A 72,089-nucleotide genomic window follows, 5' to 3' on the forward strand; every position below is an offset into this window, starting at 1 on the left:
TTGGTTTTGATTTTTCGTCAGAATATTCTGTCCTTCAAGTCGAATTCTGAATTTCGCCAACCTGTACTTGAAATTTGATTTTTAAGCATCTGAACTGTTTTTTTATTTTGTATTTTTTAAATTTATGAAAAAATAAATATAAAAAATAAATAAGTATATATATATATATATATATATATATATATATATATATATATATATATATATATATATATAAGATGAAATAATCGTTATTATATTTGTGGTTGAATTTTCTAAAATTTTAATTTGTATATGTATATTTGCTTACAAAACTAGTTAACTTGATGAATTAGAAAAAGAAATTAATTTATAAGATGAGTGTATATTTTAAAAATTATAATACTATTATTTGAAAAAATTGAGTTAATATAATAATGAGAATATTTTCAATATTTTACTTATTATTCAAAATTAAGAAGTGTTCAATTTTTAGGGTTTATTATAAAATGAATGTATATTTTAAAAGCTTGATATTTGTTTATTGTAGAGCTGTCAAAATAGGTCATCCGGCCCGACCCGGTCCGGCTTGTCACAGGTTGGTCACTTAGTGAGCCAACTCAAACCGGCTCATTTATTAGCGAGCCATAAAAATTCAAACCCAGTATGACCCACCACGAGTTGGTGGATAAACGGGTTAGCTCACTACCTCACTTAATTACAATTTTTTTATATAAAAATAAATTACAAACTTTCTATTATTCAAATATAAACAAATTTCACTCCCAACATGGGTGTTTAATTAATTTTGTAAATAAGAAACTTAAATAATTTTTTCAAGCAAAAATAAAATAATAAATATTTTTTTATAAAATTAAAATTAAATATTAATAAAATAAAATTAGGTAGGTGGGTTGGTGGGCCAACCCGGCCCACCACGGATTCAACCCGCATGAGCCGGGTTTAAATGAGCCGGGTTGAAACCTGACCCGCATAAAAAAATACAATTTTTTCAAACCCAACCCGCCTCAAACCCGTGGCCTTGGCCCGCGGGTTGTAACCCATTTTGACGGCTTTAGTTTATTGTAAAAAACTGAGAAAATCATAATGATATAAGTAAAACTTGTTTTAGTTATACCAGAATTTTTCTAACATTTTTTACGATTTTAAATTCTAGAAAATACTGTATTCCTACCGTTATAAAAAATTGTTAAGAAAAATAGTGTCGTTAATTTAGAGCTGTCAAAACGGGTAACCCGGCTTGGCTCGACCCACCATGGGTTGGTCACTTAGTGAGCCAACCCAACCCGGCTCAATTATTAGCGAGCTGAAAAAATTCGAACCCAGTTTGACTTACCACGGGTTGGTGGGTTAAACGGGTTGACTTATTGACTCATTTAATTATAAGTTTTTCTTAAAATAAAAAAATGACAATTTTTTTAAATTCAAATTTAAATAAATTTCATACTAAAATGATGTTAAACTCCAAATACAATTCAAAATAAAAAAAAAAATATCATACAATCCAAGAGTAATCTAAGAAACAATATAAAAGGTGAACAAAATAAGTTTTTAATATTGATAATTTTTGTATCACTTGTCCATTTATAATGTTAGAGTCTTGAGTAGATAAATCTATAATACTTTTCTATGTTGAAACATCTTTTTCTTTATCACCATCTACAATATAAAAAAAAATGTTGTCTAATAATGCTGAAACACAAAAACAATAAATAATTTAATTAAATTAGGTGGGTTGGTGAGCTAACCCGACTCACCACGGGTTCAACTCGGATGAGCCTCGGGTTCTAAGTGAGCCATATTGAAAACTAACCCACGTAAAAAATTAGATTTTTTTCAAACCCAACCCAGTTCAAACCCGTGGTGAGTTAGATTGACTCACTGGTTACAACCCATTTTAACATTACTACGTTAATTATTATTGTTGTTTTTTTTTCTAATCACAACGGTTTGGAGTATTTTATAAAATTGCCGCTATTTCTAGAGATTTTGATAAAATTATCCGTATTTCCAAAGGTCTGCATAAATCATTAGAAAATTAATTGGAGTTTTGCATAAAGCATCAGAACCTACAGGAATTTATGAAACCGCCCAAACCTATAGGAGTTTAGAAAACTGCGGATATCGAGGTTTTAAACCCGCCAGAAATGCAAAGAATTTGTTTTTTTTGGTATTATTTATAATCTATTTGATTATAATGAAAATGCTTTAATATATGAAACATACAATCAAAAAATTTAAAATTAAAATTAAATATCATAAAATAAACAATAAACATTTTGACACAACAAATTGTTCAACATAAAATAATAATATTATTCAATGGTAAACATTAAAAAAAAATATCATTGTACATTGGTAAAAAAACTATTTCCAGCCCATTTGGTCGCTGCACCATGTTGAAGATTTCAAGTCCCCCTTTTATCCACCTTCTAGCATTCCAAAACCAGTCTTTCAAACTAGTTTTTGAAACACCACACTGCCATCAATATGCACCAGAAAAATAGCAACCAAAAAAATATTTTGGACTAGCTTCCAGCAGCATTTTTAGTGAACCAAACACACCAGAATTCATGTTCCTGCACCACGCTTCATTGTCCAGCATCCAATGAACCTTGTACCAACTTTCCAGCATGATTCCAAGCACTCACACAAAAAAACAACCTAAGAACCACTTGACCGTGAAAAATGATTGCACCAAACCCAACTTTGTAACAAATTTTTATTCACACACAACCAGCATATTAACCAAACCAAAAAGGCACTTAGACAATTCCTAATCCAACCAAAACAGTCCATTCATACTATTCATAAATCAAGCACAAACAGATTTAAAACACACATGATCAACCAAAAAGTCTCAAAATACATCATGCAATTAACTATAAAATTACCATTATGGTTTAGCATTTGGACATTTACAGCATTGACATGCAGAGAGAAAAATGGTCATAGAAATAACATAGAAAGATGATAGTTAGCTACATGTTAAGACTAGAAACTAGAAAGGTATTATTATAAAATTATTATCTTTGTACTTCAAACCAAATCGGAAAAGAAAACTGGATAGCAAAGATGACTTCCAGCAGCTTGCTTAAACACTTGCACCACCAAAAAAAAACAAGATTCACTCCCAAGAAAAAAAATCCTACACGTTTAGGACCTACAAAATACCTTCTAACCAAAAACCTTTCTTCTTGTTCTAATAAAAAAATTACTAGTAACTTTATTTATGTCTTCCTTCTGCAGACAATTAGTTATAACAAGTTAATAACATGATACATCAATTAGCGAAATAAATTATCTATGTGGAATATAAATAAAAGTTAACTTACTGTGGATAAAATCCTAGACTAAAAAATGGAAAATCTATAAGCATCCAAATTCATGTACTTCATGATTCCAATATCCTCCTAAAACAATAGGAATTAATCTATAAGAATTTGTGTTGCAATCCAAAAAGAGAAAAAGTGGTTGATTTGCGTGGCCATGATAAAGATAATGAACGGTAGGAAGGGAACAAAGGCTATAATGAGAAGGGCTGCCAGCTCTGATCAGACCAGTATGTCAGAGAGAGAGAGAAGAGACTCTGCAAGCCAAACAAAATAATATTTGTCTCATTATTTTGTGTTATTATTCTTTCTTTTCATCAAAAGTAATGTATTTCGAATAACATTACTTTAGGATTTGATGATTCACTTTAGCTTTTATGTTTTCCTGATTCAGATTTGATGCTTAGTTTAAGAAGCTCTCTTGATTGTTAATGTATATTTTCAGACTTAGGTTTTTGCTTCTGTTATGTATTTATGTTTCAAAGATTTTCTTTTTACTATTTTTTTGATTAATTCATTTAGAACTTGAGTTCTGTTTAGATTGTATCATGTATGTTTCTATTTTAGTTTTAGGTAGTTATAGTAATTAGGTTGTATCAAACAACTACATGTGACAGAAATGCTTGAGGAGTTGTTGCCCTGGTCCACTTGGAGCTCAAAGATGCCAGCTTTGCTATGACAAAGAAAATGGCTAGATATCCGAATCTTTTATAGGTACACATTGATATCTGAATCTTACACTTTAATTTCCTTATTAATTTTTTGTAAAGTTGGATTCATCAGCACTTCCCTAAAATGGAAAGGAGACATCTATTGTAAAATTATGATGAAGATAGACCTCGAGCCGCACGTTGGGTGACAGGGAAGCAAGTTTCCAACCTATTGGAGGCCAAGTACATTTTGATAGACTAACATATTATGGGGTCCACTTCTGACCATCATTATGTTTTCTAGCTGGATTAGAGTTGGTCGTGTGTTGGTGAATGTAACACCTGCCTCATCTTCATCTACTCGGGTTCATGCATACTTGTAGTGTTTTAGAACAATATTTTATCCCTATGTAATTCCTACTGTCAGCGAGACTGATCGAGTCTTTCACCTCAACTTCGATAACATCTTTCATATGACATTGTAGTTCATCGTGGATCACCGTTAGAATCTGGTTTGTTGTTATGTAACTGTTGATAGGGGGAGCACAATAGGAATAAATCTATAAGAATTTGTGTTGCAATCTAAAAGAGAAAGAAGTGGTTGATTTGCGTGGCCATGATAAAGATAATGAACGGTAGGAAGGGAACAAAGGCTATAATGAGAAGGGCTGACAGTGCTCTGATGAGACCAATAATATATCAGAGAGAGAGAAGAGACTCTGCAAGCCAAACAAAATAGTATTATGTCTCATTATTCACCACTACCAACTTTTTTTTTATTATTTTGCATTATCTTTGGATTTTGATGTTATTATTCTTTCTTTTTATAAAAAGTAATGTATTTCAAATAATAATATCTCATCATACTTGGAAATATAGAAATTAAATATTTTGGTGCATTGAAGAAATGATTTGTTGAAGTGACAAATATGTAGAGAGATTAATTTGAAGGGAGTGCATTTTTGGTCCGTGAGATATCACTTTCTAAGGCTAAAATCCCCCTGAATTTGTGCACCACATGTGAAAAGCAAGGTGGAACACTTAGTACTAACTACTTACCATCTGCTTCCTTTCTTCATTTTTCTGATTTTAATTACTCACTCCATTGCTATCAAATCTCACCAGTTTACCTTCAGTATCCCTTTCATTGAAATTCTATGTACAATTTTTCACTTCTTTTATTGCCAGATCATTTCAAAATCTTACTCACCAACTTCGTAAGAGTTGCCAACAAAATTAAGAAACTGGAGGTATGAACAAATCGAGTGATGGCATTGATAATTTTAAGGTTGTGTTTGGTCATATGATTTGATTACAGGTACATGTATATTGAGTTTTTAGCAAATGAGAGTTTGTTTATATGCTTAGTTATAAAACCTATTTTCCATGTAGGATGAGAAAAACTTGTCTTCTCACCTGAGTTGGAGTGCGGAAAATGAAAGATTGACTTTTACTGACGATTTGAAGAGAGACACGTTGGAAAGTGAAACAACTTGGTCTAAATTTTATCAGATTAAAGATATATTTTTTTAACTTAATGACGTCAAATATTTCCTGCATTCAGTTTATGAAAACCAAGGTTAAAGTTAACTATAAGGGATGTTCCTCGCATTCAGTTTGTGAAAAGCCAAGGTTACACCAAAGAATAAGACAGTGTCAGAAACTATTAAGGATGAAAAAACGCAAGCATACCTAAAGATCAACAAGCTAGTCAAGCATGAAGTGAGTCTGAAAAAATTGTGAAATATATGTTACAATATCCAAGAAATCTTAAGGTACAAAAAAATAGTAATGACAACAAAAAGAGCTTAAAGAAAAAAAAAATTATCCAATATGAGATTTAAGACTAACAAGGTGCATTAATGTCATGAAATCTGTTTTCATGTTAATTACTTTTGTGAACGTTGCAAGACTTCTACACTTGCTTTTAATCTCAAATATTCCTGGTAGTTATGATTGTTAGATACTTCATATATCTATTACAAAATAGCTATTTTCTTTTTGTTAACAAAATTAGTAAGAAGGAATAACCTAAAGGTTGAACATGGTAACAAGTTAAAAGCAAGCAACGGTTCAACCTAAAAAAGTTACTAGACAAACTTCAATCACTAGTGCTCAAACTGAGTTGTCATTTTTAACAAAAGATTATTTTCGTATATCACAAATAGAAACAACAAAAGATTAATTCCTCTACTCAAAAGAGGGCAAGCGAAACAGGAAAGGGAAAACATTTAAACAATAGACCAAGTTTCTTATGCAACTTCTTTTTGTTACTCTGTATAGCCTCTTTTAATTTCTTGTGACATTGCTAAATGGGAAATAAGGTGCCAATTGCTATAAGATCCCAACTAGTCAGTTTTAAAGGGATATCATTGTCAGTCTTAATGTGGCATCATTGTAAGATAATAAGTACGTGAAAATAAAGGGAATAGCAAAGACAAATGTTGACAAAGAACTTATCAGAACATCAGATTTTAAACATTAATTTTCGGGATTAACTTCATCGAAATGTCACCAAATTTTGAGTTTTACGTTTACATACTCTAGAGGTTGCAAAATGACAATAATTCTCAATCTACAAACCTACACAAATATAAACTCCAAACAAAATTGAGAAGAAGAAAGAAAAATGGAGAAAAGAGTAATGACATAAACACAAGGCCAGTGTACTGCGAAGGGATGAGGAGGTAGCCTTATGTCTTAGAGCTTAGGCCTCATGGGAGCGGAGTGATCCCCAGAGTGTCCTTGTACAAACTGCAGAGGAAAATCAACTATTCCTTCCTCAAGGTTTAGAAACGTATGTTAAGACAATATTGTCTAAGAGAAAGACTAAGATCGTCTACAACATCTCTCTGGCTTTGAAAAGGACTTTGTGAAAATGATGTTTAAAGGATGAATGTTCGGATTGAATCTGTGTAGCACTTTGAGGTAATACAAATTTTAAGATTTTGATTTTCTATGTCTGAAAGGAAATTGATGGTTAAATGAACGTATGTGAATAAAGTTTATGTAAATAAATAAGATTTTTATATAAACCTTATAATGATAGTAACTTTTTATATAAACTAAATTGAAAGTAAATCCTTCTCAAACTTCCACTCTTTTTTTCCTTAAGGGCTCCTAATTTTATTACGCACTAGTAAAAAAAAGACTCTTTTAACGCGCTATATATGCCTCGGTTCTACTGAAACCGAGACGTATAAAAGTGCGGTGGCATTTCGGTAATATTGAGCAGTTATATGCCTTGGTTATATTTGAACCAATGTCTATAGATGTTACTATCTCGAGTAGAAGGCCAACCGAGGCATATAATATAAATTTTAAATGGTTTAGACACCGGTTTGCTGTGTAACTGATGCACTTAAAGGGTTTAGGCACCGGTTTTAAATATAACCGAGGCATATACCCTTAGGTTAAAATAAAAAACCCTCTCGCAGACTCTCGCACTCTCGCACTCTCGCTCTCATCTCTCGCGCTCTCATCTGTGCCTCCCTCCCTCCGTCACGATTTCTTCTCTCCACCAAACCCCATCATCAAACCGCCACCATCACCAGCCATTACGGTCGCCGCAACCACTACCGTTCAACCACGCCGCCGACCACCACGCGCAAACCCGCAAGCCGCCACCACAACGCCTTCGTTCTCGTCCAAACTCCATGGAGGTCGCGACCACGCATCGATAGATTTCTTCTTCCTTCTCCACACCACCTTTCGCCTCGCCGCCATCGGGAGCCACCACCACCTCGTCGTGTGCAACGGCTTCGAGTGCGGCTTCCAGATCCAGATCGCGATCCCCTTTCTCTCCCTTTTCTTTTTGTTTCTCAGATGGTGCTATTCGTGGACCGCTTGGTGGAGTCGCTGGCCTAGCACCCGCTTGCTGCTTGCCGTCGGGAGCCGCTTGCCGTCGGGAGCCGCTTGCCGTCGGGAGCCGCTTGCTGTCGGGAGCCGCTTCCCGCTTGCCGCTTGTGTGTCCGTGGTTTCTTTGATTTTTTTTCCAGCTCTGTAATGTATCTGAAGTATGATTTTCTGATGTTCTGATGTATCTGAACTTTGATACTCTGTAATGATTTTCGGATTCTATTTTCTGATTTTTTTTTTTCATTTGTTATATGCTCTATAATGAAGAACATTGATTCTTTCATCCATACTGTGTGTAACCATTCATGTACCTTCTTCCACTTCTTCTTCTAATCACCATACTGTGTGTAACCATTCATGTACTCATCTCAACCTTCAAACCGATGAAAACCTCAAAGTACCCTCCAGGGCCTTACCCTTTTCCCATCATAGGAAACATCTTGGAGCTTCGAAACCTGCCACACATAAAACTTGCCGAGCTTTCCCAAATTTATGGTCCTATAATGAGTCTCAAGCTTGGTAGCATTACCACCATAGTCATTTCCTCTCCACATCTTGCCAGAGAAGTACTGCAAACAAAAGATCAAATCTTTTCCAACAGGACAATCCCAGATGCTGTTCGAGCTCTTGACCATCACTCAAATTCCGTTGCATGGCTTCCACCTTCAGAAGAATGGAGGATCCTTAGGAGGGCTTGTGTTACCAAAGTGTTCTATTCTAAGCAGCTTGATTCTACAGAAGCTATTCGCCAAAGTAAGGTGAAAGAGTTGATGAATTATGTCAAGGAAAAATGTGAGAAAGGTGAAGCCTTGGATATTGGTGAGGCTTCCTTCACAACTGTGCTTAATTCCATATCAAACACTTTCTTCTCAATGGATTTAGCTCATTACGCTTCTGACAAGTCTCAAGAGTTCAAGGACATCATTTCGGGCATCATGGAAGAAACTGGAAGGCCTAATGTTGTTGACTTTTTTCCAATCTTTCGCATGCTTGATCCACAGGGTGTTAGGAGAAGAATGAATGGTTACTTTGGAAAGTTAATTGCGATTTTTGATGGACTCATAGAAGAAAGATTGCGTTTAAGGGCATTAGAAAATGAAGACAAGGCATGCAAGGACGTGTTGGATTCTGTGTTGGAACTCATGCTTGAAGACAACTCAAAACTGACTCGTTCCCATGTTCTGCACCTGTTTGTAGTAAGTATATGTATATTTTTACAATAAATGCTATTTTGACACTCTTTGGCTTTAATAAAATTCATGATGTACGTTTGAAGTTAAATGTCATAAAAGATTATTAAGCTATATTTTCAATCAACTCAACCTAATTAACATTATGAAAATATTTCTTAAATCTTACTAAAGTGAATTTTAACCCTTAATCAACTCTAGAAATTCAATTTATAAATTCACCTNTTTCCCTTCATAAATATTGATTTGACAAGGTGTTTATCATGATTAATTTTCCAGGGTTCTACATATATAAATAAAAATAATTTTTTTCTTAAAAACTAATTTCGAAGAAATGAATTAAACCTATATTAATTTCTTTATATAATATTAAAGTTTATATTAACAAATCATCTAATCATACTCATACTCAGAATATGTCTATGTTTTAAAAGAAGTTTGTTTTAGATTTAAACTCTATTTTTTAACATCAATTGTTAATTTTGTTTTTGGTTAATGATACATAACATAGGGTTATGAAATAATAACACATCTGAAAAAATAAGTGTTCACGAGCCCAACAACGTTGAACAGTATGTCATAACGTAAGGATTATTTTGTTTGTGTGAAAGTGACTGCTGCAAAGTCTTGCAACAGGTGTTTGTCAGAAACTTCTGACACATCTTTTTCTCTCTCTGCTCTCTTTCTTCCCACTTACAATTGAAGTAAATGGAGCCAAGTACAGAAGTTCTTCCCTGCCCAAGTTACCCTTTCCAAATCCTTTTTTAACATTTTCTAATTCACACTGAAAAAGTAAGAAAAAAAAGAAGCTTTTTTCCCTCTTGATCATCACTATCAGAGACAGACCCTCTAAAGAAAAAGGAGAAAAAAGACCTCATGTGAATGTGACAATGGAAGCTAAGCCTTTTAGGATTGTTCCCTCTTCACACAACACTTCTGGTTTCTCTTCCACTCTCTTTACTTTTCCCCATCATCACATGTTCTTCATTGTCACCTTTTTTTATTCTTCTTTTTTGTTTTCTTTTTCTTACTTTTGTTCTCAAGTTTGTGTCTTTTTTTTCAGGGGTAGGAGGTGGACCACGGAAGAAGATCGCCATTGGACAAGCTATGGAACCTCATTTAATTCTCACAGTCTAAATCTCATTTTATGCATAAGTATAAAAGTTCAATAAAATCATGATAATTACACTCTCCCCACTTCTACTTTATATAACTTGTTCCATTAATGATATTTCTGCACAAAAATGAACAAATTAATATAATTTTTATGTCATTCATTCTCCTCAGATCACGAAAAAACTTATAAAAATTTGTTCTCATAACTTATATCAATCACAACATTTATTACATATACATGATTGAATTTCATTTACATAATTTACATTCTCATCGTAAATAACATTTGAGTTAAAAAGATCACAAACAAATACATATATTACCATTCATAAAACAATTAATATCTAATTTAATCTTAATCAAATCACATGAAACAAATTTAATAAGTTTTTCTTACTTTCTTAATAGTTTTTCTCCCCGAACTAACTGTCACTCCCAACCTGAAACCTGAAATTATGTAGTTAAGAATGCTCCTTGTACGTAAGCTACTCAGTGTTTCTGATCAATTTCAATGTGAATAGGTAGAAAACTAGTTGAAATGAAACTAGAGTACAAGGGCAAATATGTCATCCAACTTTATCACGTACAAAAAGGAAAACTTTTTCCTTAACTTCTTCTCCATGCTTGAAAGAGGTTTTCTTCCCCATTTCATTTTCATCACAGCATCACTGCATCCTCTACTTCACCGTTTCTCCTTCCTCGCCCAACCATGGCCTTGCCCCTTCTTTCTCCTCGCCGCCGTTGATACTTCGCGGCAACAGTGGACATAGCTGGCGACACGTCCTCTTGAGAATCAAGAGGCTTCCTTCTTCATCCTCAAATCACAACTTCAGATTCTTCTTCCTCCTCTCCATTTCAGACCTATTGCTCCTAGTTGTTCTTATCTCCGGAAACCAAGGTTCTCATTTATGCTAAAACCCACAGTCACGGTGACCAGGACCTTCGTCATCTTTAGGGCTGGTAGAAAATCGCCTCTGCGTTGCTAGTCACGTTTCTGCTAGGACTGAAGTTGACTTCACCGCTGCTGGTGGCCACCGTGTGCAACTGCTACTTTTCTTTCCTATTGGTTCCAATTTCTAAACAAAAGTTGTTCTTCTCTATTTCAATTATACGATTCTATTGGGTTTCTGGTTGATTAATATATGATTATGTTTGGGGTTGAGAGTGTTTATGTTGGTGTTGAATTAAAAATCACAAATAAAGTTGAATAGAGGGGGTCTATATGTTCATGGGAGAGATGTGAAGCTGTGATGAATAGTGGTTTTGGGGTTATGAAATTTATTTCTGTGTGGGTAATTTTGTGCAGGTGAAAAATGAAGGAAATGGAGTCAATGAAGATGAAAGTTGAAGGTAAACTATATGCAATATAGAGACTAAACTTTTTTGTTCTAAAGGTGAATCTATTGATGATAAAACTATAGAGAAAGTGAAGAAGAAGTTCTGCTTTTTGTTGAATTGGAATTAAGGAATGGAAAATAAGTGAAGAGAATTGGATGGTTAGACGCTCCAAATGACGCAGGGATGAAGATTCAGAAAATAAATTTCGTTGTCATAGGGTCTATAATTGGATTTGATTTTGTTGCTATTATTTCCGAGGTCTTACAGTAGGGAAGAAAATTTTGATTGAGTTTGAAAGTTTGATGAAAGAATGTTGTGGGTTCTACATGATTGAGTGCCGGTACCCTCCATCTGTGTTGGATGGGATGAAGAATGATAACTATTGAGAGGAATGGGTCCCCATGGAAATATTGGAGAGGGATTTTATTATTGTTTTTTTTTTCTAGAAAACTGGGTCTGAAATGGAGACCAACAAGATCAAAATGAGTCGGATGTATTAGTTTATTAAATCATCGGGAGATACAGTTATGGTCAAGGAAGAGAAAGAGAACTCTTTCAACAGTGTTGAACTTCATCTTGGGGTTGATGCTTCTCATTCTGCGCCACCAGAAATAAACCATGTGATCACTGAAGCTCAGAGGCGTGAGCTTCACCACCAGGTTTTCATCTTCAACCACTTAGCTTATAAACTTCCTCCTCCTCATCACCGTGTCCAATTCCCAAGCAACATGTCAGGTTTGTAATAAATAGCCTTTGATCAAGTGATCATACCTTCTCTGTATATTACATATTTATAATAAAGTTGTATCCTTTAAAAAAACTATCATGTGGTGTTGTGTTTATTATAGGATGAATCACATTCTGATTTTGGAATGAATTACTATACAGAGACTCCCTGTTTCTTTGGAGTTAATTGTTGGCTTTTTTTTTTTTTGTTTGGTGCCAAGATTTAGACAAAATGCTCTTGGTAGTGGATTTACTTAGTATAGGAATCCATTGGGATTTTTATATGTTCAAAGGTAGGCTTAGTTTCAAAACTTTTTATGCTTTTTGGGTATGTTTGTTCATGTACTTGTAAGGTAATGATGAGTTTGTTTTGTATGTTTTGTGCATTGGTTTTGGTTACAGAATACAGTTTCCTTGGTTTTGATCAAGGGAGTAGGATGGTTCCAGAACCTCATAGGTGTAGAAGAACAGATGGAAAGAAATGGAGATGCAGTAAGAGTGTAGTGCCTGGTCAAAAGTACTGTGAAAGGCACATGCATAGAGGTCGAAATCGTTCAAGAAAGCCTGTGGAAACATCTCAAGTTAACACTCCTTTGGCACCAAAACCTTGTAGCAAGTCACCTACCAAATCAGCTTCAGAGACACTATTTGAAATTTCAAATCCAAACCTTATCATGGCCATGCAACCTAGTGACACACCTTCCAGTACTCCATCAAGGAGCCTCAGCATTGACAATTGCTCTTCTATGAACAGGTCCTTCATGGTGTTTTCTTCCACCTTTGCGGCATCCCCTGGCTCCGGCCTTGCCTCTGCCAGTGCTCCTAAGGCGGCAGTAACACTCGGCAGTGTGGCATCTGTTGCTTCGGATGACAAAAGTTGCCTAAAGATGTGCAAGAAAGATAACCAGTCCAAGAGTTGTGTCAGTAACAACACAGGCAATAGAAGTGATGGGAAAGGAAGCATTGTTGGTGATTCTAATAACATCTCTACTGGAATAAGCTTCTCCCCAACAAGTGTTCTTCAAGGTAATTTTGATGTAGTTGGTTGCAATAATTTGTGTTTTTCACTATATTTTGTAGGACTATAGGATAACAGACACATCCCCACTCTGCAGAACAACAAACTCTAAGCCAATCAAACATGTTGCATGGAGTGGGGTCAGTGACATGACTCTGTCATGTCATGTTTCACTTGATCATTAGGCCTCATGTACCTCAAATGTTTCTTAATAGTCTCTCTCCCATGGTCCTACCAATCCCTACTATCACAAAACAGAATCAATAGCAATATAGCATCATATCAAGTATGTTCTGTCCTCTTTACTGTAATGCTTTTTCTGTGGGGCCTGATTCAAATTTCAGAATCTCATGTTGTTGACATAATCGATAAGTGTACTAATAATTGTGTGTTCAATTAGTCAAGAATCTAGATGGACTTCTCCAAAACTTACTTCTAACTTTACATGCACATAAGACACCCTCATAGATAGAGGTCCTTTTTTTGAATTAGGTGTGTTCCACAAAATGCACTTATTTTTGCGTGCCCTTGTGGCATTTTATTGAGAATATTGGTGTTCATCATGTTAAGATACAAATCCAAAGAAGCTGACTCCTCTAGTTTGAATCTCTTGTTGGGAAAAGATGTAAACGAGACATTAGTTATTGATATGCAAAAGATTAACAGATTTGTAGATATCAGCATTCCATTTTAAGAATAAGGGCGAGTACTGTTTACTGTCAGAAGTTACAATAGTAGCATGAATGTAAACAGCATGTGAATGATTGCATTCACATTTATTATTAAATGAATTAAATATGTTTTTTGTTCTCAAACTATTATAAAAAATTGTTTTTCATTCTTAAACTATTATAAAAAAATTGTTTTTTCTCCTCAGAATATTATAAAAAGATGTTTTTCGTCCATAAACTAAATTTCGTTCCTTCACTCTATGAAAAAGATTCATTAACAGATTTGTAGATATCAGCATTCCATTTTAAGAATAAGGGCAAGTACTGTTTACTGTCAGAAGTTACAATAGCAGCATGAATGTTAACAGCATGTGAATGACATTCACATATATTATTAAATGAGTCAAATATGTTTTTCATCTTCAAACTATTATAAAAAATTGTTTTTTGTTCTTAAATTATTATAAAAAAATGTTTTTCGTCCTCAAACTATTATAAAAAAGTGTTTTTCGTCCTTAAATTAAATTTCGTTCCTTCACTCTATGGAAGTCGTGTAACACATATTTAACCCATATTAAATTGATGCAAGAAAAGAAAAGTTAGTTTGCCCCTGCTAAAAGCCTTGACTGTGGTGGAAAATCGTTACTCCTTCCAATCCCTATCCAAGGGATATGAATTACTAGAACAGTTCTATTATAAGAATGTGAGAATTATAAATATAGATCTTGTCAAGCTTTAACATTTATGGCTACTATGTGTATTTATCCTTTCATCTCAAACATTCAAATATGATCTAACGATCTATATATTGTTCTTATTTCTCATAATAATCATTTTGTAACTTCCTCCTTATCCATATTAAAATTCAGCAATTTCCTGACTTATTTGCTGAACTACTTCAGGAATTACATCTCTGAAAAACAACAGAAATACAATGTTGTGCATCTTTAATGTGTTAATGTTATATTCGTAACATACAAGGACAAACCTTTCATGTGAAAACTGATAGAACATTGTTGGTTTTTTTTGGCTGCCATTTTCAGTTTTTGGTAACAACCCATCTCACCTGATTGACAAAACCAACATAGAATCTGCACCAGACAGGTGTCGGAGAACGGACGGCAAGAAGTGGCAATGCAAGAGTGCTGTTCTTCCTGGTCAGAAGTACTGTGCCACACACATGCACAGAGGTGCTAAAAAGCGTTTTGCAAACCATGAAATAGCAGCAGCAGCTAAAACCACCACAACTACTTGTTCTGCCGTTACCATTGCACGGTTGCCGAACTCTCAAGCCACAACCGACGTGCAGAAAGAGGGTTCTGCAATTCCAAGTACAAATCTTTCCATGTCAGTTCCAGCAAGTGCTCCTTTCATACAATGCAATGGGAAAGGCTCCAGTAACAGTGACACTGATACCACCATTAGTGACACCTTGCAAGAGTGTAGCTATACTTCTTTCTGAGACACTTTTTTTCATCCTTGATCCTGCTCCATGAACAAGTTTTTATTTATCAGAGAAACTGCTTCATGAACAAGTAACTTGTAACATTTGAGATCAATTATGTGTGATGTGAACAATGATCTCCGTGAAGAAAAAGATCAACATTGTGTTTTTTTATCATGTCATCCTCAGAGTGATAGATCAAATTATGTGGACTCATACAAGAGGCCTTGAGTAGGTTAGACTAATCACGTAACCAATTTCACCATGACACAGCATTGGTTAAATTCTTCATTTCTGTTTTTCAAAAGAAAAATGTCTTTTTAACAACTTTTTTTGACAATTTTTTCACAATAATGTGATACCTTGTGATTGGAAGGTGAAGAAAAAACAAAAGGGAACTACACATAAATGTGATACAGTTGACTTGAAAAGTTAATAAACTTATATTTATATTTATAACAAAAAGGATTTCACTGAAATGATATTACAATTTGAGTTTTCTCTCTTAGGGTGTATTCACTTGGAGTAGAGGAATTGAGGAAGAGCGAGTGGATGGATTTGAGGGAATTTAAGGGTGAATTAATTGTTGTTTAGTTGAGTGGGTTTGGAGGTAGATAAGAGTGGAGTTGGAAATAGTGTAGGATTTCATTGATGTAAAAGATAAAAGAAAATTGTTTAATTGGTAGAAATGGAAGATTATTAAAATGTCTCTTAGTTATTAATGTAATATAAAATGAAAATTGTTAATGTTATATTTAATTGTAAAAAAGTTTATAAAGAGTAAAAAATTAACATTAATTATTAAAATTAATTTTAATATTGTACAAAAAATTTATTTTAGTAAAATGAAATTATTTTTAATTGTACTATTTTTGTAATATTATTTCACGAAGCGGTATGATTTTATTTGTTATCGAAGTGGTATGATTTTATTTGTTATCGAAGTTAAATTGAATATTTTTAAGTAAAGAAATAATTAAAGAAAGTTAGTATATTACATGAGATAAAAAAAGTCTTCTAAATTCACGTATACATATTTCGTTATGATAAACAAATTACAAAAAAATTAACATTATATAATTTTGTATAAGTCTTCTTGATAGACAGAGTTCATAAACATGAAAAAAATAAAATAAATATATACACATCTTATAAAATAAGAGATGGACAAGAGTTTATATACACATAAGATACCTTCATTGGTAAGAGGCCTTTTGGAGTGGTACCAAAAGCAAATCCGTGAGGGCTTATCCCAAAGCGGACAATATCTTACTAGTGTGGAGATCTATGTGCATGTGTGTGTGTGTGTTAAACCTCCCTACACCAGCGCCTTCGTCGTCAAAGGCTTGAGCACGCGTGACCTCACCATGCTCTCCGGCGGCCACAACATAGGCCAAGCACAGTGCTAGCTTTTCAGAGCTCACATCTACAACAGAACCAACATCGACATCAGCTTCGTCGCGTCAAGAAGAAGCATTTGCCCTTCCTCCGGTAAGGACACCAACTTGTCTCCTCTGGACTCCCTCACTCCCATTCGTTTCGACAACAAATACTTCTCCAAGCTGGTGGTTGGCCGTGGCCTTCTCATCTTAGATTAAGTGCTCTTCGATGGTGGCTCTCAAGACCCTTTGGTCAGAATCTACAACGACAATAATGTTGCATTTTTTTCGTGATTTTGGTGAAGCCATGATCAAGATGGGTCATATAACTGAATACAACGCATAGTGAGAACCGAATACCACTCCATGGTAACTGAATACATCTCCTTCGTGAGAGTAATCTCAGGCCTGGAACCCAATATCACTCCATGCGAACTGAATACATCGTTTTTGTGAATCTTCACAGGAGTGAAACCGAATACCACGCTATTGGAACCGAATACGCCTTGGTCAATGCATTGTTCATCATCTTCTTTTGCTTCATTACGTATATTACACTTGTATACACAGATGGAATTTTATAATACATCACAGGCACATTTGACTTTTTACTAATCATCCCTCCAAATCTCCTCCCTTTTGCGTGTGATCAGAAAGATGACAATCCCGCAAATCTGTCTTCTTGATTCATTGCTTTTCTTCTCAAACGAACACAAAATACCCTGCATTTCATCGCTTGCAAATCCACATGAACAGTACAATTTGTTCATGTGAACACATCATTAGTAAACTCTTACTCCACTTTCATAGGTATTTTTTATATAGGTTTTTATTTATGTAATAAAACTATATTCTTAGATTGTTCACATTAAACTGGACTTTTAGAACAGCTAGAAAATCTAAAATCACCAAAAAGATTATAGTGAATTAATCTTTACATTATATTGTTAATATTTACATTAAATATGTTTGTAATTCTTAAATATATATATATATATATATATATATATATATATATATATATATATATATATATATATATTCTTTGTAATTTAATTATATTAATTTTATTTTATAATAAACAGTATTTTAAGTTAGTGGATAAGCTCTTTACAATGGACATATTTCATCCTAAGTATTAAAATGGAATGTCATTTAATACATAAAATAATTGGTGTTATTATATTAAAATAATTATATCTATTAATTTTTAAAATTTGGAGACCAAAATATATTAAAGTTTAGCAAGTGATATTTTAATTTTGTATTGGAGTTTAAGAATTACAAACTCTCTAGGTTGTGTTCACATTGAAGGATGAATTTGGAGAAGTGAGAGTGGATTTATTTGAAAAGTTAATTTTTTTTTCTCAAAGGATTTGAAAGTGAGTGAGAATGAATTTGAAAATAAAACTGGTAAAAATTAGTGTAAGATTTAACCAATGTGACGGATAAAAATAATTATTTAATTGATAGAAATTAAAATTATCAAAATGTCCTTAGTCGTAAAAGTAATATAAAATGATAATTTTTAATAATATATATAATTATAAAAATTATTATAAGGAGAAAAAGAAATAAAAGTGATTTTTTGAAATGAAAAAAAAATATATTTAAATAAAGTGAGATAATTATGTTTAAAATTTAATGTTTTGTGAATATAAGTTACGTTGGAATCGAATACACCTGTTTAGAGTCGAATACGTATGTGTTGGAACCGGTTTCTTCATGATTTTCTACATCATCTCTCCTAGAATCGAATATGGATTGAGTTTTTTGTTTTCTTGAGCTTCATTGGTCCAAATTCACTATCTTCAACCTCCACGACCTCGTTTTGAATGATAGCTAAAAGATAATATCGATTTTTCACAAAACCATTGCATCTCGCAAATATTCTCCCTTCTCTTTCCACAAATTTGTTCAAGTGAACAACAATATCTGTTCTAATCTATTTTTGCATATTTCTTCGACAATGTCATTTTTTAAAACTAACAACGTTAATCCTTAATATTTTAATTTCAAATTTTATGATAATTACTACATTGTGTTGGAATTTATTATTTTTGTTATAATTTTATTTATTTTGATATAAAATTCCTTAAACATAGAGTAGCTACGATCAATCAGTATATTTTACCGGAGACCTTCAGTGTGTTAGACTGACGTGATAACCAACTACACCACGACACCAAACGGCTAGATTTTTCAGTTAATATTCTTTATTATAAAGTAATTTATTCCTGAAAATATATTGTACAAGTTGATTTTTGAAAGCAAAAATGGATAAAAATGTCCCTAGAATTAAGACATATCTTCAATATATGATTAGATTTATATAAAACATATTTTAAAACCAACCTCTTATCAGTATATAACTCTCACTATTTTTTGAATATGAACATCACAATAATTAAAATTTAATTGTGATGTTCACGTAAAAAAAGTTAATTATGATGTTCACACTTCTTAATAGTATAACTCTATGTGAACAATTTTTAAAAATTTTATTTAACTAATTTTTTTCCATTTTAAAAAATTAATTTGATATATAATATATTAACTGTCAGACCTCGTAAATACGCACCTAAACCCTTCTGTCAGTCATTTAAAACGCACCCAAAACCCTCTGCGCGGACGCCAGGTGTCAAGAAACGAGGATCTGAAATCAGACAGTGGGATGCAGGTGTCAGTAGAAGAGCGGACGCTCGTTTTACGTGGGAAGAAAAATGATTTTTCTGAAACCTCCTTCCCACTCTCTCTGCATGCACCATTCTTCTTCCAAAAATCTGATCTTTCATTTTCTCCTTCTTCTTTCTAGAAAACTCTCCCTTCTCTCTAGAAAACTCTAGAAGAGAACTTAGTTGAAGTAGAGGTGAAAACCGAACAGTAGGACGTTCGGCTAGGAGCTAGTTATTTTGGTTAGGTAGTCGTTCGTTCGCCTTTTCTCTAAGTTTTGTATGACCGCTCGGTGTTGGTTTTGTAAACCGCTCGGTCAAATTCCGCTTATATTGTACAGCTAAGTTGTGGTTCTTGTACGGCCGTTCGACCATAGTGGTACGCTCTTTAAATGTTAAAACTGATATGTATTATTATTAATCGTAATTATTCTATTATATGGTTAAATTTTATTTAAAAGTACATAACTCTCACTATATAATTAATTTTTTTCCATTTCTTAATAGTAAAATTCAATTTTTAAAAACAAACTTGTGAAAACGAATAAAGAAATGACATGTTTTATAAAATTGTGGATACTTCGATAATACTCATTTTGTAACAGTTAATATTCTAAATATATATTTCTTTTTTTTTTCTTCTTATTTCTAAATTATTTAAATCAAAGAAAAAAAAGTAAATGAATGGCGTCGCCCGGACTCGAACCGGAGACCTTCAGTGTGTTAGACTGACGTGATAACCAACTACACCACGACACCGTTTTATTTTCCATTGTTCTCTTGTTTATATAATAATCGTTTTCATCAAAATAACAGTTTCAAGCATTACAGAAAATTGGGGTATAAGATAGCAACAACAAAGAAGTAAAAACTAAAGTATACTAAGTTCAATTCATTTTCCTAAATAATTTTTATTGAGTCGCAAAACGAGGCTTTTTAATATTATTACGCAATATTTAAATTAAGAAAAAACAGATAATTACTGTGTCTCTATAAAAGAAAAAATAAACAACAGTGGACGGTTTATAAATATATTATACAATAAATGAATAAGAAAAATATTAATTTATAGATTTTTATATTTATAGGAGTAAAGTTGAATGTTAAAATATGTGCTCTAAATTGTAACATTATTTATTTATTTTTATAGTTATAGGTGACTTTTAGGTCAATTCTAAAACTACAACTAAATCCATGAAACCACTACAATATAACTGAATTTAAGATAAGCCGGGTAAATTCGTTGTATTTTAAAAAATATTATATTTACTAATACTATTTTTTGAAAAATAAAAAGCTGTAATAAATAACGGTTGGGAAATATTTTTGGTGAACCCAACGTATGTCTTTATAGCAAAAACGATTACAACGTTCACTAGTACATTAACAAGAAAAGGCACAGGTTATATTTTATTATTCACATCGGTTTTGCAACTGAAGCATATGTGAGCGAGGTAAAAAGGACCGATTTTATGCCTCAGGTCATGGACTGAGATAAAAAGCATACGAAATATGCCTTGGTTCTTATATAACCGAGGCAGTATCCTATTTTTTTTTTTTCAGATGCAACCTGCAACCTGTTTACAGTAGGCAACCAGAAATGGTTTCAGAAACCAGAAATTGTTTCAGCAAAAATTTTTTCAGCAACAAGAAACTGTTTCAGCAAGTCAATGTTTTTCACACAATCGGAAAATCCCAATCCCAACCCCAATCCCAATCCCAATCCCAGATCAAAACAGACCTAACATTTTACAATTTCAGAAACCCAAAGTGCTTGTGACTGTGAGTCTTCACTGGCCTGGCCTCAAAAGCAGAAGAACAAGAGTAGACGGAGGCTCGCCGATCTAGAGAGGCGGAGGCAGCGGCGATCTGGAGCGGTGGATCGAGAGCGGCAGAGGCAGGCAGCAACGACGGAGGGCTCGCCGATCTGGAGAGGCGGAGGCAGCGGCGATCTGGAGCGGTGGATGGAGAGCGGCGGAGGCAGGCAGCAACGACGGAGGCTCGCCGATCTGGAGAGGCGGAGGCAGCGGCGATCTGGAGAGGTGGATCGAAAGCGGCAGAGGCAGGCAGCAACGACGGAGGCTCGCCGATCTGGAGCGGCTTGGCGATGGCGATCTGGAGCGGTGGATCTAGAGCGGCGGAGGCAGCAACAACGACGAAGGCAGCGGAGGCAGCGGCGGAGGCACGGACAGAGAAGAGTGAGAGCACGAGGGGAGTGAGAGCACGAGGGGGAGTGAGCACGAAGAAGAGAAGAAGAATGGGAGTCACGGGCAGAGAGAAGTGAAAATGAAGAGTTAGTGTCAGAACCGTGTGTTAGGTGGTAGGAGTTATGCCTCGGTTTCGCCTAAAACCGAGTTAGTAGTGTCTTTTAGGCATCGGTTGCTAGGGAACTGAGTTTGTTGCTCTTATCAGACCCAACAGCTGTCAGCGGAGCAGGTTTGGGCAGAGTTTTATGCCTCGGTTTTACGTAGAACCGAGTTAGTAGCGTGCTTTAGGCACCGGTTATGGAACAACCGAGGCATATATTTAAGTTATTATTACGACTCTGCCACCGCATTATTATACGCTTCGGGTTCGCTTAAACCGAAGCGTATATTGCGCTTCCTAATCCCATTTTTTTACTAGTGGTTTCTCGAAAAAAAAACTTACTCTTTTTTTAATTTTATTTTTTTACGTTTAAATTCCTTTTTAGGAGTATTACTCGCCGTCAACATTCCCAACTTTTTTTAATTCCAAAAATACTCTCTTTTACTTTTATCTTTTACTTTTTGAGCGGTGCTTCCCGCAACTCACCTTTTCGTCCTACACTTCCTAATTTACAGTTTTGTCCTTCTTCATTTAATAAAATAATAATTGTAAAAATCCTCCACTCCTTTCTCTTCTCATCTCCTCTTTGCCACATTTCATCTCTGAAACCATATACCTCTTTTCTCTTTCTGCTGGAGCTTCTCCCTTCCTCCCCTCCTCCCTCATTTTTGACCATTTCTTTTTATGGTTATCGAGTCAGACATATAGAAAACTACTACTCCGCCGTTAACTTGTTGCAGTGTTTTTTCTGTGGCATTTTGAAGGCAATTAAAATGTTTTGTTAAAAGTGAGATTTTTTTGGAACAGGTTATGAGGGCGGGGTGCCGGAGAGAGGCGGTGGGGTTGGAGGAGGAGAATAGGGCGTTGATGGAGATGCGGATTCAACCCCTGTCGCTAGGGTGTCGGCAGAGATCGAACATATAGGTGGCATGCAGGGAAGTGCAGTTGAGAGGGTTGCGGTTCGTCTTCGCCACACGTGGAGCTGCGGTTCGTCTTCGTCTTCTCCTTCTCCGCACTTCGAGCTGTCTTCCACTTGGAGCTACTCCGCAGTTGAGCTACTATTGGGAGTTGGAATTGTGATTTAGGGTTTTTTTTATTGCTTTTCTTTTTTTTTTACTTTTGTTATATTTAATTAAATTTTTATTTGATTTGTTTTAAATTTAGAATTTGTATTTTAGATATTATATATTATTTAGTATTTTTTATATTTAATTTTAATATTAAATTTGTTTAAAAAATATATGTATGAAATACTATTTTAGTATATTAAATTTAATTTTGTTAATAAGAAGAGGTGCATACAGGAATTAAAATACAAAATTAAGGATAGTTAATGGTTGAAAAATTATTATTTTATTAAATGAAGGACAAAAATGTCAATTGAGAGGTGTAGGGAGCAACACTCTTACTTTTTTTAACTTTTTCTTGACACCCTAATTTTTTACTCACCCTCACCTCACACTCTTACTTTCTCTCTTCCTCCTATTCTCCTCTTTCTCTTTCCCCAATTTCTCATTTCTGTCAAGGTTTATCTTCTCATTTGCTTGCATGCTGGTGTTTTGTTGGTGGTGGGTTCGTGCTACTGCTTGATTCATGATGGGTTCGTAGGGTTATGGAGTTTGATGCTTCCTTTGTTGTTGTCTCCGATACAGGTTGGTGATTCGATATGCGACTCTCTTCTATGTTAAATGAAGAAGAGAAACGCGAAAGCAACGGATATGAGACATCCGTTAAGCCTTCAACGAATCTCAAAATTCGGACATCCATTCATCATCATATTTCTTCCCTCTCTGATACTAATTATGTGAGTAATGGAATATTCCTTTGTGTGCAGTGTGATGAGAAGGGTGAATGAGAGTGATTGGAGCCGACCTAAGTCTCTTGCTGAGAAAGGTCTTGAAGTTTCTATGGATTCTGAAAACAATGTCCTTGGAATAAAGTGTGATGTGGTAATTGTTGGGTCTGGTTGTGGGGAGGAGTTGCAGCTATTATTCTAGCAAAAGGAGTTGCAGGATGGAGATCAGTGAAAAAGAAGGTATAGTGGATGTAAATGGGATGAGTTGGGAAGAAGGTCTATTTGTGTGTGAAGCAAGTTTGAATCCCATGATAAGTATAGAATCTACTGCATATTGTGTTGCCAAGAGAATTGCAGCCTTTCTGGAAAGAGGATAAAGTTTGTTTCTTTGTTCTTTTCTATACAACCTATCATGCCCCTGCCAATGTAGATGAGTAAATTATGGTACCATAGCAAACTACAATAGTTCTGTAGCTTGTTTGGAAGTTTGAACAAACATTTAATTAGTTACATTATAATTATTTTTCCATTTTTTGACTTTATATTATGGATCTCGAGATCCGTTCTTCAACGGATGTCCGTTGAAGCTTTGCAATGTTTTCGTGAATTTTTTTATATTAATTTATTGTTTTTTAAATTAAAGTATAGATAGTTTTTAATTTAATTCAATTTAATCATAGTTACCTAATTTATATTTTTTAAATTATAGTATTTAAATTAACTCAATTTATATTGTTTTGTAAATTATTTATAATTAGTTTTCATAGTTTCGTAAATATATAATTTTGGATTATAGAAAATTTTAATTGCATGCTTAGTTGTCCAGATTTTTGAATTAAAACAAATTTAACTGAAGTTATTGTATCATTTTATTATTAAAATAAAATGTTAATATATCCTTCCAAATAATATATTTAAATTAACATTTGTTGTTAAAATTCACCTATCATTTATTATTATTAAAATAGAATGTGTAATTGATATTTATTATTATTATTATTATTATTATTATTATTATTATATTATTATTATTATTATTATTATTATTCACAAAGTGTAACATTTCGAATGTAAGATGTTTCATTTTATTGTACCATGTTATTTAATTTTAAGCTCAATTTCTATGGATAGAGAGTAAATCATTCTATTACGTATAAACCTATCCGTGGATAAAACCTGCGGGTAGCAGATATTTTAATATCCACTTATAAACAGGTTAGGTATTGATATTATACTATCCTTACTTGCGGATATCCACTATCCGCAAAATATAAAAACAAAAATTTAATTTATATTTTATTAAGTTAAATTTAATTAAAATTAACATTAGTTTATATTTTATAAAGTTAAATTTAATTAAAAATGAATTTTAATTTATATCATATTTTATATATTTTTTGTAATTTTATTTTAATAATTTATAAAAATATATTTTTTAAAGTACCAAATGAATTTTTTTTTATCGGATCGAATTGTAGGCATTATCCATGCCCGACCATTGTCATCCCTACTTATAACATTGAAACATATCATTTTAAAAGGGAATCTTCACTTTGATGTTAGCTTTGAGGATTATTTTTATATTTATGAGTAAATTTTAGTTCGTGGGCACACATTTTTATTTTTTTTTCTTATTTTTTTAATAACAATATGTACAGAAAAATTTGTCCAAACAGAATCTTAAATCATTTTTAAAATATTAAGATACCAACATATATATTACTAACATTTTTTTCTTTTGACTGAAATTTATTAAAAAATTTAAATTGTTTGGTTTCGTTAAAAAAATTGATGTGTCTCTCGTATGATTTTGTAAGTTACAAACAATCATAAAGAAAGTGTTCAGGAAAGAGCATTGGCAGCATTATTAAAACAACTAATATTCACCATCACCAGCTACAACACAACAATTAAGCTGATGCATTTAGATGAACATGGATTTGTACAATTTCTTTACTCATTGTCATGTTATACCCAGTTTATCTCATCACAATCTCATTGAATATTTGATGAAATTAGGATACAGGGACAACGTTGTAAATAAGAAAAAACTTCACTCGTCCAATTAGCATAAGTGAATTTTGATAGATGAAAATCATACAATTGCCAGATTTTGGTGTGCTACTTGTTGGGTGCTTAGTGTTTTACTTCCTACTTCAGTTGCCAGGAACAACGAAGGCATCAGAAATATGCATTTTGAGCACAGAAACCAAATTACAACCATGTTCCAACAGAAAATAATTCTTGTCAGTTATGTTTGAAGAGTTTGTTATTGTACTGGTTGCATGCATTTCTCTAGAAAAATTTAGAGGGCGAACATTGTCAATGGCAAATATTCCAACACTGTCGTAAAAGAAAAAAAGATTAATGATTTTATGGAAAACAAATGCATTGTCTCACTCCAAATCGCCTTCATTATTATTTTCGACAACAGTGGATAGTTTCATTCCAAAGAACACTTTTTCTCAAAGGCTTGCTGCTCTTTGCGACACAAGTCAAATTCATTTGTATGGTAGTACATGCAGCCAACATAATCATCCATCTCCTTTGTGCACTTTTGATGAAGATCTTTCAAACTGCAGAAAAAGAATTCCATCATCATCACCTTGATACGTGAACCGACCATAAAAGACTTTAGTATAATGTAACACTTGACAAGATAATTCAGAAATACAAGTTCTAGCACTAATACAGCCTCTAGAAGCAAAGAGCTACATCCATCTATTTCTAAGTTTGATAATTCATCTTTGAAACATGTTTTACATATTTTATTACTGTTATTACTGGCATTACCAAGTCAATAAATGTTAAAATTTTTAAAAATTATCAAAGCATTAATTATGAACAAATCCATGAATTTGATGAAAAAAGGGTATAGAATCAGCAATAAACATAGATGATGGACCTCCATAATTATTTGATATGGAACGACCACAAAGGACTTTCACGTAATGTAAAAAATGACAGTCATCCATGCTCTAATACTAATTCATGGTACGGCTATACTTCCTATTCCATCTTATCTACTCTCCTTACTAAAGCTTCTATAGGTCTTCTTTACAGAAGTCCAAATCACCTAAGGATAGACCGAACTATTTCCCCAGGATATGTTCTATACAAACTTTCTCTCCAATGCTTTACTCCTAATCTTGTCTAATGCATTGTTTATCTGTTTCAAGTGCACACTGATGCTGGTGATGACATCACAGTATACTATGTTCACTCATCCACAGCAGCACTCTCATCTTTACTACTCAATTTTATCCTCATCATGAGAACAGAGAAACAAATAGTTTTTGAACTTAAATACATTTTACACCCAGCAGAATGGACTTGTTTATATTCAAGAGCATACAGAGAAAATTTGTGCCGAAAGAAATTACTAGAGAACAATTACTATACTACTACTGCCTAAGATGCATTGAGAACCTAGCTATACCAACTTACCAAGTATGTAGGCTACTTGGAAAATAAACTTTAAAGCTCTAATGTCCTAAAATATTCCTACTTCTAACACTCGTGTTAGCCTTTAACTGCAAAATTTCCCAGCACTCAATTCCAAGATTCCATACAGTATTGCAAATCTTATACCTGTGCTAAAATTTTCTCTTGAGCTTGAGCAGTACCTTTTGATAGAATTTTGACAGTTCCAATGGGGGTAATGCTATGCAATGAGAAAGAAGATGGCCGAATTTTTGACATACATCAGTTAGATTCAAGAATAGTCCTTGGATTACGAGGAAGGTTCCATTTCTTTCCAAAAATCAAGGTGCATGCTAGGCAGCTCCGCACAAATCTTCAAGCCAACTCCCTTGAAAACAAAACTATATGTGAATTCTTGGGACAAATTAAGTCCATTGCAGATGAACTTGCTGGTATTGATTGTCCTGTCAAGCATGATGAATACAGTGATGTCATTCTTGAGGGTCTTCCTCAAAAATATGCTCCCATCATTTCTGTCAATTGAAAGTACGTTTGAAACACTCCAATCACAGATGATGAGTCTTTTCTCCTTGCTCATGAATCGAGCAGTAATTGCTTTCAGAGGAAATTATTTCCCCCTTCGGAAAACTACTCTCAATCCTATGAAAATCCTTCTTCTTCAAGATTGCAATATGCAGTACCACTATTCAAAGGAATTTTGATCACCCAGCCTTTTCTGATCAGGCTGCTTGTGACCGGAGTGGTTGTGGTCGTAGCTACAGATTTGACAACTTTCAGTCACTGCAGTATTCTGCTATTCAGTCTAAGCCAACACCTCGATCAAACACATGGGTCAATCCTGCTACTGCAAGATCTCAAAATCAATCCTATCAAGGCATTCCAAGTGCTATGGTGGCTGATTCTTCAGCACAAGAAAATGGAAATTCCACTTGGATATCATATTCAGGAGTCTCCTTTCATATGACAGGTGAATCTAGAATAATCATCAATTTAATTACTTTGAAGAGACTGATCAAATCTATATTGGTAATGGTGAAGATCTGAAAGTTCTTGGTTCCAGTTCTTTTTTAAAGAATCCTACGAATCCTAATCTCTCTCTCTACTTACACAATTTATTGCATGTACCCTCAATTACCAAAAATTTGCTCAATGTGAGTAAGTTTGCTCTTGATAAAGGTGTTTATTTTGAGTTTGCTTCCTCACTATTGTACTGTTAAATCTCAGGCCACCAATGAAGTCCTTCTTGGGGCATCGTTGGAATTGACGATCTACACTCCTTCCTAAATCACAGCATTCAAGCCAGTTCGTTTCCAACCAAGTCAAAGATTCCTCAGTCTTACTCTACTACCAGTATAGTTGTTAACCCTGACTCTGTTGTAACTAGTGTTTCTGAATCTATCAACTTATGGCATGCTAGATTTGGTCATCCAAATCCTTGTGCTGAAAATTGTAATGGCTCTTTGTAAATTCCATTCATATAATAAAACTATGAATTTTTGTTCATGTTGGTGTGCTGGGAAGTCTCACTGACTTCCTACCTCTTCTGAAATTGCATATATTGATGTAAAATCATTAAGTTATTTAACCGGATGTTAGTTTTTTGTTTTCTGTAATCAATTTAGAAGGCTTTAGAGCCTATATATAATTAGCTTGTATTCTCTGTTTTCATTAACTGAAATAACATACAGTTCAGTTTTCCTTTAATCTTTTTTTGTTTACCTTTTCTCCGTATCCTTTTTCTGATAGAGCATATATCTCTAGTCCGTGTTGGAACATATCCTTCTTAAGAGACATCTCAACGGTGTGATTAGATATATGTGAGTGGTCTAATAATTATAAACTGGATTGGATAACATGGTTGGCACAAAAATTCAATCCTGTTGCATAGACAATCCTATTAGAGGTTCAATTGCAGACTAAATGTAGCGAATGGACAACATAAATAACACAAAGAAATTGATTCTCAACATCACAAAGTGTCCATATAATCCAAAATAACATAGAATCTGCACCAGACAGGTGTCGGAGAACGGACGGCAAGAAGTGGCAATGCAAGAGTGCTGTTCTTCCTTTTATTCTATGTTATAAAACTTTTTAGCACCTCTTTGCATGTGTGTGGCACAGTACTTCTGACCAGGAAGAACAGCACTCTTGCATTGCCACTTCTTGCCGTCCGTTCTCCGACACCTGTCTGGTGCAGATTCTATGTTGGTTTTGTCAATCAGGTGAGATGGGTTGTTACCAAAAACTGAAAATGGCAGCCAATAAAAACCAACAATGTTCTATCAGTTTTCACATGAAAGGTTTGCCCTTGTATGTTACGAATATAACATTAACACATTAAAGATGCACAACATTGTATTTCTGTTGTTTTTCAGAGATGTAATTCCTGAAGTAGTTCAGCAAATAAGTCAGGAAATTGCTGAATTTTAATATGGACAAGGAGGAAGTTACAAAATGATTATTATGAGAAATAACATAGAATCAAGAAATCAAGAAGTGGCAAGAAGTGTCCATATAATCCAAAATAACATAGAATCAAGAAATCACTCACCACTTAAAAATCTGAAAAAAAATCAACAAAACCTATTCCAAATTTTCAAACCTACCAAACAGGTATAAAAATCAGAAGAGACAAGAAGAACTCACAGTCCAAGGACACAGCGGGTAACATCGCGACCCTTGTCAAGACACTTTTCAGGGTTAGGATCCTTCTTCTTGCACTTCAGAAAATCCAAGTTCTCAGAGTGGCACCGGATCCCAATGTGCTTCGATGATGCCATCAACACCGACGACGATGGGATTGGATTTCCCGAGGAATCTACTGCGCTCGCCATGTGCAGTTCAATACTTGTTAGCCACAACAAAAAAGAGAAAGCGCAATTCGATCAGCGTCGTTATGTTCCTGAAAAAAATGAAAGTAAATTACTGGGAAAATGAGGGAAATAGAAAATGGAGAACGGAAAGGCATTTACGACATTGCCCTTACCCGTGGTTGTTGGGAAGAAGCGAAGTGGACAAGATCAAAAGGATGCTCTCGTAATTTGGTTAAGAAATAAGCTTCCAATTTACTGTTAATATGGAAATTAATTCCATAGTAGCATTATATTACTACTGGTAACATATAAGATGTTACTTGCTAAAAGAAATTGTCCTTCTAAAGATTTTTAAAATAATAAAATGCATAACTTCAATGTCAGAGTTTTTATTATTACAATAATTGAACAAATACAGACCTTAAATTTGATCATTGGGCAATGTTACACATATAAAACAAAAAATCATATTATATTATTTTTTTATTTTCAAAATTCTTTTCAAAGACTCTATTCATATATTGAATACCTTTTTTTTTTAATTTCACCCAACTAATACTAATACATTGATTTAGATTAATAATTCTAAATCTAAATCTAATTTAATCTCATGAAATTAATTTATAAAGTTAATTTTACATTTACTTATTAATTATAATTGGATTGGTCATATAATACAAATTTGTTAACACATTTTTTCTATATAATTTGGTCGGTCATATAATATAACAAATTTAATACCCCTTTTCATAAAAAGGTACCAGACAAGTCAAGTGTGAAAGCAAAGAAAAATTGAATAAAGGATGGACATAAATTCAATAAACTCTACTAAAATTGATTTTATTACCACATTAAAAAATATATTTCAAATATATCTCAACTTCACAATAAAAAAATTAATTTAATTAAATAAGATTTGCATTGATGAAAAATCTCCACACAAGATGAATGGAAAACTAAAATCTTACGAGACAACGATTCCTTACCTAATTTAGTTACTTCCTTGTTTTAGTTCTACTGCTGAGTGATTGTTTCTATAAAAGGCATAAGACACGCCTTTGCAATATTACTCTTATTCAAAGCACAATCTGCATTGGCTAGACTTCAATGAATGTTTTTTCACATTAATCAGCCAACAAAGTCTAGAAAACAACTTAAATAAGGTTAAGTCTAATTGGAGTCATAACACGAACTGCAATTTTGAAGTTCTACAATAATAATTTGTTTCAGGGAAAAAAATTACATGGTTGATTCTTTTATTTTGGTGTGCTACTTGTGCTTTGACTGCTTCGTGTTTTACTTGCCTACTTCAGTTGGCAGGAACCACCCAGGCATCAGAAATATTCCTTTTGAACATAGAACCAAATTACAACCATATCGCAACAGTAAACATTTCATGTCAGTTATTATGTTTAAAGAGATTTAGTTTTGTTCTGCATGCATGCAATTCTGCAGAAAATTTTAGAGCAAAAACATTGTCCATGGTAATATTTCAACACTGTTGTATAAACAGAAAAGATCAATGATTTTTTGGAAAACAGGGGCATTGACTCACTCCAAATGGGCTGTTATTATTTTAGACAACACAGTGCTTAGTTTCATTCCAAAGAACACTTTTGCTCGAATGCTTGCTGCTCTTTGCGACACAAGTCAAATTCATTTGTATGGTAGTACATGCAGCCAACATAATCATCCATCTCCTTTGTGCACTTTTGATGCAGATCTTTCAAACTGCAGAAAAAGAATTTGAACACCATCACCCATAAATGTACATGGAAAAAAAAAACATAAAACGTGACATAATGCATCAGTCAATGATGAAAGACCATCATACCAGGGGATCATCATACTGAAAGCTTTCAGCTATAACATATCAACCAAGACACAAAATTATGTGCATCTCAAAATATTATAGTATAGGTATAACTGTTACTATAGCAGTACATCTATCTCTTGAACTCCCAACTAACTGAGTTAGATATAGGTTTGTTACAGGTTAGTCAGAACTCTTTTATATTCTGTTAGGTTTAGTTAGCTAGTTAGATTCATGGACTTGACTGTACTCTGTTACTATGGGAATTACATGTTCCTTTTCACAGGATACCTAAAATCTTTCTCATTCTCTCTCATCCTTAATACAAAAGGAACATGTAACAGATAGAAGCAAATAGTATAAATCTGGGTGTATCTTTGTGAAGAAAAATAATATTACGAAAAAATTATATTATTTGTCACAGAAAAATGCATTAAGCATTGATACTAATGAACGTAGGGATGATCATAGAATATTTGGGATCAAAAATCCAAATCCATTTTAACTATATCAAATTGATTTGGATTTTTCCAATCCAATTTAAATTGGATTAAATCTAGATTAAATCCACTTGGTGAATTAGATTAAATCTGAGTTGGATTGGCCTAATTGACCTAATGTGAGATCAACCTAACTCAGTTTGACATGGACCCGATGCATCAACCAAACACAAGTCTAACTTGACTTGGCCCAGTCTATCTCAATTCCACCTAAGTCTAACTCGTCCTGGACACAACTCAATTTTGACCCAAGCTTATCTAATCCCAATTCAACTTGGCCTAACTCGGGCCCTACATAACTTGACTGAACATTGGGCCGAATCAATTTAGCTCTACCTAACATAGGGTAGACCTTACTCATCTTGACAAGGCCCCAACCCAATGTCTCGACCCCACACAAGCCAACTAGACTTTGCCTAACGTAACCCTAAATCCTAAACCTAACCCAATCCATTTCAATTTCACTTAGACCTGACTCGACTTGGACCTAACCAGACTCAACTTGAGTTGGACTTAGCTTGACCTACACCTAGCCCAACTTGATTGAAAGTGGGCTTGCCCAAACTTGGGTAGACTTTGGCATGGTCCAACCCGATGTCTCAACCCAACACAACCGAACTAAACTTGGCTAGACCTGACTTGGTCTGTCTCGGTCTTACGTGACATGGGCTCACATTGTCTCAGCTTGACACGACCTAAGTCGAGTCAGCTAGGGTTGGCTTGACTTGGTCCTGATCGGTCTTAATTGAGTTAGGCTTGACTTGGTCTTGGTCGAAATATGATTGAATTAGGCATAGCCCAACTCAGTTGAATGTGGACTAGCCCCCAACTTTGATGAATGTGGACTTGCCTCGGCTCAACTAAATGTGGGCCAGGCCAACTTGGCTCAGCCTAGGCCCAGGCAAACTTGACTTGGCTTGACTCTAACCAAGGCTAACACAACCCAACCTTGCATAAGCCCTGACCCAATGCTACCTTACTTAGCTTCTCCTATTGAGTATTCATCCAATCAAGTCATTATCCTAATTGTTTTTGATCATCCTATTGTGTCTATGTGTACTTACCCCCACCTCCACCAACTACTCAAGTGTATTGTCATTGACAGATTCCCTATCATCCACCTAATGACTCTCTTGTGCCAACTCCTCCATTCCCTCCAACTCCAACCGTTGAATTTGATCTTCCCATTGCCCTCCGTAAAGGTATACACTTTACTTGTAATCCCTCCCTTCATTACACTCCTTTGAATTTCAAATTTTTTAGGTGATGCCTTAGCCCATCTCGGTTGGCTTCAAAAATGTTTTTCTCGATGGGGATTTGTAGGAAGAAATTTATATGGTGTAACCTCTAGGTTTTGTTGCTTAAGGGGGGAGTCTTCTGAATTGGTATGTCATCTCCCCAAATCTTTATATGGCCTCAAGCAGTCTCATAGGGCTTGGTTTGACAAATTTAGTACGATTGTTTAACAATTTGGTATCACTTGTAGTGAGGTAGATCATTCAATATTTTACCATCACTCAAATGCCAAGTGTATCTATTTAGCATTATATGTTTATGATATTTTGCTTATACATAGTGATCACCATGGCATCTCAGGTAAAGCAACAATTTTGTCATTACTTTCAAACCATAAACCTTGGCAAACTCAAATACTTTTTGGGGCTAGAGGTAACACAATCCAACAATGGAATTGTTATTTCTCAAAGGAATTATGCATTGGATATTTTGGACAAAACTGGGCTAATGAACTCAAAGTCTATTGAGACACCCATGGATCCCAATGTCAAACTCTTACCTAATCAGAGGGAGACCCTCCCAGATCTTGCAAAGTATTGAAGATTAGTTGAAAAATTGAATTATCTTATAGTAACTTGCCCTGACATTTCCTTTGTAGTCAATGTGGTGAGTCAATTTCTTAATTCTCTAAATGTTGATCATTGGCATGTTGTGATTTGTATATTGAAGTACATTAAAGGTTCTCTCAGAAAAGGTTTGATATATGGACACAATAATCACACTAAGGTTGTATGTTATTCAAATGTTGATTGGACATACTCTCTTTTGACAAGAGATCCACTTCCAAATATTGTCTTCATGGTATAATTTGATCTCTTAGAAAGAAACAAAATGTTGTAGCAAGATCTAGTGTGGAAGCAGAATATAAGCTATAACCTTAGCTACTTGTGAGCTTATATGGTTAAACAGTTACTTAAAAAATTGCATTTTAGAGAGGTCACTCAAATTACACTTATATGTAATCATGAAGTTGTTCTTCATATTAGCTCAAATCCCATTTTAGAGAGGTCACTCAAATGACACTTATATGTAATCATGAAGTTGCTCTTCATATTAGCTCAAATCCCGTCTTTTATGAAAGGGCCAAACATTAAGATTAGTTGTCATTTTATTCGAGAAAAGATTGTATTTGGAGATATCCAGATTGAGTTTATTAATTCTAATGATAAACTAGCATATACTTTTACTAAATCATTGTAGGACCTTATAATTGATTATATTTGTAACAAGTTTGGTACATACAAATTATATTCATGGTTTGAGCAAGTTCTCTGATCCTCTTCTGGTGGTCTCTGTTGTCTGCCGGCGGCCGGCCGCCATGGCCGCCGGCAGCCCCTAAAATCTCAATTGTCAGTCCATTTTTTTCTTCTTAAATCTCTACCACAGTCAGCACCAGTCCAGACCCAGTGTGCCAATGCTGTCGCCGCCACTTTCCGATGTCGTCGCTGCTAACTCCGGCCATCGTCGCCGCTGCTGCCGTCGCTGCCGCCACCGCCGGCCACCGTCACAGTTTCGATGGGTGACCTGTGGATCTCGACCGTCTCTTCGAGCGACGGCCAACCACGCCGGTTTCGAGAGCCGCTTCTCAGTCACCCGCCGCCACGCAGCGCTTCTTTCAGGCCACTCCGCCATCACCGGCCACCGCCGGCCGCCGTCACAGTTCCGACCGATGACCAGCGGATCTGAAGCGTCTCCTCGAGCGACGGCCAACCCCGCCGGAGTGATGACCAGACTCCTCACCACGCGCCGCTTCTTCTCGGCCAGTCTCGGCAGCGTGTTCTGCACGCGCCGCCTTCCCGGTGTCAGAGTTTCACCGCGTCACTGCAGATCGTCTCGCCGGAGCTTCTTGAGTGTGTTTTGGTTCCTGTTTCTCCGTTTTGTTGGCTTGGGCTCATACCTAGGGTTTTGCTGCTCTGATACCAAATTTAGTCCCTGCAGGTTCCATCAGTCAGTGATGGCAATTTAGTCTCTGCAGGCACCATCGGTCAGTGATGGCAATTTAGTCCCTACAGTTTTATAGCTGTCAACCGCCGCTGCAGTCGCTACTGTCTCAAACATTTCCGCCCTTCACATTAAGGGGGAGTACGTTTCCAAGACACTGCAAGTCACATAAATGTGGGTGTAGTCCCTGCAGTTTTGTAGATTTCAGCTACTACTGTTGATCCCGTCACCCATCCATCATTGATGAGGATTTAGTGTAGTCCCTGCAGTTTTGTAGCTCTTAGCTTTCAGCTACCACTGTTGATCTCGTCACTCATCCATCATTGATTGGGAATCAGTCCTTGCAGTTTGTCATTGTCCACCACTGCTCTCCTTCATCCACTTTTGAAGTTGAAGTGTCACGAGCTGCTGTTAGTCCATGTTTGCCTCACTCTTGAAGACAAATCATCTAGTTCAACACTGAGTTCATCTATTCCAAGCTTAGTTCATACAATTTGTATGCTCCAGCTTGAGGGGGAGTGTTAGATATATTATCTTTTATTTTTTAGTTAGTTTGTTATTATTTCTCATTTGTATTTTGGGCTTAGCCCATATTTCTTTTATTATAAATAGAGAACCCTATGTTTGTATTTTACACAAGGGAGATTAATCCAAATATAGTTTTCCACTATATTCAACAACGGGCTTAGGCACATCTCTATGTATTTTCTTATTTATAAATGCATATTAGGGATTCAACCCATGCCCCTCTCTTTTATTTTAACAAATGGATTGGACCTATAATCCAAAAATATGAATTTGGACTTGAGATAAATCTATTTAAATAGATTTAAAGTGATACGGATTTAGAAAATTATGGATTAGATTTAACAATTTGGATCTTTTGCTCACCCTTAAATGAAAGATTTAATCTCCTAAAAATACCCTCCAAAGGACAGTCATCAAATAGAATTTTCAATAATATGTATTCAGTCTTCAATATCTGTAAACAAGGACTGTACATGCCAAAATGATTATTTGATATGGAAACAAGCACAGGGACTTTTATGTAATGTAACAATTAACAAGACAGTTCAGACATCCAAGTTCTAATCCTTCTTTTTTTATCAACAAAGCTGTAATACTAATGCAGCCTCTTGAAGCAAAGAGTCACATCCATTTACTTAACTATAATATCAACTGAAATAGCACCATTCAACATTTCCATTTATCAAGTAGACAAAAAATTGGAGGGAAGGGGTATATGACATTTTTTTATGGCCAAAAGCAAACATATGAAAATCATCATGAAATACGATTTATAGATATTCAGTATTCTAAATAAATTAGAAGCATGTCAAAATCAATCTGTTGTAGATTGGTCATTATCACTCAACAAAGAAGTGCAAGAAATTTCACACACAACAACTACAGACGGACATTCCACAAACAACAGCGTAAGAGGAAAAAAAAATTGAGATGCTCGAGGAATCAATTTGCCAAACTTTTCCAACTAGGTGGGTTGGTTACATGAAATGAAGCAAATGATGCCATACTGTCCCACATAGTGAATCCAGTCAGTAGAGAAAGTAACAAACCACCTCTAAATCAATGCTTTTGCTGTAGTTTTTCACAGTTGGCCTCCCTTTTAGTGGCAAGGTTATTTTCCATCTGATCTACTCTCTTTACTAAAGCTTTTAAATGTCTTCTTTACACTAATCCAAACCCTAACGTTAGATCCAACTATTTTCTCTACAATATGTTCCATACAAACTTTCTCTCAAATGCTTTCACTCCTAATCGTATCTTGTCTAATGCATCATCCATTTGTTTCCATGGCCCACTGGCGCTGGTGAAGGCATCACAGTGTACTATGTCACTCATCCACAACAGTATTCTCATATTTAATACATGAAGCCTATTCTCATCACGACAAGAGAGAAATAAATAATTTCATAATATAACATACATGAATGGACTTATTTATTCTTCAAGAGCATAACATAGATAACTAGTGCTAAATAATTTACTACACAACAATTAAGATAATATTACATCATAAGATACATCGAACCTAGCTACACCAACTTACTAAATATCTAGGCTACTTGGAAATAAATTTTAACGAAGCTCTCATCCCCTAAAATATTCCTATTCCCAAGACTTATGTTGGCCCTTTATTGTGACATTGCCTAACAGTCAATTCTGACATTCCATACATCATATCTCATACTGGTGGTAAAATTTTCCTTCAGCTTGAGCAGTACCTTTTTGACAGTCGCAATACGATTAACGATATGAAATGACAAAGAAGAGAGCCGGAAAATTTCAACAAAATTCCGCAAGATTCAAGGATTACTTTTGGATTAAATTATCCATAGGAAATTATTTTGAGTTGTAATAGAAAAATGGATGCAATAATTCCACCTTCTCAAGTATCACTGAAAACCCACATTTACAGCATACTAGTACTTACTTATCAGAACATTTTTATTTTTGCTTTAACACGTTTACTTCTTCATAGACAATACAATTAGAGGTTAAATTGTAGACTAAATGTAGAGAATGGGTAACATAAATAACACAATAAAATTGATTCTGGACATCACAAAGTGCTCATATAACCCAGAATAAATTAGAACCAAGAAATGACTCACCACTTCAAAAATCTGAAAAATCAACAAAACCTATTCCAATCTACCTACCCAACAAAACAAACAGAGATAAAAATCAGCAGAGACAAGAAAAACTCACAGTCCAAGGACACAACGAGTAACTTCTCGACCCTTGTGAAGACACTTTTCAGGGTTGGGATCTTTCTTCTTGCACTTCAGAAACTCCAAGTTCTCAGAGTGACACCGAATCCCAATGTGCTTCGACGATGCCATCAACACCGACGACGAAGGGATAGGGTTTCCCGAGGCATCTACAGCGCTCGCCATGTGCAGTTCAATCCTTGTCTGCTACAACAAAGAAAGGGAAGCGCAATTCGATCGGTGTCCTTAATTTCCCGAGAAAATGGAAGAAAATTACTCGGAATATGGAGAAGGAAAAGACATTTACGAAATTGTCCTGATCCTTGGTTGTTGGAAGGACGCGAATTCGACAAAAACAAAAAGGGTACTCTCGTAATTCGGTTTTGAGGGATAACAAAGCTTCAATTTAGTGCTAACATAACAGAACTTCCAATCTCAATAGAAATTCTAAACTAGTTTATTTTGTCATAGGGGCAGGAGTGAAATGGTTAGTCTGGAATAACAAACCAAAAGGATTTTTAATATGAATGTGTGTTTTTTAATTTTTACTCAATTAAACTTACCAAGCAAATAATAAAAACAAATAAAGAGAATGAAGTTGAGAGAAATTTGCACAGATGATTTTATCTTGGTTCGGATCTTATCAATCTTACGTCCAATCACTTATCTCTAAACAAGATAAACAGTTCACTACTAACAAATTACAATCACAAATAAACAATTTGTAAAAGTTTAGAAATCACCTCTCTTGATACCACAAGAGATGAACCTACACCTCCTTTGAGTCTTCACAAAGGATGAACACCTCCTTCGAATACTTCACAAAGGATGAACTTCCTCTTCCGAACACCTCCTTAGACACACCAAGGATGAATCGGCTATTTCCTCTTTCACCATAGCAACACTTCACCAGCTCCACAGACACGAGTTTCACAAGCCGAAAAAGAACACACAAGTCTCAATGATTTCTGAGTACTAGAGCACAAGGGAAGAGTTGTTGTTGAAAGAAAATGAGAGCCTATTTATATACTCAAGCAAATACTCTTTCGTTCTTCCTTTCTGGCCATTTAACGCTTTTAATCGATTAATACAAGTGTTTAATCGATTAAAATGAGTACAACGACTAGTTTTCAGAAGTTGGAAAACTCCAACGGTCAGCTTTAATCGATTATTCTCAAGATTAATCGATTAGTTAATCGATTAAAACTTGCTTTAATCGATTATTCCTGATCTGATTGGGTTTTCAACACCTGCATCGTTTTAATCGATTAATACTTGATTTAATCGATTAAAACCGTGTGTATTTGATTCTGAACAACAAATACAAAGCATGAAAGTACAAGAATCAAAACCTACTACAAATCTAAGTCCTAAACATTAAACTACAATTATTACAAAAGCTTTTAATAGCAAAACAAGTCTTCAAAGGATCTTCTTGAATCTTGATATATCTTGACTTGATTTGGACATCATCAAAACTTCATCTTCATCATTTTGCTAACATTCTCCCCTTTTTTGATGATGATAAAAAACTCCTTTGAATTAAAACTTTTAGTAATAATCTGGATAAAAACACAACTTATAGAGGAAAAGAGCATTAGAGAATAATAAGCTTTAAACATTTTCTCCCCTTTTTGATCATAATTAAAAAGTTGTGTTTCATGTTCTCCCCCTAATATAATACTCCCCCTTAATAAAAGCATGTATGCATATAAGCTAAATATATTTCAAATTTAAAAATTCATTCAAACATACACAATAGGAGATTTAAATCATATAAGTTTAGGATAAAGAACTTATAAAACATTTTTATTGAACCATACAAGATAGGAATTTTAAAGCATAAAAAAAATATGGCTAAATTTTCAAAAATGCACAAAAATGCACAAAATGAAAAAAATGCTTCCTAAGAGATTTCTAAAATTCCTAGATCTCTTTTAATGTTTACCCCTTTTGATATATCTCCAAATACATTGTGTAATGATATTTTGTTGAGATCTTCGTCTTGGGGATTGTCATCACTCTTATCTTCATTTGTTGTCTTTGTCAACTCTTCAAAATTACCTGCATCAGATTTATCTAACTCAAGAGGTTTTGTCTCAATGTCTACAATTTCATCAAAGACAACATGCTTGAAATAAAATTTTCTTAAATTTTATTTTAAAAAAAATTTAAAAGTTAAACATTGTCCTTTGGGTTATATATATATATATATATATATATATATATATATATATATATAATCATTTTACAACCCAAACATATCTACCACTTGGAACACCATAATGCTTAATTTTACATTTATTTGAAGTATGACCCTTTTTCATACAATAAAAGTACGATACAAAGTTTGTGTTCCTATAAGTTGTTCCTTTTTCTACCCATGTTCTACGGGTTCTATTATTATTTATTTTTAATTTTAGGAACATACTTATTTTTAACAACCTTATTTTCATTATTTTTACTACATTCTTCTAAGGTTGTGTGTTCTAGTAGTTTCTTAAAATTTTCGCAAGAAGCACATTCATCACTACTAGTAAATTTACCCTTTCAAAAAATAAAACTTTATTTTTCAAATCTTTATTTTCTCCATAATTTCAAAATTTAATTTAAAATTTTTATTTTCTTCAAGAATATTTTCAAATTCTGATTTCAAATTTTTATTTTCTTCAAAAATATTTTCAAAATTTAATTTTAAACTTTTGAAATTCTTTTTCAATTTCTTATGAGCTTTATCTAATTTTTCAGATTCTACTATTAAAGTAGGATAAGTTTCATGCAATTCATCTTCACTAATTTGACTATAATTATCAGAATCGCTAGATGTACTTACTTGGCTTCCGGCGTCGTCGTTCACCACTAAACAGATGTTTGCTTCTTCATCAGATTCGCTCAAGTCGGAAATTGTTTCGTTGTCATCGTCCCATGCGATGTAGGCTTTCTTTTTCTTGAAGTTTTTCTTTTCCTTTATTTCTTCATTCTTCTTTTGATTTGGGCAGTCTGCTTTTAAGTGCCCCATTTCTCCGCAACCATAACATTTATAGTGTGAGGAAGATCCTTGATTTTTTTTCTTTTCGAATTTTAATCTTCCTTTGTCTTTTGATTTCATGAACCTGTTGAGCCTCTTTATCATGAGTCTCAAATTTTCTTCATCTTTTGAGTCTTCATCTTCCATTTTGTTCTTGCTCCTTTCTACCTCAAATTTTAAGGCTAGACTCTTTTTCTTTGTTTTTGCCATTGCTTCTTCTTCATCTAGTCTTCCAAGGTCAAGTTCATGCTCTCTCAACTTTCCAAATAATGTTGCCTAGTCATTGTGTTGAGATTTTGTGACTTAAAAATTGTAGTCACTTTCGGTTGCCATGACCTGTCTAAAGATTTCAAAATTTTTATATTAAGTTCATCATTTTCGAAAGACTTACCTAGTCCAATTAGATGATTAACAATGTTGGTGAAGCGTTTTTGAACGTTGAAATAGTTTCTCCTTGCTTCATCCTGAACATTTCGTATTCTTGGATCAAGGTATTCTTTCTAGCTCTCTTTACGTCATTTGTACCTTCATGGATTACTCTCAGCACTTCCCACATATCTTGAGCAGTCTTACAAACAGAAATCCTATAAAACTCGTCAACGGTTAAAACAGTTGAAATTATATTCTGAGCTTTTACATCGTTTTGAAACCTTTTCTTTTCTTCAGCAGTCACTGAACACAGCTTTGATTCCTGCATATTGTTAGTAGGAATAGACGGACCAAATGCAATAACTTCCCAAATATCACAATCAATAGACTAAATAAATATTTGCATTCTAACCTTCCAGAATGCCTAATTTTCACCTGTGAATAGAGGTGGTCTATTGATAGAAGCACCCTCTGCAAAAGTTTGATATGATTCTGCCATTTGAATAACTATCAAATCAAGCTCTGATGCCAATTGTAAGAGCGGCTGCAGCGGAATGGTTAACGTGGGATAACAAACCAAGAGGGTTTTTAATACGAACGTGTGCCTTTTAATTTCTACTCAATTAAACTTACCAAGCAAATAATAAAGACAAACAAAGAGAGTAAGGTTGAGAGAAATTTGCACAGATGATTTTATCCTGGTTCGGATCTTACCAATTCTACGTCCAGTCGCTTATCTCAAAAGATAAACAGTTCACTACTCACAAAACAATTACAAATTACAATCACAAAGTAACAATTTGTAAAAGTTTAGAAACCACCTCTCTTGATACCACAAGAGATGAACCTGCACCTCCTTTGAGTCTTCACAAAGGATGAACACCTCATCTGAATACTTCACGAAGGATGAACTTCCTCTTCCGAACACCTCCTTAGACACACCAAGGATGAACCGACTATTTCCTCTGTCACCGTAGCAACACTTCACCAGCTCCACAGACACGAGTTTCACAAGCCGAACAAGAACACACAAGTTTCAATGATTTCTGAGTACTAGAGCACAAGGGATGAGTTGTTGTTGAAGGAAAATGAGAGCCTATTTATAGACTCAAGCAAATACTCTTTCGTTCTTCGTTTCTGGCCATTTAACGCTTTTAATCGATTAATACAAGTGTTTAATCGATTAAAATGAGTACAACGACTAGTTTTCAGAAGCTGGAAAACTCAACGGTCAGCTTTAATCGATTATTCTCAAGATTAATCGATTAGTTAATCGATTAAAACTTGCTTTAATCGATTATTCCTGATCTGATTGGGTTTTCAACACCTGCATCGTTTTAATCGATTAATACTTGATTTAATCGATTAAAACCGTGTGTATTTGATTCTGAACAAAAAATACAAAGCATGAAAGTACAAGAATCAAAACCTACTACAAATCTAAGTCCTAAACATTAAACTACAATTATTACAAAAGCTTTTAATAGCAAAACAAGTCTTCAAAGGATCTTCTTGAATCTTGATATATCTTGATTTGATTTGGACATCATCAAAACTTCATCTTCATCATTTTGCTAACATATTTTAAAGCCACTCTAATTTTGGGTTAAGTTAATAGACAAAATTTAGAACATTAGTATTTTAGTTATGTAAAGAAGAAAATAAGTTTTGTTTATGATTAATATGTTGAAAAATCAAACTCAATGAAACAAGTTTTTAAATTAATATAAAAGTAATGATTCATGAACACTAAAAAGATATATTAACACTTAGCATACATTTAAAGAGAAAAAAAAAATAAACTTATAGGTTATGTGATTTGATAAGAAGAAAGATAAAAAGAAAAAAATAGATGTCTAAGTGTAGACAAAATTATGGGATCATAAATGATTTTTTCTTAAAGTAACATTATTAAATTATAAACGTTTTGGTGAATACGATTTGATTCTTATATTATAAATTACTTCGTGATCAAATAGCTCATAATACAATTTGATTTTTTATATCATTGTTTGTAAAGAATATGGTGAAATTAAAGTGAGGATTTGGGATAAAGTTTGACTCTGTCGGTTAAAACAATCGGTATCGTCGAGTCGCGTAACGGAATAAAATAACAGAAAGAGTGTTACGATCAATTTAAAAAATAGTTCCTTTAAATTTCTTATAAACGTTTTATCGAATAGTTGATGTGCAGAAAATATAAAGAGGGTGGAGAGTAGAAAAATTATACAAATGATTTTTATCTTTGTTCGAATCAAAGGATTCTACGTCGAGTAGTTAATCACTATGGATAATGATTAACCTTTTCACTAAAAACAATTTCACAATTACAAAATAGTGAATGGAAATCTAGAATAGCAAAACCTTCCTAACGAACGGAAGAAACTTCCTTTGACAAACGAATTGGAAGCAACAACTCTGCCAACTTGAAGAGAATAACTCCGACCTTTGACGCACAAAGCGCGAACTTCTCCTATTCACAAGACTTGACAAGAGCAAAAGCTACCACTTCAGAACTTCCTCAGACGCACTGTATTCTCAAATGGCATAGATCCTTTTCACTCACACAGAGAGTCTCCCTTAGGCACAAAGCTCTAATACTCTCAAATGAAACGTTAAAGTTCTAAGAGCTGTGAAGATCCCTATTTATAAGCCTAAGGTTAGAAACTGAAAAGTCATCTCCCAACTGCAACAAATAATTTATTATCATAAGTGATAATCGATTATTCTGAGGGATAATCGATTATCTGTGAGATTTGGGCAATACTGACTCATACTGGAATAATAATCGATTATCTATGCAAGCAATGATTATTCAAATGAGCTTTGTGATAATCGATTATTATACCAAATAATCAATTATTTATGCAAACTTCCTAAAGACAGGAAAACTTCGAAGTGTTTACATGATTAAAGTTATTTCTAATACACTTTAATCTACAAAAATGCTTTTAAAATAAGTACAACAAAAGTCTTTAAGTTATTCATCTTGTAGCATCATCAAAACCATAATATCTTCAAGACACCAATATTCCTCATTGGTAACAGATTCATCTATTAAAAGGTTATAATTGCATTGCGTTGGTTAATCCATTTCTAGTTACAATGGAAACAAATTTAAAATGAGAAATAAACGGACAAATATATAATAAACTATAGATACGATAAATAAAGATGCAAAGAAAAAAAATACTCATGAAAAGTATAGTGAAAATAAGTAGAATTACTCATTTGATGCCTCATTTTTGAACAATCTGACAACTTTATACCTTTCCAACCACATATAGAATGCCATGTGCTCTTGAATGGTGTATATGAAACTAATTTTGAAACTTGGTAAACAAATCTCATACAATATACACAATATTGTCACTAGAACGGTTAATTCTTAAAGTCACCCATAATTCGGCATATTATAATTGGTGCACATTCCTAACCTTCCAAATCCCCATAGAAATGGATAGTATCGTTCAAGTTGGTAACACACATCAACTCTGACAAACAGAGATATGTGATCGCATTGCAATATCAGCATGTCAAATTCTGCTGCAATCCCTGTATTCCACAGGTAAACATGACTGACAAAAAGTTTATACTAGCTGCAGACACCTAAAGGATTTGCATTCTTGATTATCCAAGGATGCTCCATTATCCTCTGAAGAGAGAGCCTTCGTGAAGAGTCTTTTACCAGAAGCTGCATCAATTTACAGATTGCAGTAAGAAGAAGGACCAAATCTTCTCTGAAAATGTAGATATGAACTTACCCGACTAATAAGATGTTTGGCTTCTGAAGAAACATAAGGAGTAGAGGGGAAACTTAAGTCAACCTTCATTATCCTACACAAATATAAAACATTACATATGCGTAACAAAAATGACATTTATTTTAACTACAGTGTATAAAAGTCACTTGCAATTCCACACCTTTTGAAGGTATCAACTTGACTATCAGCCTCAAATGGCGGAGCACCATAAAGGAATTCATAGCAAAGGATACCTAAAGTCCAGTTATCAACTGCATAATCATGAGCTTTGTTTTCTACCATTTCGGGTGCTAAATAATCCAAGGTTCCACACATGGTATGCCTTTTGCTTCTAGACTGTACTGACCAACCAAAGTCTGCAATCTTAAGACGACCCTGAGACCAAGCCAATATCAAATTAATTGTTAAAGTTCCCTACAGCTCAAACATAATTGGTTCCAACTAGTTACCAAAAGGTTTCATCACATATCTACAATTAGGAACATTCTCATTGAAAGTTTGCTTTCCTTATTTTTGATCTCGTTTTCAATGGGAGAAAATGTAGCATGGAAAGCGAATGAAGAAAGAAAAAAAAAACATCTAATACGGTGAAACTTAAATTGTTTAAAAAAATCCCGAGAGGGGTAAGAAATGATAGAAATGAAATGCAAATATGATGTATACTTATTATTATGTAAGTCACTGGATTTCTGAGTTGTGGCCCTAAGTTGATGCCAAGTGAAAAAAAAAACAGACATTACTAGTGTTGAAATATAATAACTCTTCAAGTACTAGCATGGGCAAAAGAAATGTAAAATGAGGGTAAAAGAAGAGAAAGCATACCTCATGATCAAGTAACAAATTTTCAGGCTTGATATCCCTGTGAATAACATGCTTATCGTGACAATACGCCAATGCCTTTGTGAGGCTTAAAATATACTAAAATTATCAAATGTAATAGAGTTACAAGTTGACATATTGAACATAATACAAAAATGCAAAAGACTTGCTTTAAGACAATATATAAACAGGCGTAAAATATAACGTAAACCCTCTTTAAGAATTTTTTTTCTGATCCATTCCACTTAATTTCTTTATAGTTACCATATTTCACAGGATGTCAACACATAATAACTTTATAGTATTTAATTAATTTTAAAGAACAGTTCTGTTCCGTTCCCATCCCATTTCTCCAGTTATTTAATTAATTTTCTCATAAATACATTATGGCTTCTTTCTGCTTGCATTTTTCTTTCTCATGTCAAAATCCAAAGATCTAGCCCAATGCCTAGAACCAAAGAAAATGTTCATCATTCAGCCACTAAGCCACAGTTATGCTACCCCTAAAAAGAAGGCCGATCAAAACATAAACAAGTGTTTAATTAAACGGTATTAGAGTCAGGAAGGGCGGAATAGCAAGGTAAAAGGTTACACAAGTTAGACAAGTCAGCCTTCACAACATAAGTCAATACTCTAGTTAAATCCAAGGCAAGAAACCAAGCTTATGTCACTTTATTCCACGCTTTAAAAATTTCGTATATTAAACACTAAAGGTGGAAGAATAAAAGTAATGTCACTGTTTCCATACAAACATGAAAACAAGAAAGAAAACAGAAAATAATCTCTTAAACTAAACACTCCCTCAACACACCATAGCACACATTTCAACGTAAAATTTATAATTAAGTTTAATTCAAGCATGCATACAAGGAATAAGGACCGACAACATTCAAAATCAATTCTACCAAAATTTAAAACAAATAAAGAATAAGGGTGTTAGAAATCCCAAATCTACTAGAGATAAAGTCAATTTACAATATATAAGTAGAAGCAAACCTCACCTTATAAGTTGATATTGTATGAATAAGTTAGGTTTAAATTAACTTTCTAATATGATATCACTTCCTAAGATATCCATGCTTGGTGTGTATTGGAGATCCCACATTAATGAGAGATAATGTCAATTTACAATTTATAAGTAGAAGAAAAACTAATATTGAAGAATTTTTAAGTTTGGATTAAAGTTACAGGAGTACTTTTACAGTACACCAAAATTACTATAACAGAGAATTAAAACACATTGTTTTAGAATAAAGCATCCAAACATAGATGATTTAACTTCAAAAACTAATTTCATCCAATATCGATCTTGTAAGCATGCAGACAAACATACACTAAAAACATGATTGGTTGCCCGCCGAATGAAGTCAAACATGCTATTTTTGCTGCAACTACTTCCATTTTTAAATAGCATGAATGTGCAGCTCTCTAATTAGAAAATCAAACATGCTATGAATCTTCAAAAATCACATATCATATTGGAGATCCCACATTCATTAGATGTAAGATCAATCTCCAGTATATAAGTGAGGACAATCATTATCTTACAAACAAATCTTGTGTGAAGATGAGTTAGGCTTATATTTACTTCCTAGTATCATAATAGTCTATCATCCTAATAAGGTTTGTTAGGCCTATCATGTTACCTATTATCGGATTACTATAGGACCCCGCACGGAATATCCATGCCTCAGCATGAGGGAGAATAACATATGGTACAATAGATATTTCCATATTGAACTAGACAAGATGTTCAAATGGAGCAACAATAATGATCAAGGATACTTAACTACCTTGGAGCAGAAAAAATGTTTTTCTCCTAGGAATGTTCAGGAACTTTTCTTTACCAAGGAGCAACATACAGTTCAAGAACATTTGGTTACTGTTGCGCTGGCAACTATGCCTTGTAGTAGCAAAATCTTCTGATGGATCAATAGAATGATAAATGCCCTTTCTTAACTATGGAGCAGCAACATCATCTCATGGAGTAGCAGAAAGTCAAGATACATGTCTTAACCACATGAGCAGTTTGCTCCACCATATTTCTGACCGTTCAGCAGTAAAATGAGTGAGAAGTTTTTGCAACCATGGAAGAGCATAATGTCCAAGAACATTTAGATATCATTGGAACTGTAGAGCATTCTCATGGAACTGTAGAATATTCTCATGGAAGAGCAGAATGACCAAGAACATTTGGATGGCATGGAACTGCATAATATTTTCATTTATCATTGGAACTGTAGAGCATTCTCATGGAACTGCAGAATATTCTCATGGAAGAGAAGAATGACCAAGAACATTTGGATGGCATGGAACTGCATAATATTTTCATGAAACTGCACAACATTATCATTGGAGGTCAGAACGCTCCAGAATATTTGGAAATCATGACACTGCAGAATATTCTCTTGAAGGAGTAGAATGTGCCAGAATAATTTACAACAGTGAGCAGCAGAATGTAGCAGAACAATTGGCAACGGTGAAGCAGCAGAATGTGTCAATAACCATGAAGTGGGAGGATGTGGCAGAACAATCAACAACTGTGAAGCAAAAAAAATGTGCGAGAAAATTTTCCAACCATGGAAAAGCATAATGTACAAGAACATTTAGATAGGATAGAACTGCAAAATATTCTAGGAAGAACAGAACCAAGAACATTTGGATAGCATGGAACTGCAAAAATATTTCATGTCAGAATGGTCTAGAATATTTGGAAATCATGATGCTGCAGAATATTCTCAGGAAGAAGTAGAATGTGCCGGAACAATTTGCAACAGCGGAGCAGCAGAATGTGCCAAAACAATTGGCAAGCATGGAGCAGTAGAATGTGCTAGCAACCAAGAAACTGGAGAATGTGGCAGAACATCTACAACCGTGATGCAGCAAAAAGTGAGAGAAAATTAAGTAACCATTGAGAAGTAGAATGTGGAACAAAGAAAATTTTGCAGTTATGGAGCAGCAGAATGTTCACAGAATGATCGTTGTCCATTGTTTCAACAGGAAGACCCCTAGAATACCAAGATTCAACTACGGGAAAATGATCTAAAATGTCAACTTCTCATACTAACAAAGAAGGCAAAAAGACTCTTGCTACCTATGATCAATGCTATTGCTACTCAAACTGAAGAAGGAATTAAAATTGTTATTTGGGATCTCCAACACATCCTTTTATGCCGAGGCCATCCCGTGCTTGAAACTATATTTTTGTGGGTAGTCTAATAACATATGATGCTTGACACAATATGTTTAACAAGCCTTAATAAGACAGTTTCCGATAATATATTAAGATAGACTCTGATAATATATTAAAAAATAAGTTTAAGTCTAACTTATCCTCATGAAAAGTAATGATTGTCCAATCTATATACTTACTTTCCAAACCGGTTTTGTCGCATGAGAATTAGTTAAACTTGAAGTCATTTTCTAATCATTTTCTAATATAGAGAGAAATATTGACAATAAGAAAGGACTACCGTGGCAGCTTGTTGCTCGCTGAAATGCCCTTTTCTGCTAAGCTCCTTGTAAAGCTCACCATTGTGAGCATATTCCAGAATTAAAAAGACGTTCTCGGAGTCATGAAACCAGCCATACAGACGAAGTACGTTCGGATGCTTCAGACTGTACTGAATCTCCATCTCCCTCCTCAGTTGATGATGGATTTTGTACTTCTCTAATTGCTCCTTCGAAATAACCTTCAATGCAACAACAAATTTGCTCTGCGAAAGCCAAACAAATAAAAATAACAATAATTAAACAAATCCCTTCAGCGATTTCCGTCGAATTTCAAAATTCGAAGTTCCCGAAAACCTAAAACAATTTGGCTATTTGAAATTTCTTTTGAAGAAATTGAAACCTTGCGTTCTCGGGCGACGTAGACTCTGCCGAATTTGCCTTTTCCAAGAGGCTTTCCGATTTCGAAGTCACTGAGGCACCATTGTCGTTCCGGGTTTTCTCCCATTTTCTGTTGCGATGAATGTTTTCAAAATTTGAATTCGTTCGAAGCCGCGTAACTTCAAACGCACCGTTCAGTATTTGTTGAGAGCGACTATTTATAGCATTATATAAACCGCGTACCTATCACTACTTGGTTGATAGTGACAAAAAATATTATTTTATTCTATTATTTATTCTATGGAGATATTATCAAAAGAAAATTTGACACTCTAAAAATATTTTTCCAAAGATTTGTCACAAACTATTAGATGAAAATCGAAAGAAATTTTGAAACAGACATGAATTAATTTGAATGCTGTCTAATTAAAAGAAATGGTAATGTCTTTTTTTTTTTTCTAAATATAATCTTTCAAATAGCTAAATAAATAAAAAAAAATTAGAAGAGAATAGCTTTTAATTAAGGCTTTCAAAGAATTTAATTAAGTTAATAAATGTCAATTCTAATCCTTAGTTCAGGTTGATGACTCAACCACCCCATTGTGACGTTGACGACAAGACCAACGTTTGAATAACAAACTATGTCGAATAAACAAACAGAAAAAATAATTCTTAGAAAGGATTTTAGAAGAACCAAAACATCACTGCAGGGTTAAGACAGAAGTGTCTCTTTGTATCGGAAGAGAAATAGCACACACAAAGATGGATCTTTTGTATACCCTATTGAGTTTCATAGCTTTTTCTCTTCTGGGTATCTTCCTAGTCTTCTGTTTCATCATGTTGACCACGATTCTGGGAAAATCCATTGGAGACCCTGATTATGCTCCAGTGAAAGGAACAGTGTTTAACCAGCTTTTCTACTTCAACACACTCCATGACTACCATGCTGAAATGGCCAAGACGATTCCAACTTTTCGTCTACTGGCTCCTGATCAAAGCGAGGTGTACACTGCAGACCCGAGAAATGTTGAACACATACTGAAAACCAACTTTGATAAGTACTCCAAAGGCAAGTATAACCAGGATATTGTGACTGATCTTTTTGGTGAGGGGATTTTTGCAGTTGATGGTGACAAGTGGAGGCAGCAAAGGAAGCTTGCAAGCTATGAATTCTCCACAAGGGTTCTTAGAGATTTCAGTTGTTCTGTTTTTAGAAGAAATGCTGCCAAGTTGGTCAGAATTATCTCAGAACTTTCCCATCAGGGTCAAGTTTTTGATATGCAAGTGAGTGGTTATTATTTCCTAAAATCTAGTATATGATTGTGGAAGAATTGAAATTTTTTGTTTTGAATTTGTTAAGGTGCTTCAATTTGGTTCTTTTTGGGACAATTTCTTTTCACTAACACTTGTTTGAAAGTAAATGAATTCAGTTAACCAAGTATTTCAGAACTTAGTCTTATATGAATGAAGAAAAGTGGACTAAAGATTGTATATCAAACTGTGTCGAGTGTGGGTCAAGGTCAACCGTCCAGGCTGTGCTATATTGTCCTAAGTGTACATGTTGTCTGGTGAACTGTATCTTGTGTGTTCAAACTAGTCAGATGGTGTATGCAGGAAGTATTCCAATATCAATATCAAAGTCAGTTCATAATTAATGCACGCAACCTATATTTTTTATCTCAAATCTTGGGTTTTTGATTAACATTGATCTAACTATGATGTAATCGTGAGTAATTATACTTTACTCTTAAGTTGATCAATTTTTGTTTTATCTATTCTAGTATGGTCCATACTGATCGTCCAATTGAATGTTGAACAGTTTAGTGATCATCCAGGCTCGATGGCCTATTATCTGAACTGGTACATGGTTGGGTGACCTATTTGTTGACCAACCGAGTTCGGTGTCTTGTTAATCGACTTGGTACATGACTGGTCAGCCGAAATGGTGATTGGGTTGTGAGATGTCCATCCGGATTGGTGTATGGTCAGCCAACCTCTTGAGTGTTCGGCTGGACTCGTTGGTTTGCTCTTCCAAATTGCGGATTAACTTATCCGGGTTGGTGTGTGGCTAGCTGGCCTAGCTAAGCCGTTTCGTTAGTTGACCTCCTGAGCTATAGTTGACCATCTAAATTGTGACTAACTAAACGGTCATACAATACATAAACTATGTGCTAACATTATATATGTTAGAATTAGATTTATTTAATCAGGTTTTATTAAGAAGTAAAAAAAGTAGACCCAAAAATAACAAACTTCATTAGAATAAATTTTAACCCATGATTCTAATATTATGTTAAATAGTGAACTTTAAACCTAACTTAATTTTAGACGGAGATTGCATCTATTTATTATAAATTAGTTTTATTTATGATGGACGTGGAACTTTCAACAATTTTTTTAATGTTAATTACTAACATCATATAATCGCTCAGTTGAAAGCAATGTTTGTTACTTTTCTAGGACATGCTAATGAGATGCACTTTGGACTCAATATTCAAAGTTGGGTTTGGAGCAGAATTGAATTGCTTGGAGGGATCAAGAAAAGAGGGAAGCAAATTCATGAAAGCCTTTGATGAATCAAATGCTTTGATATATTGGCGCTATGTTGATCCTTTCTGGAAGCTCAAGAGGTTTCTTAACATTGGTTGTGAAGCTACACTTAAGAGAAACATCAGAATAATAGATGGTTTTGTGCATGAAGTAATCAATACCAGAAAAGCACAATTGGCAATTCAGCAAGAATCTGTAAGTAGTAGATCAATATTCACTTATTATGTTCTTCCCTCAAAATGGTTTCTGTTTCATTTGAACAAATAATATACGCAAAAAATTGATTCTCTTTGGCATATTAATGTTATAGTTTAATTTCAATCACAGGTACAGTCTTTGTTTTTACATTTTCAACCAATCAAAGTAGAAATCATCGTACATCAGAATTTTAAGGTCACTTATTACCAAGGTTACTTTGATTTTCAGAATGCTAAAGAGGACATACTATCAAGGTTTTTGATTGAGAGCAAGAAGGACAAAGAAACCATGACTGATCAGTATTTGAGAGACATCATTCTAAACTTTATGGTAGCTGGTAAAGACACAAGTGCAAACACTCTTTCATGGTTCTTCTACATGCTCTGCAAGAACCCTCTTATTGAGGAAAAGATTGTACAAGAAGTGAGAGATGTGATTTGTAGCCATGAAAATGAGGAAAGCATAGATAAATTTGTGGCCAAAATAACAGATGACACCCTTGATAAAATGCATTATCTTCATTCAGCGTTGACAGAAACCTTGAGACTTTATCCTGCAGTTCCTGTGGTACCTTCTATAAAACTTTCTTACAAACATATAGTATATATCTCTAGAAAATTTCTATTATAGTACTGGTTTCATGTTTTATTGCCTATCATAGTAGAATATATACATTATTATGTGATGAGTTTTTTCAAGTGGAGGATTCATTAGAGAGATGTTACATAAATGCGATCTGAGTTCACTTCATATAAAAAAAACTGATACTATTTTTAACTCAAAACTTGAAGACAATGAGTCTTTAAATTTTCAGAACCTACGACTGTGATATCATTAGGCTTTTTTTTAAGGAGTTTATTAAGAAGAGATTACATAAATGTAATATCATACAACTTTTAATCCAAAACTTAAGACAATGAATAATAAATTTTTTTATACTGTTTTTAATTTTGTTACTTTTATTCATTGTGGTTCACTACTTCCAACTTTATGTTACAAAAGAAAAGCTTCTATTGGTATTTTCAATTCAATACGTTAGATATGTTGATTTTGATGATTGTGTTTGAGATGATTCAAATTGAAGGATGGGAGAGTGGCAGAGACAGATGATGTTCTTCCTGATGGACACAAACTGAAAAGGGGTGATGGAGTTTACTATATGGCCTATGGTATGGGTCGGATGTGCTCCATTTGGGGTGAAGATGCAGAGGAATTTCGTCCTGAAAGATGGCTCAACAATGGAGTTTTCGAGTCTCAATCTCCATTCAAATTCATAGCTTTCAATGTTTGTTCCTTTATATTTTCCTATAAATTGAGATGTTTTCTTCATTCTTTACATAAAAGAGTCATCATTCACACTAGCAATTGACATGCGTTTCTTAAAAGGAAAGTTATCATTAATATAGAATTAAATTTTGAAACTTTTATCCTTTGATTTTTGTTTTAAATTTAATTTCTAATATCAATTTTCTATAATGAATATGCGTATAAATTAATACAGACGAAACACATGCTCAATTATCTTAAAGATTTTTACCAAAAAAATGAAGTAAATTTCTTCTTAACATTTGAGAGATTATATAAATTAGTTTCTATGTATTGGTTCATATAAGGTAATCTTAATTTACGGATGGGTTAATTTTGTTTTCATTTTTTTACCTCTTTATTGAGAAAATTGATCAAATATATTCTTAAAGAAATGTCAACAACATTATCTCAAATAAGTGAAAAACAAAGTGGTGATCTTACATACATGTATTCGCATTTTGTTGGAGTGAAAGGCATGTAGTAAACTATCTTTATTTTAATATAACCCAAAAGTATATGCTAGGCTGATTTTTTCAATGAAATTCTTAACAATTTTGATAACATATTATGATTTTATAGACATAATTATGGATGTTTGAATCATTGCAGGCTGGACCAAGAATCTGCTTAGGGAAGGACTTTGCTTACAGACAGATGAAAATAATAGCAATGGCTCTTGTTCATTTCTTCAAGTTCAAACTTGCAAATGGAACACAAAATGTGACTTACAAGGTTATGCTTACGCTTCACATTGACAAGGGTCTTCCTCTTTGTGCAATTCCAAGGTCATGAAGAAGACATCATTTTCTGTGTTTATAGCGTATGAATGTTGTATATTTTCTAAACCCTTTTTCCCTTTTTGATGGTATTGGCTTGTCATATATCATGAATTTATATATATATATATATAAATGGATTGAAATAGATTCTAATGCGAAGGATGTTGCACAAATCTATGATATGAAGGTTAAAACCGTGGCTGCAAAATAAGGCATTAAATCATTGCAAAAAGTTCAACAATGATTGTTGATGGAACAACTACCGCTACATATTTGAGGAAAGGAGGTTCTTCTCATAAATTTGAAAAGAAACATGATGGAGTGTGGTGCTTGCAACAATCCACGTCATACAAGAGATAAATGTTAGAAGTTGCATGAAAAACCTCAAAAGCAAAGTGGGAAAGAGATGGAACTACCTCATGTTGTTATTGTTTCTGAAAACCAAAAAGTATTTGTACCATAACTACACCGTGAGGATTAAAAAAAGTAAGATCTTTCCTGAAAAAACCAATGGATATGTTCATTGACATATTATTATGATAAGTTACCTTTTCTATTGCATTTAATGTCTTAAATAAACCTTTTACCAATTGATGGAAACATGATAACTTTAGCAGGTCAAGGTAAAGGAGATATACAAGTAAACCGAACTATACTTTAGGAAAATGTTCTACATGTTCCTATATTGTCCACAAGATATCCATTAAAAAATTTATCAAGGGTCTTTCTTGTACAGTTATTTTTCATAGTAATTATTATATACGAATGTATATTGTTTATGTAATCAAAGAATGAAGTGTTTACAATCTTTTTTCAAGGCAGCACTCTCCCTCCACAGGAACAACCTCCTCTTAAATACACTAAATATCAAAAGCTACCCTCACACAAGACTTCCTACCTTCTTATTAAGGTCCCCCAACCAACTAACAATTAATTCCTAACTGTTTCCTTTGTCCTGCACCTATTTCCCAAATTAATTCCTAATTGTTTCCTCTGTCCTGCACCTATTACCCACTATAACCTATCATATTATATCCTATCATTACACCATGCTACAAAACAACCTTGTCCCCAAGGTTGGTATAGTAATGCTTGTTCCCATGGCTCATCTTCATCATAGGAAGGGAACCCACTGGCTACTACCCTCTAATTCAGGTCTAAAGGATTGAGTGGTGGTTGATATGAAAAAAATTGTTGACTCCTTTTGTTCCAGTAATGATAAGAGTTGCTTCTTTTCCACAATTCCCATGAACCAGATGATTGTTCTATACTGCTTTCTGACCTGGTGGCCACTTACATGGGCTTGGGTTTTAACAATTTTCGGATGAATGATTAAGAAATCTTTTGTCTTCTTCCAACCCCAAAACTTATTTTTTTGTATTTTTATAGAAGCAACACTTACTAAGCCATCTCCTTGTCCATATTTTTTCATCCTAAAAGCTAAAAAGGAAAGAACTTGTTGATTTGACCATCCAATTTCTTCATCATCATCATGTTGAGCTAATTGTTTCCTCTGGGCGTTATATTTCCCAACCAAAATAGTCACCATGTTCCCACCATATCCTGCTTTCTTTCCATTGTCTTCACCCTTCTTCACTATTTTGGCATACACACCACAACCTACCTCACTATCTCCCCTAAAAACAACAACTTTTGCCACTTCATGGGCAGCAACACCAACAATGTCTCCCTCACAGTTTTCGTCTTTGTCTTCCCCTTCACATGTATTTTCTTCTTTCCTATCTTGCCCTTTAATTCCTGTAAAGCAATCAACACTCAAAACAACAACTTCTAACACTCTACTCCCTACTGTAATGGTAACAACATCCTCCTCATGGTCTTGGTCAACCCTGTCCTCTACATTGATATTTGTGTCTCTTTCCTTCTCCTAATTGTTTGAATTTCCCCTCTATATGAAAGTTTCTTGACTTTCTTGATGTCTAGTAGACTATCTTGCCCAACCTCCACACTTATCTTTCCTTCTTTCTTTCCTTTCAAGACATCTTGAAGAGATTCCTCTCTCCTTTCTATTTTTCCTCTGTTAACTGAATCTTGATCTCCATCTACAGACCCCAAACTGCCTTCTAATCCTTTTTCCTAATTCTGCGCCATTCCTCCAAGAACTCGTATGAGTTCTTTGATTTCCTGTCGCATTTCTTGCATATTTCTTCTCCGTTCTACCATGCTCATTTTCGGTTCCACCTTGCTCATTATTCTATTTGTTGGTCCTCCTCTTCAAGGTATTGTCTCTTCCTTCCTTGCTTCCACCTTTCTTGATCACTTCTTGATCCATAACCTTTGATCTGACAGTTTTCTCCTAAGGGTATCCGACAAGTCGGACCAATTGATAGGTTTCTTTAGTCAAGAAACCAATCTTTCACTCCTCACAGTACCTACTCACACACAAAAGAAAGAATATGAATGTATATTTATTTTGTAATCAAATATTGAAGTGTTTACAATCTTTTCCCAAGGGAGTACTCTCCCTCCACAGGATCAACCTCCTATCAAATACACTAAATATTAAAAGCTACCCTCACACAATACCTCCTTGCCTTCTTATAAAGGCCCCCTAACCAAATAACAATTAATTCCTAACTGTTTCTTCTATCTTGCACCTATTTCCCAAATTAATTCCTAATTGTTTCCTTTGTCCTGCACCCATTACCCATTATAGCCTATCGTATTATATCCTATCAACATCCCTCATTTTGTGTTATAAAACTTTTGTTTCCTTCTTTGTTTAAATATTTGGGTTTGAATATGCATCATCTTCATTGTGAGGTTTGTGAATTTGCAAAACTCAAACGTGCATTTCCTCTTCTTGTAATAAAATAAGTTCTAATCCTTTTTATCTAGTTCATACTAATGTGTTGGGTCCCTCCAATGTTTCAAATATTTCAAGAGTTAAATGATTTATTATTTTTATTGATGATCCTTAAAATCAAATGACGTTAACTATGTTGTTATGCAATTTGTGAATCATCATGTTACCGATCAATCTCCCTCAAACTGATCGTCTGAGCTGGGAGTAAATTGATCGATACTTATCATAATCAACTAATCATCCAGCTAAGTTAAACAAGTCAGTAATCAAGTTTAACACGCCAACCCTAATCTAAAGCCCTTGGAAAACCTATAAATATAAGTCAAAGGTATGATTGTTGGGACTTTTACGACACATTTATTATAGCATTAATTGTTTAACCAATCGAATCCGAACAAACATAAACATTAGAGTATCTTTAGTATTACATCGAATTGGTTGGAGTATCCGAATAGAAAGAAAACAAACTAAAGAGTGAAGAATATTGCTTTTAAATGTACAATCAAAACAATTTCTTTACGCTAATAGCACATTATGGCTTTCAGCATGCGATATTATATTTATGCTTATGCCAAATAAAGAAAAAATAGCCTATCACCACCATGTTTGCCATATAATTTTCAAATAAATAGCGGAGTTAAGAAGAGTAAATTCACAATTAATTAATTTTGTTGAAAGTCAAACATTTACATGCATAACACGAAAATCATGTTAATGATAATTGTCTACTTAAATTGAGTGTTTTAAGAAGAGAGAATAATGTGAAAAAGTATTGTAATAATAATGGAATATTTTAATAGCGGTATTTTTACTTTGTTGAATGCATGTGAAAAATCGTAGTATAGTTTGGCAGAAGTCAAGTTTAGGAAGAGTCTGTTGATCCTGATGTAGATTTGAGATGGAGAGACAGACACAATAGTTCATTAGTCTAACTTTTGTGTATGTATAAAATTAGGAAGAATATTGAATATTTGACAACAAGAAATTTGAACTAAAATTAGGCTATGTTCAGTTCTTGACACAATGCACACACATTCACCTATGAATATACTTCTTACTATCAAGGTTTGATAATTCAGATAGTCTCTATGGTTGAGCTTCATGGTCATGACATAGTTCAAAAACTTGTGATGTTGAGATGACTGGTTGTGATGATGGAGTAGGTTCTTGGGTGGGCTGTTGGGTGGCTTCTAGGGTAGGTTCTTGGGTAGCTTCTTGGGTGGGCTGTTGGGTGCCTTTTTGGGTAGCTTCTTGGGTGGGTTGTTGGGTGCCTTGTTAGGTTGCTTTGGGGCAACGACTTTTGTTATGGCCAAGGTCCCTACATAGCCCACATCTTTTGCGTAAACCACCTTTGTTGAGTCGAGAATCATCCATTCTGATCTCCCATTGTTCCGGTCTTCCTTTCTTTTTAGGTCTTCCTAGAAATATTTTTTTCCTAGGAGGCATGACATCCATATATGGTGTTATCTCTCACATGTTGTTGTCGTTGATGGGGTATATAATTGATGCGTATGTTTCTTCATAGGTGGACTTCATAAAGCAAGATGGAATGAACTTCTCTCCATCCATATTTAGAAACTTCATTGCGGCTAGGGAGTGACAACATGGAATTCTAGTGATGCTCCACCTCCTGCACCTCCTGCATGTGCATGCCAACTCGTCTATGTTGACAACAAACTTCTCTCCACTATAGGACACGTGTTTGACTTCAAACAATTTATTGGCTGATCAGTTGTGAACAAAGTACAAAAACAATATTTAGAAACCAATAAAATAATTGAACACAATTCAGAAGTAACAAATGGGGTTTACCTAGGAATCTAGTGTTTGGTTAACTATGATTCCTTTCGAAATCTAGTGTGGATCGTAGGACAAATTGATCCTGGAAAGGACTGTATGTTAGGCATGTTTCTTGCCCATATTTGCAAGATGTCAACCCTGATGTCCTCCAACACATTAATGATTGGTTTACTCCTAGTATGAACCAGAACACTATAATGATTGGTTTCCTTCCCAGCAACTCATGAACATAATCATATATCCTCTTATATTGTTCCTTAAAGGACTCATCAATGTGATCAGGTGCAATACCTTTGGCTCTATAAGCCATACACCTAGATATACCAATGTTCCACTTTCTTTGAACTTTTTAACGAATATCTACACCCTTCACTTTAGGATTTTCCCTTACTATTTTCTCCAATTTTTTTCTCAACCACTTGGCATCAAGTAACTTCAGGTTGAACTCCTTGTTGCAGATATGGTTGTCGTTTATAGTTCGTAGCTGCCATGATTTCATAGCCTCCATATAAACACAATATATGGTCCATGGACATTTTCCTTTTGCACCCACACACTTCAACCTCAATCTTGTTTTATCATTTTTTACAAATTTTATATTCCTCCAATTTTCTAAAGCATACCCTTTGATGGCTTCTAAAATATCTTGCGTTTTAGAAAAATATGTCCTAACTTCCATGTAAACTCTACCATACTTTTTAGCATAGAAAAGGTAGAAAACCTTCCATAACCCTCATTATCATTAACCTCCTCTTCATTGCTATCTGTTGCACTAAGTAATTCCTCAAATTTATACTCGTCATCTGACAAACCTCTCTCATCATCATCAAACTTGTATTCTGAACTGTTAGTAGAACATTCTCCACTAAATTCATGTGACAAACTTTCTACTTTTACTTCCACATTACTAGACCATTGTCCATCTATATCATTATCTATATCACATTCAATACTCACATCAATTAGCCCCTCCAAGCATTGACTATTTCCATGTACAACACCTTGGTCAGTAGATGAACTCCAACTATGAAGATGAACTTCCTCCTCCACAACTCCTTCACACACATGCAACTCTTTCTCTACGTCACTATCACCATGACCTTCTTCACCCTCATGCACCTATTCTTGTATGTCACCATAACCTTCACCTTAAACTTCATCACCATCACCATCTTCTTCACCCTCATGCAACTCTTGTTCTACGTTAGCATGACCTTCAACTTCAACACCACCATTTTCTTCACCCTCATGGAACTCTTTTTGTAGCAGAGGTCACCTTCCAATTGAACAACACAATCACCTATTTCTTCTGTTGCACTATGACATTCACATTAACCACTAACTTTACCTACAAACTCATTGGACTCATGCAACACACCTCTCACTTGTCCTTCATCATCATTAATATATTCAAGCATATGAATCACTTAGGGCTCAAAAAAAGCAAGTACAATGTATAAATGAACCTCACCATTAAAAAGTTAGCCATATGCATGGCACCAATGCCTTCAATCAATGGTTCCAACCTATTTTCTAAAATGAAACCCCCTCTTACAGAATGCCATAAATATTTAAAACCTACATATCTCAAACCTTTCACTACACTAGCAACCACAAAATAACTTCACATATCAGGGTCAAAGGACAAAGTTGTTGTCTCCATTACGCGCAACACAATATAAATATATCTAAACCTGTGGTGTAAACATATGACGAAAAAAAATTATATTAAAACAATAACAAAACACACTCAAACACGCACAGTGAAATCACTTTAAACATACATAGGGGACCACCATATCACAATCAACAGCGCACACCAAAGCATTGAAACCATTAGGGACCACCACCCAATATTCTGGTTTCCTAACCATAAAAACTAATAAAATAAAGCACAATCACTGATCTTCGTTTAGATTCACCTTCATTGATCACGTGTTTGAGCCTGGCGCTTCCAACGACACAAGGTCCCACACCTCACCTCGTGCTTCAACCCTAAATTGTTCCAACCGTCGCGCACGAAACCTAATTTAAAACTGTGGTATTTCACCCACGAACCCTATTTTCACAATTCAACCAAAGGTTCCTTTCTTTTCTCCCACGATCGAACCCTAATTTGAAGGCACCCTCAAACTTTTCCCCAATCTCTTTTTGGAAATCACAATTCGAAGAAAGGGATAAGTTCTCCCAATTTTTTAATTCAAATATTATAAAATTCCACATCAAATTATGTTATTACCACATAAACTATGCCACATCATTAAAAAAAAGACAATCACCATGTCACATACATGTCACTTAAACAACGTTTGTCCAATTTAACGGTAGAGCTCTATTTGTTTCAATTTTTCAAAATTAAGGACCTAAGTGAGAAAACCAATAAGTAAGGGTCCTATTTGAGATTCTGCCCCAAAAATGGGACCTATCAAATATTAAACCTTCATTTTTTATATTTTTAAATAAAAACATCGTCACATGTCAAGCTTACATTGTGTCACGTAATAATGACAATGTTACGTGGCATTAGAATTTTTTTTTAAAATTAAACAATTTTGTTCCTTTCCAAATTCAAACAAAATTTAATTTGTATATAAATCTTTACAAATTTTATTTATACAAATTGATATTTTTTATTAGAAAAATAAAAAAATTATGAACTATCATATGACACATTTTTATTTATGTAGTACTAACGAAAATAACTTAATTATATTAAAGTTTTCAAAACCAAAACTAAATTGAGACAAATAAAAATAAAGAAACTCATTTAAAAATTAAAAAAATTAAACCACAAATGAAATCTTTTAACCCATATAATATGAATGAGCAAACTATAAAAATTAACATTTCAATAATAAATATTTGTGTGAAGGTGATCTACACAAAAATAGTCTCAGTACTTCCTCAACAATTCATAAAAAGTTTATGGAGTTAAACATTAAGACTTGGAAATAGATTTAAAGACAAGAATTTGGAAAACATATGTATCGTTATTTCATTTGGTTAAATCATCGAAAATTATTCGTGTGCCAACTTTCTCAAAACCCTTCGAGCAAAAAATTATATTTAATTTAATCTTTTAATCATTTAATGTAAGGTGTTAGTACGAAACTAACGGCAAGGACCTAATTACTCTAATTTTTCAAAACCCTTTCGATACAACTATTTTTTTTATTTGTTTTTTTTCTAAACAAGACGTATGGTTTCTGTTATTTGACCACATATGTCATATCAGCTTTCTGCTTCAGTTTTCTAACCAATCGAGAATAAAAGGTTGATTAAAATTTCAAATTGACAATTTCTTTAACTTTTTTTTCTGAATAAGACTTATACCCTTCATTTTCTACAGAATCGATGTCATATAGTCTTTCTGTTTCAATTTTGTGAAGAACTAAAGTTAAAAGTTTGATTAAAATTTCAAAATTGCTACTGAAATTTATCATTTTTATTTCATTACTCCCCTTTAGGCTTAATAAAAGCCATAGTGTACATATTGCTTTAGTTATTCAAATAATTGCTGCCGTATGTGACACATGGGCACTAACGAAGGCGGGGAGTGATCGCCGGTGTAAGAGACACAAACAAAGAGCGACTCCTGGAAGTCTTCTAGTGGGAGGGACACATGGAAGAATCGAACATACACTGGAATGAGAGGGATCTAGAGACTGTATAGGTATGAGACTATACAGTTGAAGGATAGCTTAAAGGAATTGATTTGGCTACTCATATCACCAAAATGCATTTGCTTTTTGGTAGCCTAACCCATAATAACTCCATGGCTAAGCGTGCTTAGCCTGGAGTAATCTAGGGATGGGTGACCTTCTGGGAAGTTTTCCCGAAAAGTGTGTGAGTGAGGACAAAGCAAATTGTATAGGTATGGGACTATACAATTGAAGAATAGCTTAAAGGAATTGATTTGGCTACTCATATCACCAAACTGCATTTACTTTTCGGTAGCTTGGGTGACCTTCTGGGAAGTTTTCCCGGAAAGTGTGCAAGTGAGGGTATGAGTTCTAGTTGTCTTAAGCTTCTGATCTTCAGAATTAATTATTAGGAATGCTAGGAATCGTATGAACTAATAGTTAAGGATAGGCTTTCTTCACCGAGGAATCGAGTTTTAAGTATTTTAGATAGTGATATTAACATTAATGAAGAAGTAGAATTCGTATATGCATGAGAGTAAATAGGTGAAATCTAACCCCAACAACATATTCATTCCATAATATCAAACTCGTTCATCTTTGCACTTTTGTCCAATTGATCAAATTGAATGCATATTTACGTTTCAGTATTTGCATTCTAAACCTAAAAGAGTTGTTTTCAAGTCTTATTTAATCAAGAATTCACATAACTGTTTAGGGCGTGAGTCTATAGGGAAACGATACTTGGTCTTACCATGTTTATTACTTGATAAAATTCGGTACACTTGTCGGAGTTTTAACAACAACCAATTCAAAGCTCCATACATTCATACAACAACAACACAAGCACCATCATGTAACCTCTCCACGAGTCATGAAATTACGTCCATCGACCATTCAACTCATTCACAAACTACTCATCACAATATTCACATGCATTATTTTCATTCACATAGTATACTAATACATGAGACTGCTGATAATACATTAAAGAATTAGAAACACACTTATAAGTCATCAAAAATCACAAAACAACACAATTTTCTTCATAAAATCTTGATACCCACATTAGGCAAGGCAAATGGATTTGAAACCCTCACCAACACCTCTAGAAGGGTCCAAAACCCCCAAAATGACCTAAAGAACGTCCAAAACAGATATACAAAACCTTGAAAACCCCCAAAAATAGGTGTAGTGGCGTCTAGTAACGCTCGAGTGCCCAAGGGCTGCTGCTCAGCATTGGTGCCTCTAGAAACGATTTGGGAGCTCATGCGCTATCAGAATACTCCAACCCTTTTTAGACCACTTTGTACAGTTCGCCCACCACTTTGAAAGGTTCCTAGGACTTTCTAAACACTATGAAACTTCAGAAAACACATCTCTAACTCAAAATGACCATTTAAAATCCAATATCACTTACCTAAGCTACCCAAACTCAATTTCACCTTTTCTAACTTCCATATCAGCAAACCAACATCATGTACAAGTCATAATACACCAAATAACTCACTCCAAGATCCTAGTTTACTCCGAGACTTGTTGTCTCAAAATCTCACCATGCAAACCTCATTTTTTTACCAAAAACACCTAATCACTCTCTCCAACATGCCCATAAACAGTTCGATGATAACGGTTGAATATATCGTTATCTATGGTGCACTTTTGATACTAAATCAACCCTTTTTCACTTAGAAGTTTGCTTGAACTCATGTTTTTAGTTTAGTTTTCTGAATAAGTGAGTAGAGGGTATACTCGATGATTTTATCACTAAATTTCCTTGACTTTGTAGGTTCTTGGAATGATTTGAAAGATGAGTTAAAGTACTAGGGAGTTGGAATGCAGAAAAAGAGAAAAAGACACAGTGTAGAAAAGTTAAGCTAAAGCTAAGGGACCGCTCAAGGGCTCTAAGCGCCAGCCAATCAAGGCTGAGCGTTAGCTAGGGGCCTTGAGCGCCAGTTTCATGTATCGCATAAAGCCTGGGCGCGCTCTGAGGGGCCCTGAGCGTCAGTACTCCCCCACCAGCGCCCGGTTGCCCTAAGTAGGGGCACTAAGCGCCATAATTATGGGCTTGGACCTCAAATTTTGATCTATTTAAGGACTTGCACTCCCTAGGGTGTGTATCTCTTGATGGCTTGAACACATAAACACATGTTTCGCCCCTTTGGAGGCGGATTTGGGGACGCGGGAGCTCTCCTCTTCAGTTTCTAGGGTTTTTCTATCTCTTTCATTCCATTGTACACCTAGTTTCTTCATGACGATGGAGAACTAATCTTATTTGTTGTTGGGATGTAACCTCTAAACTCTCATGTATTTAAATTTGTTTTGAATAATTTTTGCTTCTTTCATTAATTGTTAGAGATTTTCTCCTTTGCTCTATGCGTGTTATGTTTTAATCATTGATGGCATGATTTTATGGTCTTCTTTGTTATTGGGAAATACCGAAAAACTAGGATCTAGAGAATTTCTCCCAAAAGCAATATTGCCCAGGGACGGGATAGGAGGTTTGGTTGTCTTAAGCCTCTGTTCGTAATGCAAAATTAATTATTATGGATGCAAGGGATTGTGGTATAATAATTAAGGATAGGCTTTCTTCGCCGAGGGATCGGGTTTTAAGTAATTTAGAAAGTGACGTTAACAATTGAATGAAGATGAATTGTTATATGCATGAAAGTAAGGATGGTGAAATCTAAACCCCAACAACATTATCATCTCATATTTTCAGCATCATCCATTCATTCTTGCGTTTAGCCTCAATTGACCAAATTGCATTCATATTTACTTTTTCTGCATTTTGCATTCTGAACCAATGAAATTGTTCTTAAGTCTTAATTAGTTAAGGTATTACATGACTGTCTATTATCGTGAGTCTTCTGGGATACGATACTTAATCTTACCAATTTATATTACTTGATACATTTTGGTACACTTGCCAATGAGTTAACATTCGACACCGTATTTTCTTCTTTTGGCAACCTAGACAAGACATAATAGGTCTCTAATCAATTTCCAACTGTCCAAAACAGTCTCCATTGCATATCTCAAATTCTCACTAGTCAAAACCTCCTTTTTATACTAAATATATCTCAAACTTACACAATAATCCCCTTACATGTTTCATACAAGATTTTATTCAATTTAACGATGCTAACAAGTCTAAAATAACCTCATAACATCATTCAAACAGTTCCTTCATCACTCCAACACCTACTTTTAAAATTTACCCATTAGAACCCCTATTTTAACCTCAAAACCTAAGCAAACGAACACTTCTTTAAACCAATCACTTTGAATTCAGTTCAAGGAATTAGAATAAATTCATTACACATAATCAATATAGTTTTTAAACATCACAAACATACAATTCCAACATACCAACAAAACATGCTTAAATCATCAACTGCATATAATCTTTATAAATCCAAAAATAGCAATTTCTCAAAATTTAACTACTATACATAGAGATACAAATTCTTATAATATAATCACAAACTAAAACAAAATTTATAGCTTCCCTTACTGTTGGTATCGGAGGGGGTATTTTTCGAAGAGTATAACGCAGCGGAATTAAAACTCAGAGAGCGGAAAGCGTGTTCGATCACAATTAAAAATAATTTGGTCCTTTTAGTAAAAATAATTTTCTTTCAGAAAATTAATCAAACAGTTGATATGCGTAAAAGATAAAGAGGGTAGGGAATAGAAAATCACACGAGTAATTTTTATACTGGTTCGATTCAACAGAATCTACATCCAGTCGTTAATCACTATAAAAAGTGATTAACAATTCCACTAAAAAGATGTTTCACAGATTACAACAAATAGTGAATAAAGCAGATAAATAAACCTTCCTTCGACGAACGAACTGGAAGAAGAACACTTTGCCAACTCGAAGAGAACCGCTCCGACTATCGACAAACGAAACACGAGCTTCTCCTATTCACGAGACCAGGCAGAGCACCTTGCTAACTCGAAGAGAGCTTGCTCCGACTATCGACACACGACACGCAAGCCTCTCTTGTTCACGAGACCAAGCAAGGGAACTTGAACTATAGCTTCTGAGAACTTCCTCTGACAAACAGTATTCTGCAAGAGCTTCTGTTCAACAACATTACTAGTGATCTTCACATAAACCCAATATATAGCTAGCTGTTATGAATATCTAAGGTTAAGTGTCAACTGCCACGAATAATCGATTATTGTAAGTGATAATTGATTATTCAAGTCCGTTACAGGTTTTCAAGAATGTGATAATCGATTATATGAGGTGATAATCGATTATTCCTGGATGACTTGTGATAATCGATTATTGACATTCCATAATCGATTATGGCAGTAAAAAAATTCAAGTTTTACAAAGTTACAAGACTTTTCCTACTATATTTAATTTATACAAATTGCTTTTAAATAATTCTAATATCTTCTTCAACTAAAACTTCTTGCAGCATCATCAAAACAATTTTCTTCAAGATTTACCAATACTCCTTATTGGTAACAATCTCCCCCTTTTTGATGATGATCAAAAATTTAATTTTAAAAGCAATTTTGGCTTACCTGCAAAACATACAAGCTAACAGACAACAACAGAGTTAGCAATACCTGTATTAATGTATACTTATCCCCTTATATTATTCTTCTCCCCCTTTTTGATCATAAGCAAAAAGATTTGATGTAAAAAAAAAAACTCCCCCTAAAAGCGATCTCCCCCTCAATTAAACAAAGTATGCATATAATCAAGAGATCATTTTATTTATTGAAAAGAAAGATTACATCACAAGAAGAAACATAAAAGACAGAATTATAACATAGATGAAATAGCAAGCAAACAACAAAACATGCTAACATAGAACCTATATCTAAAACTCAGGACTTTATTTTTGAAACTGTTAGCATGATAATCGATTGTGCATGATGATAATCGATTATGCCTGATGATAATCGATTATGCCTTATGATAATCGATTATTCGTTCAAAATTTCCCAGATTTGAGATTTAAGTTTGAATAATCGATTATTGCCTTGTGATAATCGATTATGAAGCGTCAATTTTACGAAAATGTGAAAATTTTCATAAGCGTTGATCCTAAGACATGTCTAATACTCCTAACTCTCTTCTAAGCTCAAAAAATCTATCCTTAGGTAGCGCCTTGGTGAAAATATCAGCTAATTAATGTAAGGTATCAACATATTCAATTTGACAATCCCCCTTTTGAATATGGTCTCTCAAGAAATGATGTCTAATCTCAATGTGCTTAGTTCTTGAGTGCATTATGGGATTCTTAGTTAAATTTATAGCACTAGTATTATCACATTTTAAAGGAATATTATCAAGGAAGATATCAAAGTCTTCCAGTTGCTGTTTCATCCACAAAATTTGGGCACAACAATTTCCAACAGCAATACATTCAGCTTCAGTGGTAGACAAGGCTACACATGCTTGTTTCTTTGAATTCCAGGATACCAAAGAACAGCCTAGAAAATGACAAGTACCACTAGTACTTTTCCTATCAATTTTACAACCACCATAGTCTGCATTAGAATAACCTATTAAACTAAGTGAAGCATCTGATGGATACCAAAGTCCAAAAGAAGTGGTTCCCTTAAGGTATTTTAAGATTCTCTTGACAACAGTCAAATGAGATTCTTTAGGATTTGCTTGGTACCTAGCACACACACATACACTTTGCATAATATCTGGTCTACTAGCAGTTAAGTACAATAAAGATCCTATCATGCCTCTAAACATAGTTTCATTTACTCCTTTTCCAAATTCATCCTTATCTAAATAGCATGAAGTACCCATAGGTGTATTAGCTTCTTTACACGTATCCATACCAAATTTCTTAAGAATTTCTCTACAATATTTTGTTTGGGAAACAAGAGTACCTCCATTCATCTGTTTTATCTGTAGTCCTAAAAAGAAATTCAACTCACCCATCATAGACATCTCAAACTCACCTTGCATTATTTTTGCAAATTCTTCACATAAGGAGTCATCAGTTGACCCAAAAATGATATCATCTACATAAACTTGCACGATTAAAATGTGTTTTCCTACTTTCTTAATGAATAAGGTTGAATCAACCTTTCCTCTAGAAAATTCATTTTCAATTAAAAAGGTACTAAGTCTTTCATACCAAGACCTAGGTGCTTGTTTAAGACCATAAAGGGCCTTTTTCAACTTGTAAACATGATCAGGAAATTTAAAATCCTCAAAACCAAGAGGTTGACTAACATATACCTCTTCTTTTATGAAACCATTTAAAAACGCACTTTTCACATCCATTTGATACAATTTAAATTTCATCAAAGATGCATATGCAAGCAACAATCTAATTGCTTCTAACCTGGCCACTAGTGCATATGTTTCATCATAGTCTATACCTTCCTCTTGACAGTAGCCCTTTGCAACTAGCCTTGCTTTGTTCTTTGTGATGTTTCCATCCTCATCAAGTTTGTTCCTGAATACCCATTTGGTTCCTATGACTTGATAATTATCTTGCTTTGGAATAAGTTCCCAGACTTCATTCCTTTCAAATTGGTTTAGCTCTTCTTGAATAGCAATGCACCACTTATCATCTTGAAGAGCTTCCTTTATGTTCTTGGGTTCTATCAGGATACCATAGAGTCTTCTTTTCCTTTTGAAAAACTAACCTGCAAAACAAAACAATAGAGTTTTGATCCCCATAATCTCATTTGGGTCCTTTGAGGTTAGAGACAATTTATTTTATAACAGGAATCCAAGCATATTTTCCATTTGGAACATCAAAATGTTTAATTCTACATTTGTTAGAAGTGTGCCCCTTTTTCATACAATAAAAGCATGTGACAACATTTGGGTTTCTATAAGACACAGTTCCTTTTTCAACCCATACCCTACGGGTTCTTTTAATTTTGTTCTTACTTTTTAAAAACACGTTTGTTTTTATAAACCTTTCTAACAGTTATAGGCATTTCAACATTATTATTTCCAGTTGCAACTTCAAGAAGATTTTCAAGAATATCAATATTAAGCATATGACTCTTACATGAAAGACATTCAACAGGATGTTCAACATTTGAAGACTCTTTCATTTCCAACTTGCAAATTTTATTTCTCAAACTTACTTCCTCATCTAATGCTTTCTCATATTTAATTTGCAGTTGTTTAAATTCTTTTTTCAAAATTTTATGAGCAGCATTCAATTTCTCAGATTCATCAAGCAATTCAAGAAAAGCCTTTTGTACATCAAATTCACTAGATTCATAGCTAGAATTACTTACTTGGCTTCTAGCATCATCAAAATTAGTTGTCAAACAAAAGTTTACTTCTTCAACAGAATCACTTGAACTAGAGGTGGTTGATGCATTATCCTCCCAAGCAATGCGAACCTTCTTCTTCTTGTGAATTTTCTTTTCTTTTCTTTCTTTACTTCTTTTGTTGCTTGAACAATAAGCTTTCACATGGCCTCTTTCACCACATCCATAACATTTGAAGCTTGAAGAGGAACCTTGATAGTCCTTCTTTTCCTTCAAGATTTTGCTTTCAGATGATTTATCGTTGGCCATCAAGCATAGATTTTCTTGCTCATTAGAATCGCTTGAGCTTGAGGAGTTTGATGTAGACCATGAGTTCGAACAAGTCAACTTAGCCACATTCAATACTTCATCATGAGTGACTCTTAAAAATTTCCACATTTCCTGAGCACTTTTATAAACAGATACTTTGAAAAAATCATCAATGGTTAGTGCAGATAAAATTATATTCCGAGCCTTAATATCAAATTGGGCTCGTCTATTTTCCTCAACAGTCCAGTCAAAATATGATTTTTCTACTTCCACACCATCAATTGTATTTTTAGGAATATAAGGACCATTTTGTATAGCTTCCCAGATGCCTCTATCAATTGACTCTAAAAATATTTGCATTCTTATTTTCCAAAACGCATAATTTGCCCCCGTAAACAAAGGAGGTCTATCAATAGAAGCACCCTCGGCATAAACTTGGTTATGACCGCCCATTTTCAAAAAATTTGAAAATCTATCAAAGCAAGCTCTGATACCAATTGTTGGTATCGGAGGGGGTATTTTTCGAAGAGTATAACGCAGCGGAATTAAAACTCAGAGAGCGGAAAGCGTGTTCGATCACAATTAAAAATAATTTGGTCCTTTTAGTAAAAATAATTTTCTTTCAGAAAATTAATCAAACAGTTGATATGCGTAAAAGATAAAGAGGGTAGGGAATAGAAAATCACACGAGTAATTTTTATACTGGTTCGATTCAACAGAATCTACATCCAGTCGTTAATCACTATAAAAAGTGATTAACAATTCCACTAAAAAGATGTTTCACAGATTACAACAAATAGTGAATAAAGTAGATAAATAAACCTTCCTTCGACGAACGAACCGGAAGAAGAACACTCTGCCAACTCGAAGAGAACCGCTCCGACTATCGACAAACGAAACACGAGCTTCTCCTATTCACGAGACCAGGCAGAGCACCTTGCTAACTCGAAGAGAGCTTGCTCCGACTATCGACACACGACACGCAAGCCTCTCCTGTTCACGAGACCAAGCAAGGGAACTTGAACTATAGCTTCTGAGAACTTCCTCTGACAAACAGTATTCTGCAAGAGCTTCTGTTCAACAACATTACTAGTGATCTTCACATAAACCCAATATATAGCTAGCTGTTCTGAATATCTAAGGTTAAGTGTCAACTGCCACGAATAATCGATTATTATAAGTGATAATCGATTATTCAAGTCCGTTACAGGTTTTCAAGAATGTGATAATCGATTATATGAGGTGATAATCGATTATTTTTGGATGACTTGTGATAATCGATTATTGACATTCCATAATCGATTATGGCAGTAAACAAATGCAAGTTTTACAAAGTTACAAGACTTTTCCTACTATATTTAATTTATACAAATTGCTTTTAAATAATTCTAATATCTTCTTCAACTAAAACTTCTTGCAGCATCATCAAAATAATTTTCTTCAAGATTTACCAATACTCCTTATTGGTAATACTTACCTCACAAGACAACTGCTCAACTCAAGGTATGTTTCGTCGATTTCTTGAAACGCAAGGAAACTCTAGACGACCCTACGAAACATCGAATGATCGTCAGACAGAGTCCTTAGGACCTAAACTTCACCAAGAATAGAAG

At 34.3% G+C, this 72,089-nt stretch overlaps 5 protein-coding genes, 1 long non-coding RNA gene, 1 other non-coding gene and 1 pseudogene across 9 annotated transcripts; 4 read left to right on the forward strand and 4 right to left on the reverse strand.

Annotated features, from left to right (window-relative positions):
• Positions 1 to 8,103: 8,103 nt before the first annotated feature.
• LOC148191144 (inactive cytochrome P450 76AD1 pseudogene) lies at positions 8,104 to 9,083 on the forward strand (annotated as a pseudogene).
• A 1,611-nt stretch (positions 9,084 to 10,694) lies between these two features.
• On the forward strand, positions 10,695 to 15,504 carry LOC124820377 (growth-regulating factor 9-like). Of its 2 annotated transcripts, none has more exons than XM_047292050.2 (4): positions 10,695 to 11,211; positions 11,432 to 12,198; positions 12,592 to 13,215; positions 14,922 to 15,504. In XM_047292050.2, exons 2-4 carry the CDS (start codon positions 11,991 to 11,993, stop codon positions 15,338 to 15,340), a joined length of 1,251 nt encoding a protein of 416 aa, XP_047148006.1. In that variant the 5' UTR covers positions 10,695 to 11,211; positions 11,432 to 11,990; the 3' UTR covers positions 15,341 to 15,504. The 2 variants fall into 2 exon arrangements, with proteins under 2 accessions (XP_047148006.1, XP_087957740.1); XM_088101614.1 differs by having other exon boundaries at positions 10,695 to 11,191.
• A 4,554-nt stretch (positions 15,505 to 20,058) lies between these two features.
• TRNAV-AAC (transfer RNA valine (anticodon AAC)) lies at positions 20,059 to 20,132 on the reverse strand. Its single transcript has one exon. It is a non-coding gene; the product is annotated as a tRNA-Val (tRNA).
• A 3,008-nt stretch (positions 20,133 to 23,140) lies between these two features.
• Positions 23,141 to 24,004, forward strand: LOC148191146 (uncharacterized). Its single transcript, XR_015782853.1, has 2 exons — positions 23,141 to 23,332; positions 23,515 to 24,004. It is a non-coding gene; the product is annotated as an uncharacterized LOC148191146 (long non-coding RNA).
• Positions 24,005 to 25,652: 1,648 nt separating this feature from the next.
• LOC124820379 (NADH dehydrogenase [ubiquinone] 1 alpha subcomplex subunit 8-B-like) lies at positions 25,653 to 29,845 on the reverse strand. Its single transcript, XM_047292052.2, has 2 exons — positions 29,569 to 29,845; positions 25,653 to 26,051 (listed from the first exon to the last, which is right to left on the reverse strand). Exons 1-2 carry the CDS (start codon positions 29,754 to 29,756, stop codon positions 25,919 to 25,921), a joined length of 321 nt encoding a protein of 106 aa, XP_047148008.1. The 5' UTR covers positions 29,757 to 29,845; the 3' UTR covers positions 25,653 to 25,918.
• A 993-nt stretch (positions 29,846 to 30,838) lies between these two features.
• LOC124820376 (NADH dehydrogenase [ubiquinone] 1 alpha subcomplex subunit 8-B-like) lies at positions 30,839 to 38,308 on the reverse strand. 2 transcript variants are annotated; one of them, XM_088101618.1, is made up of 3 exons: positions 38,019 to 38,308; positions 31,291 to 31,466; positions 30,839 to 31,081 (listed from the first exon to the last, which is right to left on the reverse strand). In XM_088101618.1, exons 1-2 carry the CDS (start codon positions 38,204 to 38,206, stop codon positions 31,334 to 31,336), a joined length of 321 nt encoding a protein of 106 aa, XP_087957744.1. In that variant the 5' UTR covers positions 38,207 to 38,308; the 3' UTR covers positions 30,839 to 31,081; positions 31,291 to 31,333. The 2 variants fall into 2 exon arrangements, with proteins under 2 accessions (XP_087957744.1, XP_087957743.1); XM_088101617.1 differs by lacking the exon at positions 30,839 to 31,081 and having other exon boundaries at positions 31,113 to 31,466; positions 38,019 to 38,305.
• Positions 38,309 to 44,620: 6,312 nt separating this feature from the next.
• On the reverse strand, positions 44,621 to 50,053 carry LOC148191147 (serine/threonine-protein kinase Aurora-3-like). The gene is made up of 6 exons (XM_088101616.1): positions 49,854 to 50,053; positions 49,474 to 49,716; positions 46,004 to 46,099; positions 45,342 to 45,556; positions 45,182 to 45,254; positions 44,621 to 45,111 (listed from the first exon to the last, which is right to left on the reverse strand). The coding sequence occupies exons 1-6, from the start codon at positions 49,956 to 49,958 to the stop codon at positions 45,013 to 45,015; spliced, it is 831 nt and encodes a 276-aa protein (XP_087957742.1). The 5' UTR covers positions 49,959 to 50,053; the 3' UTR covers positions 44,621 to 45,012.
• A 435-nt stretch (positions 50,054 to 50,488) lies between these two features.
• LOC148191148 (cytochrome P450 704C1-like) lies at positions 50,489 to 54,811 on the forward strand. The gene is made up of 5 exons (XM_088101613.1): positions 50,489 to 51,115; positions 52,292 to 52,576; positions 52,808 to 53,146; positions 53,664 to 53,864; positions 54,497 to 54,811. Exons 1-5 carry the CDS (start codon positions 50,594 to 50,596, stop codon positions 54,677 to 54,679), a joined length of 1,530 nt encoding a protein of 509 aa, XP_087957739.1. The 5' UTR covers positions 50,489 to 50,593; the 3' UTR covers positions 54,680 to 54,811.
• Positions 54,812 to 72,089: the final 17,278 nt, after the last annotated feature.

The sequence above is a fragment of the Vigna umbellata genome, chromosome 11 (assembly GCF_029865625.1).
Source record: "Vigna umbellata cultivar VRB3 chromosome 11, Vumbellata_1.0, whole genome shotgun sequence".
Classification (NCBI taxonomy): Eukaryota; Viridiplantae; Streptophyta; class Magnoliopsida; order Fabales; family Fabaceae; genus Vigna; species Vigna umbellata.

Excerpts from the sequence above, each read along its gene's own strand:
- LOC124820379 (XM_047292052.2), bottom strand. The coding sequence starts at position 29,756 with ATGGCGAGCGCAGTAGATTCCTCGGGAAATCCAATCCCATCGTCGTCG. Across the intron at positions 26,052-29,568 it reads ACCCGCTGTGTCCTTGGACT|TTTGAAAGATCTTCATCAAA; the intron begins GTGAGTTCTTCT and ends CTTTTTCTGCAG.
- LOC148191147 (XM_088101616.1), bottom strand. The coding sequence starts at position 49,958 with ATGGGAGAAAACCCGGAACGACAATGGTGCCTCAGTGACTTCGAAATC. Across the intron at positions 46,100-49,473 it reads GCGAGCAACAAGCTGCCACG|TATATTTTAAGCCTCACAAA; the intron begins GTAGTCCTTTCT and ends TGATAATTTTAG. Across the intron at positions 45,255-45,341 it reads CAAGTTGATACCTTCAAAAG|GATAATGAAGGTTGACTTAA; the intron begins GTGTGGAATTGC and ends ATATTTGTGTAG.
- LOC148191148 (XM_088101613.1), top strand. The coding sequence starts at position 50,594 with ATGGATCTTTTGTATACCCTATTGAGTTTCATAGCTTTTTCTCTTCTG. Across the intron at positions 51,116-52,291 it reads GTCAAGTTTTTGATATGCAA|GACATGCTAATGAGATGCAC; the intron begins GTGAGTGGTTAT and ends TTACTTTTCTAG. Across the intron at positions 52,577-52,807 it reads TGGCAATTCAGCAAGAATCT|AATGCTAAAGAGGACATACT; the intron begins GTAAGTAGTAGA and ends TTTGATTTTCAG.
- LOC124820376 (XM_088101618.1), bottom strand. The coding sequence starts at position 38,206 with ATGGCGAGCGCTGTAGATGCCTCGGGAAACCCTATCCCTTCGTCGTCG. Across the intron at positions 31,467-38,018 it reads ACTCGTTGTGTCCTTGGACT|TTTGAAAGATCTGCATCAAA; the intron begins GTGAGTTTTTCT and ends CTTTTTCTGCAG.
- LOC124820377 (XM_047292050.2), top strand. The coding sequence starts at position 11,991 with ATGGTCAAGGAAGAGAAAGAGAACTCTTTCAACAGTGTTGAACTTCAT. Across the intron at positions 12,199-12,591 it reads ATTCCCAAGCAACATGTCAG|AATACAGTTTCCTTGGTTTT; the intron begins GTTTGTAATAAA and ends TTTTGGTTACAG. Across the intron at positions 13,216-14,921 it reads CCCAACAAGTGTTCTTCAAG|TTTTTGGTAACAACCCATCT; the intron begins GTAATTTTGATG and ends TGCCATTTTCAG.